Raw genomic sequence first — 72,089 nt, forward strand, 5'->3', positions numbered from 1 at the left:
AAATATAAAATTAATATATATTCAATTAAAAAAAATATAAAATTGAATATATATTCAATTAAAAAAGTGACTGACACTTTTACATTCCACCTTCTACCTTCCTTTATGTACAGTGGATACTTTCTAGGCATTTATTTTAAAACTCAGGTGTACATGGATATAAAAGTTGATTATATTTATTTAAAAAAGGAGGGACAACACTTCCAACATGTACAATGGATTATCTCTATGTATGTACAATGGATAATTTGCAAGCATTTATTTTAAAACTCACAGGTGTAAATGGATTATACTTATTTAAAAAAAGAGTGTCCACCCTGTACAATGGATTATTTCTGTGTATTTATGTTAAAATTTATAATATAAAAATGGAATTTGATTGATAAATTGTTGTGATTTTTAAAAATATAAATATTTTTTTTTTGCTAAATCGTCAAAATTTTTGAAACTGTCAAAAAAAATTCAAATTAAAGAGATGTGAAACTAATTTGAGAGGGGTTTTGTTTTGAACTTCTAACACTCAGTGTATATGAGTTGTGGCTGACTCTATTTTTTAAAGGAGTTGTTTTTAGTGCCATTTTTTGGAAGCTTTACTGTGGGTTTTTCTAGTCAAATTTCTCTAAAATCCAGCGGGATTTTATTGAAATCAGAAGCTTGATGGGTAATCATGTGCAATCGAAGTGCTTTAGGGATTTTCCAGGGTGTTGAATCCATATATATAATCAAAAAATTAGTTTAAATAACACAAATCAAAATTTTAACTCAAATTTTTCCACCAAATCCAGACACCAAAAAAATCCAAAAAATCACACTTAAAACCCCTTTTTTAAATGTGCTTCCCTCCAGAGTCTCTTCACCCTAATTTTCACATTTGATAACATTAGTTTCGCCGAATTCCGAGGCAACTAGCATGTGCGGAATTGATGAGGTTATAATTCAAAGCATACCTCTTTTTCCAGTGGTGAAGAGTTGTCAGGAAATTTTAAGTCAAAACGTGAATAGCGTACGATACGGAAGTTCATTATAAAAAAGCACGAATAAAACATTTAGGGTAAGTACAGATATAATAAAACATTCCATCATTTAGAGTGAGGTACACAATGTTTTTTAATATTTGGAATCGTTTAGAGTGGAATTGATTTGAAAGTTAAAAGTGGATAGAAATTTGGTAGAAAAAATTTATTATGGAGGCATTGTTTGTTTGAATCATGTTTTTTTATGATGGAAATGGATTTAATATTTTCAATTCCAAAATATTTAAAATTATGAAGTTTGACAATTTTTATTTGGATTTACAAAAATCTCTATCAGATTTTTTAAAAATATAGTCATAACTTCCATAATTTTGAAAGCAAAAAAATATAATCGTTAGACTTAGGCGTAATGTTTTAGTATTATTTAAAATAAAAAATTTATTTTTTAAAATTATTGTAAATATAATTTTAAATTAATAGCATTATTAATAATATTAAGTTGTAATATATATATATATATATATATATATATATTAATTTAATAATATAAAATTACAAATTTTCCTAAATTTTACAATAAAAAATTGGGAAGAAATTGTAAAGCAATCCACTCCATTTACAATTATGATAGTCAATGCTTATTAATATATAATTTATAATCAATTGTGATGATGTAATATTATTTTCAGAAACGTTAGACTTAGGCTTATTATTATTTAAAATAATAATTTTTTTTTAAATTATTGTAAATATTATTTTAATTTAGTAAAATTATTAATAATATTGAGTTGTAAGATGAATATTTAAAAATATAAAATTTATTTTTAAATTTGATAATATAAAATTACAAATTTTTTTAAATTTAAAGAAATTATAAAACAATCCACCTCTATTTACAATTATGATAGTCAATACTTATTAATATATAATTTATAATCAATGGTGATAATGTAATATTATTTTCATAATACAAAAATAATTGTTTTTTTCTTTTCTTTTCTTTTTATTTTTTTTAAAGGCGACAAAATCTATTATAACTTAGTTGCCAACTATTATTAATTGCTATTCACAAATACAAGTTGATTCATCATCTTTATTCAAGGAAAACAACACTACTTGAAAGGGACAAATTTGACTCTTGCCAAATGCTTTTAGGTTTGAAATAGGAAATATATTTGAGGAAGACTACCCCTTAGCTAATAAAAAATAGTTATAGGTCTTACTTAAGGATAAAAAGGTGGTTATTTTAGTCTTACTTAATGACTAGATATTATTTAAACCTAAATAAGGCATAGTCTAAATTATAGATGAAATAGTTTTATGGCCATAATCCAATATGCAATTTTTAGTGAGATTGTGATTTCCTATTGTTTAAAATGCACTTCTGAATGCATAAATGGATTCAACACCCTAAAAAACCTCCGAGGCACTCGATCATTGGATTTTGCACAAAATTAACCAAAAAAAAATGTTTGGAAAAAGGGCCATTTCATCTATTAATTAGACTAACTGCTTACATAATATTTGCAAAAAGTCAATATGCCTTATCATCATTGTTTTAGCTATTTCTAATAAGATCATATGCTTTTCAATAATGTATAACCTTAATCCCATGTGAAAAAGCTAGAAAGGTAGACATCTCGTGAATAGAGGTCTAATTTGGTGTGCCTTGGGATGTCTCAACCCTTGCTAAGTCACAAGTCATTAGTGTTTGGCTCACAAGTATTTGGATATACTCTTGAGTTATAGTGATAATTAATGGATTTGATCCCAAGCCTAGCCTATATCACTTTCATGAATTATTGATTCACATGCTTTTAAAAACATATAACCTTTTTTTTTTTTTTTTTTTTTTTTTTTTTTTTTTTAACTTGGTAGTACTTTCTCTTAGAAAAATTATATATATGACAGAGAAATGCAAGACATATAATATGCGGAAAAACACAAACACATAAAACCAAAGAGACACAGATATACGTGGTTCACCCAGTTTGGGCTACGTCCACCCCGAACAGCGAGTCCTTCCTTTCTATTATCCAGCAAAATGAAGAGACACAACCTATAGCAGATTCGCTGTAATATCCTCTGTTTTCTCTCGTAGTCTCGCCTCTCTATTTCTCGCTCTGAGAATACACATCTTTTTCACAGCCTCAATACAATACCTTCAAACAAAGAGAGGGGTTGCCTTCTAGGGCAAAAGACCCTAAACTAAACATAAGTTCTACTGTCAGATCATCTGCTTAATGAATGGCCCAAATTGACTAGAAATTACTATACTTTTATAAGGCAATTTTACATTTGTTTTTTGCTTCAGGGGCGCTGCCCCTGAAACCCCTGTCGAGGGACCACTAGCCCCCAGACCCCCCAGCCGGGGGGGGATTGGCTCCCTCGAATCCCTGCGGGGGGGGGAACAAGTTCCCCCCACACCCCCCCACGTGGAGGGGTGTACAATCTTCCTGGGGTATACATCCGGCTAAAACAAAGACCTCTAAATAATCATGCTCCACACCCAACACTTTCGCTATTTATATTAACTGGCCAAAATCAAGTTTTCCCATTTGTTCCAAGTGGCCTCAACTTGCCCGTAGGAAACCATGTTGGTCACCTATCAACGTTAAAAGTTGTCCAAAATTTGTATAAGTCTTTTATTTATACTGAAAATCAACTTTGGAAAATAAAAACTAATCGTCATAAAACATAAGCAAATTTTTTCTGGATCGTTGTTTTACTCCTTGTCCAAGGAATTCATGGGGGCTGGGGCTTTAGCACTGGATCTCGACATCTCACTTCTCCTCATATCCTGCAGACTTTGTTCAATCCTTCCCAGTGCTGGGTTGTTTTGATATGTTTGCATCCGAATTGTTGTTGTCTCCCTGAGAAGCTATGCTCTGATGAAATCTTTCTCTTTGGTGTCCTCTTGTGCCTCTTGACCTTTGTTTTCTGCCTGTTCTTTGTTAAGAGTCATGGCTCGGGCCACAACATTCTTCATGACCCAGTATTGCTGGATCGTTTGTCTGAAGAGGGTGTGCCAGCTGCGGGTGTTGCCCGGGTCTTGAACCATGTCTTCCCATTCTTCCATGGGAATATCTTGGTTGGTAATACTGTCATTTAATTCTCGCTCCCAACCCGCTATTTGGGCTCTGACCTCAGGTGGGTTCCCTGCCATGTACGCATCAATGAGGGTCTTCATATGCTCTCGTCCTGTCTTTCTCCCTCTCTTGCATTGTTCTCTGCTGGAGCTTCCCACCCCCCGGCTGTCTTTTTACCTATACCTCTATTGCTCTTCTTAGTCACTTATTTTCCGTCTCTTCCCATTCTTGCGTTGTCGCGGTTGTCGTTGCCTTCTCCTAGTTCGCTTTCCTTTGTGTTCTTGCTTTCCTTCACACTGTACTGGACGCAGATTATGATTAAACCTAAAACATTACCATGAGAAGTATCAATATTCTGTTGGTATAACACCCAATCTATCTTACATTTAGTTGAGCCATGCTTGGTATCTCGCTCAAGACTTGACGGCCTGAGTTTTCTTATCATTCCCCTCAGCTTTCCCCCTGCCATCTCTTGGGTTTGCTCTTTGCTGAACCTCAATTCTTCTTTTCTTAGGTTAGTCTCTCCCCGTCGGCCTTCACATGAAAGGTTTGCCATAAACATCCTATCGGGGAGACCACTAGGGGGGACTATGTCCATGTTTAGAACACCGCAAGGTATTTTTACCATAGAAGGCCTACTAGGAGAACTATAGGGGAGGACCATGTCCTTGTTCTGGACTACACAAGGTAATTTCATTCCATTCTCACTCCTCTCTACATTCTTTACTCTAATTGAACCTTTGGTTTTCCTCTCAGTTTTACTCAGGAAATTCCAGGTAAGTTTCTCAGAGGTCGTGTTATCCCTTGTCTTATCTCCTAAGGTCTCCAGGGTGGATTCCTCCCCATTCTAGTTACCTACAAAACTTCTTTCGAGCCTCAGGAGCCACCTGGCCGAAGTGGAATTCCTCAGACCTTCTCCCTTGCCAGGTTCACTCTTCTCTCCCCGGCCTCCCTCCTTCTCTCTGTACGCCTTCTTCAGGGCCAGAATTTTGACTCTTACTTCTCTCACTCTTTCATCCTCACTCTCGACCCAAGTGGTGTTCCAGGAGATCCTGGTTTCAACTCTTTCAGAGTCCAGACCTTTCCCGGTCTCTTTCCCAAAGACTATTGAATTTGACATAACTATAATTCCCGGGTTAAGGAAATGAAGAAAAACATACCGTCTACCAGAGTTGGCGCAACTGCTTCCCCCTGTCTGCATCATCGTCCTGCATCCACCACCTTTCTCTGCTCCTACTCTCGCTTTCACATTCTGCATGCAACTATCATATATCTCTCTGCCCTTTTGTTTTACCTCCCTTTCCCTGCTGCCTTTCGATGCACCTACCACATGTCCTTCTAATTTACTTGCCGCCCTTTTCCTCATTCCTTCACCTCGGAATAATGGCCCTCCGTCCCTTCCCGCTCTGACTCTCATTAACTCCCTCATGCCTGCGGCTGCTGTTGAGTCTTGAAAATGTCATTCATTTCCATTACACTTTCACTATTATGCCCATTATATCACCTCCATTTCACCTCCATTTCACTACTATGTCACCACATTCATCCCACTTTCATTATCATTGGGCCACCTTTATGTTTTTCCAATCTTTATTATTTCTAAGCCTTTTAAGTGAATTTGTGGTTAAAAATTAGAAAATAATGTGCATATGCTTATACCTAACAAATGGGTTGAGGTTGTTGACATGTGTAGGTTGAAAGGAGACTTCTAGAAGACCCTTATGTGGCACCCCAAGGCCAAATTCGAATTTGAGTGGAAAGAATCATGGGATCATGAGGATATGTGTCACATCTCCTAATTGTATTGTAACTCTAAGAAGACATGTGTCTTATCAGTTCCTATTTTGATTAGGACTCTAGAGGAAGAGGGAGAGATTCATGGATTCTCATTAATGAGATGGCTCTCATCTTTTTGTATAAATAGGAGATCTCTCTCCTTCATTAGTTAGTCTTTTCTTAGTCCTTTTAGCTTGTTAGTCCCATGGCTTTTGAAAGCTTTTGTACTTTGTACTTTTGAAGAAATTGAATAAAGCTTTGATGTTCTCAACATGGAAGGAGATGTGAAGTAGATGTCATGGAGCATATTAGGATGTAAGTAGAGTAGATTTCATTTTGTAAATATTGCTTTGTAGAATGTAAGGTAGATTAGATTTTTCATTCATGCAATTTTAATTCATGCAAGTGTGTTTAATTTTGCTTTGATTTCATGACTAATGGCATATGTGATCATCTTGTCTATGTTGCTGACCTTTATTTTTCTAGTTTGATTTTCATTAGTATCATTTCTTTAACTTGCACTTTACTTTCTGCTCTTAGATATCAAGTTGTTCATCTATTGATGGTTCTTTTTCCATAATCAAATAACTTTATCGGAGCCAAAATATCACTTAGTACAACTTGGTTTAGTTTGCTTTAAGACTCACATTGCTGACTTGTTCATAACTGTTATCACATGATAAATCTAGCTGAAAGGCAAAATGGTTAAGAAAAGGTTAAAGTAGTGTGATTTGTCTCCTTTATGTAGTGTCACTTAGATTTCACATTTCATTTTCATTTTAAATCAGCAGCATAGATATTGGGCCGATGTCATTAGTTCTTTATTTGATGTCTTTATTTTCCTTTAAGCATTTGATTTCATAGGTGGTAGGGGGCCCCTGCCTTGTATAGTTGTCACTTTAATTTCTTGCATTTCTTTTTCTTATTTCATGTATATTAATGTACAGATGTCTTTACTTTATTTTCTTGTATTTCTTTTTATGATTTTCATGTATATTAATGTACAGTTTGAATTACTGCATTTTATTTTCTTTTTAACATGTATATTATTGTACATAAATTGCTTTCAAGTTGATTGTAGATTAGTGATGCACATAGCCTTTTAATGAACTAATGACGTGATAGAATCATCTTGTCCTTTTGCTGAAGCAGCAAGGATACTGGGTCTCATAGTCATTATCTCATTATTTGATTATTGCATTTTATTTTGATTGAACTAGTTGTATATTTACACTTTTGTTTAAATACTAACTCCATCAATAATATGTTTTAAGTTCTTTTGAAGTGCTAAGTTTTGGAAATTACCATTAGGGACATAGGCCTTGTCTTGAAATCTTTATCCATACTTGTCCTTTAAAAGTATTCTTAAGACCTTAGAATAGGATTTCCATTTGCACTAAACCCTTTAGAAAACCAACAAGAACAAAACCCCAAAAACAACATAAACTATAAAACAACGAAGTAAGAGAAAGGTTAACTAAGCACATATAGTGCACCACACTTCATCAGTTTACGATACCCGGATTGATAATTTATGTAGAGCAATTTAAGACATTAAATTGACTAGACAGCTGCTCCTGCCGCGAGTCCTTCTTCATTATCCTGCTACTTGTTGGCATAATTCTGCCCGCTCTCCCGCTGGCTCCCATGCCTTCCTCTCTGCCTTCCCTTCTTGGCTCCGCCTTCCTCCTCTCGGGGCTTACTCCCTCCCTGCCCTGTCCTTCCACCTTCCCTTCTTGTTGTCCTCTTCCTCCACATCCCAAAGAGATCTTTGTCTTTGTGCTTGTGAGGATGATATTTGACATCTTCACTTCCCATCATCGCTGGCCCACCTCCTCTTCTATGCTACACCCCGATCGGGGGTAAAAAACATATAACCTTACTCCCATACATGAAATCAAATACTTTCTCAATCGTAATTTCCAATAAAAAATATTTAATACATTATAATCCAACTAATAATAAAATTATAAAACGATTATCCTTTTAGTAAAATAATTTTTTTTATTCAAATCTCACAAAAATGGATAGGACAATATGTCATATTTCTATTAATTTTTTTGGGTACACTAAAAGTAGGATTTATAATGAAAGTTGTACATATATTAGGTTTGTTGATCTATAATTGTACACTAATAATAAGATTTATGGAAGTTGTATATACACTAGGTTTGTTGGTCTGTCACTTCGAAAAGTGAACTAATAACAAAAAAGAAGAAGTTATTTGACCATTTTGTCTTTAGCAAATTGTCTACTAAAAATACAAAAAAGCACTACTCAATTAGCTACACGAGATAACCTAAATCCCTGTCTCTTATCCAGTCCAACTAGTCGTTTCCCAGTCAAATATAGTCGTTACCTAGTCAAATATAGCCATTATAGGTTCTGCTCTGACTATTTAACATGCAGCCTGGATCTGATTCTTCAACTTGTCCTGACGATGAACCACACTAGTTGGTTCGAAACGCGTCGACAAATAATTTATCATGTGATTTACACTGAAAAACTTTTTCTCATGAACCTAATAGATAATTGCAATAATGGTGGAAAAGAAACAAGAAAACGTAATTTGTGCATTCTAGAAATCATTCAAAAGGTATGTTGACTAAAACATTGGACATTTGGCTTACCTCAATACATGAACATTTTTTTCTAAAGTTATGATCTCGACATCTGTAGTTTTGACTTGGAGTTGCAATTCATTTAACTGTAATAGAATTTCATGGTAAACCTCATTCATTTCCAACAACGCCTTACCCACCACTGTCTTCATCTATCAATATATATCAACTATTCATAGGTACTTAATATCCCTAGCTTGGGTGCTTTTAATATCAAGTATCCATTTCCCCATCTCCTCATTTATATTTGCATCAAGAATGAACTAGTGTTCCATTCTCATAACCTCCTTTAGGGTCTCAATTTCCTCTTGGATGGTTGGCAAAGTTTGTTCGTAGTAAGTCTTTGCAAACTCCATTGGCTCTTATCAAGCATTAAAGTAAGCAAGCCCGTCACACCCTCATCTTCCCACACACTCTTGCCTTCCTCTGGCAATGATGTGATTTTCAGAAAAAATGAGTCATAGATGAGCGATAAACTTCGAATTACCTATTACCATAAACAAGTTGCTCCATTGTCTCAACCAATAACAAATGATGGTACAAAAATACCAACAAATTTGAGAACCCATTATATCTTTACCTCCTTTAACTCCAAAAATAAAAATACTTACCCATCCCTACTTCCCAATCCTCACTAGAGTATTCATCCTCCCTGGCTAGAGTATTCATCCTCCCTGGTAGACCAAAAAAACAAACAAACCTACTTCCCAATTCATCCTTCCTTGTAGACAAAATTCACATTTAAGTAACATTATTCACCTTTATCTTCAATATCATTCCAAAGCCAACTCTTCCATGACGTCATGAATACTAAAGACTTCACATTCCTCATTCTAAGGTACATTTCAAAGCAGCTATAAACGACACACTTTTCACCTCAAACTAAGAGCTAAATGAAAAACGTTATATAATATTGCTATATGACAACACCCTTGCTCGAGGTTCTCTTACCTCCCTATCACCTCATGGAGCGGCAAAATCAAATTAGCTTTACTCTTCCTTATCTTGTGGAAACAACATGGAAAAAGTTAACTTTACTCTCCCTTATCTTATGGAAAAAATCACGCAAAGCTACTGTCACTACTTACACGCGTTCGCTGCCTCAAATTCTTTGTCCATAGGATATTAATAAATTTTGACGAGGAGCATTAAAAGAAAATATCGGATCAGTAAATCTTTGGCATCTCTGATGGACTTATAGCAAAAATAATTGCGTTCGAAGATTTTGAAGACCAAGTCACCCTTGAACGCATCCCAAGCTTTTGACAAGGCACTTGTGAGGAGGTATCGGATGTGCACTGAGGGACCGTTCGGAATCATCGTTCTTTACTTTTAGGTCAGGGTTCGAATCTCTGGTCCTTTTGGAATTTATTACTCATGTTGTTCTTTGTTTTGTTTGAGGCTGGTGCATTTACAGGGTTTCACCTCTCAAATCTCTTATCCTTCAATGGATGTGAAAATCTTTCAATGCTCTGCTCTTTTCTTTTCTTTCTTCCTGTTTTTTTAAAGGTTAGGTGAGAGTTTAGAAGTAATTCACATTGTTTTCCTGCTCTCTGAAGTCAGGGTTTTCAATCTTTGTACCTTTCATTAAGGCGTGGAATGCTATCATTTTATGTGCTATGCTTTAAAATTTGAGCTTCAGATCTTTTGGCTTAAAATAATTCATTCAAATGGTCGCGATTATGTTTGTTGAGGTTAGCGGTAGCTTTTATATTTTCGGGGGTTCAAATCTGGTAAAGCTTTAATGGATTCTTTTAATTTTTTTTAAGAAGTTGCCTACAGCAACATCCTCTGCCCTCAGGGCGTGGATTTACTTTGGTTTAGGGGGAGGTATGAGGGTATATATTCTTCTGAAAGATATGTTCATGATATCTGCGTTGCTCATCAACATGCCAACGTCTTAGACAGGACGAAACATTGACACAATCATGTGTAATGTGGATGATCTTGAAAATAGCTTTGGGAATGATGTCTACTGCAGAAGTATAAAATCAGTTATTTATTCTGCAAATTTCACCTTGGACTTGCACATGGCCTCATTCCTTTTTGACATGCCATTCGCTGGGCAAATCACAGCGAGAATAGCAGCCTGGCCAATGTGGATGATCTTGAAAATAGCTTTGATAATGATGTCTACTGCAGAAGTGTAAATTCAGGTATTTGTTCTGCAAAATTCACTTCGGACATGCACATGGCCTTGTCTCTTTTTGACACGCCATTCGCTAGGCAGATGACAGCGAGAACGACAGCCTGGCCAATGTGGATGATTTTGAAAATAGCTTTGAGAATGATGTATACTGCATAAGTATAAAATCAGGTATTTACTCTGCAAATACACCTTGGACTTGTACATGGCCTCATCCCTTTTTGACATGCCATTCGCTGGGCAGATCACAGAGAGAATGACAGCCTGGCCACCGGCTTAATAGTGTGGCAACCTTATTAGTTAACCAAGGTCCTTTTGGTTATATTATTCATGTATTTTTTATTTTGTGCTTGGGCATTCGGATCTCTCGCTTTAAGATAATATTTTGTTGTTGTTGTTGTTGTTTTTGTTTGTTGTTGTTCTACAGTTATTTTGAATTCGGTTTCTCCTTCATTCATAAATTTTATCTTTGGGGGGAGGTTTCTCTTTGCATGTTTTGTTTGAATTTCTACCTTTAAAATGAATTTCTGTTAATGAGGAGGTTTTTTAGTTTTCTTTTGTAGTCTTTTTAACTTCACAGTTATTATCTCTGGGAGGAGGTGCTCTTTGCTTGTGTTATTTGCAGTTTTAGATCAAACTTGAATTTCTACTTCTAAAATGAATTTCTGTTACTGAAAAGGTTTTCCGGTGATGCCAGGGGCTCGAGCCTGGTGACTGGTCTGCACTTGTGTGATTGTAGAGGCTTATGTTGTTGATTTACGGTAAGGATATTCTATGTTGTTAGTATTTGAAATATGCTTTTATATATATATATATACACTTTTTTTTCCAGATTGGGAAAATTTTTCTTGGAAGCTCTACCTTTGAATGGAGATGCCAAATATGTTTTGAATCTTTGATATCTGCTGTAGTTGAAAAACTTTACATTCTTGTGGATATAATCTAAGTCATCATATATGAAACTGGGAAAAAACAATTAGTGATTCTCCTCCAAAATGATTATCTGAATAATGGAAAGTTGGAAACAAATTCTAGGCATTTAAGGGGATTTTGGCACAATGGCATGGTTTTGAGTGTTTAGGGAATAAATTTGAAAGGCAGAGTTGGGTGTGAAGGGTTGTTTTGAATGTACTATGCAGATTACTAGATCAATAATAGCGATACATTTATTTCAAAAGTAAGCAGCAAAGCATCACACCATAAAATCGAAAAGTCTTATCATGCCCTATTGTGGCTTCCTTCTGTGGCTAAATGAATGTTTATGATTATGGGTCCTAGTGGATTTTTTTCAGGCAAAAAATGTTCTTTGCTTCTTACCATCTTACCAAGATGTAAGTTTCTTGACTAGGAGGTTTATAAGGTGATCTCACCTTCTCAGGGTTGTTTTGATTGTAAATGCAGATTACTAGATCAATAATAGTAAATACATTTCTTTGAAAAGTAATCAGCAAATCATTAGACCATAAAATCAATTTTTTTAATAGTTTATGCCCTATTGTGGCTTCCTTCTTTGGCTAAAAGAATGTTTATGGTTATGGGTCCTAGTGGTCTTTTAAGGAAATGCTTCGTTTCTCCTAATCTTCTTACCATTTTACTAGTAGGCAAGTAGGTACGTTTCTTGACTAGGAGTTTTGTAAGGTGTTAAATTTTCAGCACGGTGAACAGATCTTCACTGTTAAGTTTTGATATCCTAATCTGGGAAACTAAAACTGTGAAACCTATCAAAACAGTAGATAAAGGGTTCCACATCATTCGTTATTACCTTTACAGAAGAAAAGATTTACAACAGGTGGCTAATCACTCACTCAAAGAAGAATTGAATGAATATAACAAGAGTGCCATCTTCTCTTTGTAAAAAAGGCCGAGGGGCTCATAATAGATGTGTGCTAAATGCATCAAGTTTTACAGTGTCAAACTTTAACTCTAGTTGGCTAGGGTAGAATGCCTTCATGCATAAATAGAATCCTCATGCACATTCCCTACTAGTCTCCTGGTGCACTGTGCCTATCTAAATCTGATCTGCATGTAAAGACGAAAATAACACATCTGTCTATGGTTAGCTCATTATAGCTAGACATTCCAATTTCCATTTGAAAGGAACAGATTTATTGATTATGACTAACTTCAAGCTGTGATTTCTAAAGGGATTAGAACTGGGTCCTTTTGTAGTTGCATGTGGACTCCTAAAGTCTACACAAATCTGAAACCAATCATGCTTCTCAGGGCAAATAAAAAATTGCTTATTACCTATCCAACTAGTCTTTTGTGAATAACTGACTGTTGAATTTTTCTACAAGATGCACAGTAGAATACAATTTTCTGCTAGATAATTACTTCGTAATGATTTTCATACAGTAACTATGTCACTGATATCATTGAACAATTACAAAGTTCAGAAAATATCAACAGTAAATGCAGCGGAAACAGTAAAGATCATAGAAAAACAGCCATGAAGAATAGAGACAATATTTTTACCATGGGAAACCCAACTTTGGGAGAAAACCCAATAGGAAAAATTATTCTTCAGCAAGGTTTACAAATCAGTGATTTGCCTAGAAATCTGTGCCAATATCCAAGTCAAGGTACCAGTCAAACCTGGTCAATCTCCAGCAAGTCAATGCTGGTAAAACCAGCCAAAATATCAGAAATTCAACACTGGTCAACTTGGCTTGGTCAACCTTCCTGTTGTCAAATTTCGGCCCTGTGGTCAACTATGGTCAACCTTGCAATCAACTATGTTCAACCCTGCGATCAGCTGTAGTATGGATTTTCCTCAAATTGCAGTCAAATCAGCTCGGTCAAATAGTCAAACTCAGCCAACTGTTGCGGTCAAATTCATATTTTTGTTCACATGCGTGACTGCCCAAGAATGCTGTTCAAACTCGTCCAAGAACTCGGTCAAAGTCTCCTTCACATGTGCAGCCAGGAGAGAGATAGAAATATGATCTCCAAAACAGATTTCTTTGTGCTCATACTTGCTCTTTGTTGGTGGAGAAAATGAAATGTCACGTCATCTATATATATTAGTCAAATGGGGTGAAATAACCCAAAAGGGACACATCGCTTCACCCTCCTGGGCCGACTTGACTTTTCAAGGCGAGCTTTGCATTCAAAAATCAAATTTTTATTTTAATTCTTCAACATTCTTTTAGGCTGACTTAGGCATGCAAGAATACCTCCCGATGCTACAAAAAAATATCAACACTCCCTCTTAGCGAGCGAGGTATTCTCCTTGGCTGCAACATATTTTTCCTTAGCTAAAATTTTTCTTCCACAAGAAAAGTTCATGAACTTGCTATGTTGATGTAGTGTCTTTTCACCTGCACATCTATAGATCACTCCATTTTAGAGTAGGCAATGTGTTTCCTCACATGCACGTTTATAGATCACTCCATCTTGGAGTAGGCAATGTGAGTATCCAGGGCTATTTACCCCTGGCCAATCAGCATGGCCTAGCCAAAGCCCTTCATGGCTTCTCAGGAGAGGAGAGGATCTGCCCCTGAGCCACTCACCCCTGACCAGATCAATATGGTTCAGTGAAATTAGCATGACTACTCAGGGGAATGTATCCATCTCCTCTAGTCAAATCAGTATGACCCAACCAAATCACCATGGCTTCTCAGGAGATGGTCTGCCCGATCCTGCAAAGACATCAACACTCCTCTGTACAAGGGAGACATTTTGCATCACACCAAGCTTGTTTATGAAGTATACAAACTTCGCTCTAGATAGAGGCTTGGTGAGAATGTCTGCTCATCTATGGATAAGTACTGGAGCTTCATTGCTACCTTTTGTGCCATATCTCGGATGAAGTGATGTGATGAAATAGTCCCATAAGAAGTTTCCAAAGCCACACTGCTTCAAGACTAGCGACATTGGTTGCGATATACTCTGCCTATGCTGTACTGAGTGCGACAAAAGTTTGCTTTTTGCTAAACCAAGAAATCATAGTTGATCCCAAGCTGAAGTAGCACCCCGAGGTGCTCTTTTTGTCCTCTGCACTCTTGACCCAATCTGAATTAGTATATCCTTGTAGCTTCATTTCACCACTTGAGACATATCTCAGGCCATATCCTATTGTACCCACATGTACCTCAACACATGCTTCGCTCCATGCCTTGGCTCAACCATCACCTTCCTAGCTTCCTTCATTGGATCCATCACAACAATTTCTTTCTGGTCACCTTGATTCGCAACAATTGCTTTCTAGTCACCTTGATTGGGTGCTCCCCCTAACATTGAAGCAAACCCTCTTATGGCAATATTGGATGCCCCCTCTGCCACTAATGCCCCCTCTGTCACTGAAGCATATCCTGTTGTCTGGCATGTCCTTTCATAGAAGGGACATTTCTCTTAGAGATCTCCTGTCTTTGAGCATCTAGTCCAACAATCTCAATTGATGACATCCTCTTAGAAGATTGCTCCTTTCATTCTGCCTAACTGTCTGCTTCCTCAGAACTGGAAGCTCTTTTGGTCACCTGGCACGACCCTGGTTGTCCTAACAATTTGTAGAATCCCTCCCTCTTGAACATCAATCACTTCCTACTGAATCTATGTTCTAGATTGGAGCAAAAATATCCACACAGTCCACTCGCCACAAAACTCACTTGTACGTTGACATCTGATGCATGAATCATCACCTTGGTAGCCTCCACAATGGGCTTGTTCTTTTTCCCCATTCATTAGGCCATGTAAAGGAAGGAAAAAATCATAACCAAGCAAAATACAGAGACAAGAGGCTGACTAAAAACTAAAAGTAATAATAATAATCAAGGGAGAAAAAAAATATAAAGTACTTATCTCTTGATCTGAGGATTGTAGGGAATTGTCAACTTCCTCTCTGACAAATCTGTAAGAGAGTCTCGAAAACCTGTCATATGCCTTGTACACAAACCAAACATCACTACTATTGGTGATAGTTTCTAAAGGAAAAGTTCTTTTGACTTTTTCTAAGGTGGATGCTTGTCATCATCATCATCATCAACATTGGCTGTTGATGCATGCTGCTTTCCCTTCCTTTTCTTCTCAGGACACTGGGAGGCATAGTGTCCAAAATCATGACAAATGAAGCACTTTACCTTTGACATATCCTTCTTCTTTTGATCCTGAACAAGAGCGGGTCTTCTACCTGTATTCTTCTTATCAAACTTTCCAAAGTTCCATCTTCTTTTCCTTTCCTTGTGTGAGCTACAATATGAGTTTTTTTCATCCTATGATTCTGTAAGCAATTCCTCGACAACAATTTGATCTTTTTCTTAGACACAATCAATCCATAGCTTATCAAACTTGGGTAGTTTTTCTCGTGCACAAATTCTCTGAATAAATGGCTCCCATGAGGAGGGAAATCCATTGAGAGTCACTGTAACAAGCTTTGTATCATCAATGGTATCTCCAATGGCTACAAGCTCATCTCTGATCTGGGAGACTCATAAGATATGAGACAATAGAATCTGATCTAGTCATCATGACATTACATAGATGATTTCTCAAGGTTAACTTCCTACTAGTGTTGTTGCTCTCATACAATCCTACTAGAGCATCATATACTTCCTTGGCAGTCTTCAATGCAACAACATGAGGAATCAAGTGGTCCTTTATGGAATCTACCAATATTCTCTTCACGTGGCTTCATTATTCTTATACTTGGCTTTTTCCTCAACTCCCGTTGGCTTTGGCTCTGGAATGAATTTCTCCACATGATCCTGAAGCTCATTCCCTTCCAAGATAAGGAGTATCTTGGTCTTTCAATATTTGAAGTTGATGGCACCATCTAACTTGTCTTTAACTTTGAGATTTGGTGCCATTTTTGACAAAAGATCTCAAAAAGCAAGCTGCTGAACACTTGTCTCTTAGGCTGACTTCAATGGCTGCTCTTTAAACAATGCTTTGATACGGTGTTGAATTTTTCTACAAGATGCATAGTAGAATACAATTTTCTTCCAGATAATTACTACAAAATGATTTTCACACTATTTTATGTCACTGATATCATTGAACAATTACACAAGAAAATATCAACAGTAAGCAGAAAAAATAAAGATCATAGAAAGACAACCATGCACAATAAAGACAATATTTTTAGCTGGCAAACCTGACCTTGTGAGAAAACCTAACAAGTTTTCTTTAGGAGAAATTATTCTTTAGCAAGGTTTACAAATCAACAATTTGTCTAGAAATCTGTGCCAATATCCAAATCAAAATACCAATCAAACTTGGTTAATCTCCAACAAGTCAATGCTTGTAAAACCAACCAAAATATTAGAAATTCAACACTAATCAACTCGGCGTGGTCAACGTTGCGGTCAAATTTCAGCCATGTGGTCAACCCTTTGGTCAAAGCCATTGTCAAGTGCAATACGAATTTCAGTCAAATTGCAGTCAAATTAGCTCAATCAAATAGTCAAACTCATTCATTGTTGCAGTCAAATAGTCACACTCGTTCAACTGTTGCAGTCAAATTCATCCCTCTGTTCACACGTGTGATTGTCCAAGAATGTTGGTCAAACTTGTCCAAGAACTTGGTTGAAGACTCCACACATGCATCCAAGAACTTGGTTGAAGACTCCACACGTGTCCAAGAGAGAAATAGAAAGATAGAAAGATGATCTCTAAAACAAACTTCTTCATGCTCAAACTTGCTCTTCATTGGTGGAGAAAATGAAATGTCACATCATTTATATATAGTATATACTAGTTGAATGGGGTGAAATAACCCAAGGGACACGCCCCTTCACCCTCTTGGGCCAACTTGACTTTTCTAGGTCAACTTGTCTTTCAAAAATCAAATTTTTATTTTAAATATTCATAATTCTTCTAGGCCAACTTAGGCATGTGGGAATACCTCTCGATGCTACACAAAAAAAATCAATAGAGATTAATACAATTTAAGTACTAGCATTAACTAGCCATCATCAACTAACAGAGTCAAAGAATGTTATATTTGGATATTAGTATCCTTGTCCTTCCTAGACTTGATTTGTTCAAATGCTTCCATGGTGTATAAACTATCAATATTCCATAGTCTAATAAAATATCCAACGTCTTTAAATTTATGCTCATTACATTGTCACATGAAAAATAGCTAATGTTGGAAATATAGTAATTTTATGTTTCATGGTTAGTGTTGGAAATAAAGTAATTTGATGTTTCAACTTTCGACCCAACCCCTTTTCTTATTTGACTTGTTTATAAAATAAGTAATCTTCATGTCTTTTCTAGCCTTTTACAATATTTGATAAATAAGGATTCTTCTTTTTGAAATCTATGAGGAAGCAATGGTATCCCAAAAGAATGAGATGTTCGCCTCACACTTGCTTTGAATTTCTTTGTTTGCCTTAAATACTCTTGGTATTATTTTTGGTAAAAAAATATTTTATGTTAAATATGGCCCAAGCCTTTTAGTATTATGAAAAATGTACAATAGAGTTCTTGACCGACATTCTTGTTATTGTATTGAAGTTCCTTCATTGTTGTCAATCCTCGACCAAATTTTCTTCTATTTGTGGAAGAGATGTAATTTGTAGGACATTCATCTTCAGTATTGTGATATAATTGTTATGGGTGGTGAAATCTGTCACCTTTTGCTCAATCTTTTCTATGCCATGAAGGATTGTTGCACTTGCTTTATGAAGCTTTTGGTTCAAGTAAAGAGTCCAAGTAGCATCTCCTCTAGAGTTTTGATGCTTCAACACTTTTCACTGGAGCTTATAGAAATGCAACTTGCACCTTGATGTTAAATTTTTTTATACCAGATCTGATTATTTTACTTCAACAATTTATTAAAATCCTAGAAAATATTTATCTCAAATATTTTTGAAATTGCTGATAAGATAAACACATTGTCATATTAACTTAGAAAATAAAATGTGCCTTGAGGGTTAGCTCAATTGGTTGAGATCCTGTTGCTAAAGCACCTTGCCATTGGGAGGTCACAAGTTCAATTCCTCTCGATGCCCTTGGCGTTAGGCTCTGATTAGTTTGGCTGGGGGGTGTGATTTCTTCAGGTGGACCTACCTTGATATTCTGCAGAAAAAAATGCAACATAAATAGAAAATTGGGAAATAAATCCTACTACGACAACAAATTTGAGCCCAACACAATCTTCCTTTATATTAAAATTCTTAGGAAAATTTGGGCCTAGACCCATAGACAATACATAGAAAAGTACAACTGCTGGGAACGTGGAAACTCAACCCCGCTAGGAAAATCGCCCCTAGAAATCAACCTTCCTGAAGAAACTTAGCCTTGGAGATTTAGACTTGTTTGACCAACAAATACACTGTGCACTTGAGGAAATCGACCTCTTTGGATATTTTGACCTTCTCCACAACTTGTCCCCTCCTCTTCAACAACCTAGCCTCCCTGTATTTCTCCCAAAATTCTTTGTTGCACTTCTCTTCAGTCTATTCAAGCCTCCCACTATAAAGAAAATCGTTTCCTACAAAACTGTTGTCTTCACCTCCCTCTTAGGCTTATTTATAATTTCATTAAGCCCAAATCCCTAAGTGATCAATGACTATGATTAAATTGTAAACCTCACTTGAGATCAATGGTTGAGATCATAGCTAAGTCACTTGAATGATTTCATTATTTATCCTTAGAACTTTGGCCTAATAGTCCGCAATAATTAATTACCTTAGGAAAGAAATCATAAAATCACTCACTCCGCCAAGCAAGCACCTAAAGAGGCAATCAAATATTTTCTACATGCCAGGACACCAAGCCAATGTAGAAGACCTTCCGAGGCTACAAAATCAACACTTGAAGTGGGGTTGACTTGAAATCAACATGCATTTGTTTTAACTCCAAGCAGAGGCTAACTACTAGGGCATAAGCATACCTGCACTCCTAGGTTGTTCTTGGGGATCTTGATTATTGAGGTTTCTTTGATTGAGAATACCGTGGATGGTGTTAATTTTATGCTCTTTTTTGCTCTCTGGCATTCTCTTATGTTCTTTTGAAATCTTTCATTAAAATTGTTTTTGGAGCACTTGCACTTTTTCTGTTTCGAAGCTGTGTGTTTCCTTGTGCAACTTTCTTCATTCCCTTTATTCTCTACTATCTACTTTCCTTCTCTTCTTTTGGTATAGAATTGCCGTTCTTATCCAGAAATTTAGTAGAATTAATGTTCCTTGATGTAAAGCACCAAGTACAATGTGTGGACCAAATAGGGACCAAGGTTTGTTAATTGCAATGATGCACCATGTAAGTTAATAATGTTTTGAACAAATGAGAACATAGAAGTATGAGAATTGAAAGTTCCCTAACAATCGTGTTTGCATCTATTGCCTCTTTTGTTCCTTACCCTAAAGCCCCAAGGGAAATATGGACCTAAGGCTTATTAATTGTGATGCCATTAAAATTAATAAAATTTTGAACAAGTGAGAGCTTCAAATGGTGGATTAACATTGAGTGGAACGTTTATTGGGATATGTAGAGAGTGCATAAACAATGGATTAGAATGTGTACAAGTGGAGAATACACAAACATACATACTGTAAACTTGCATACTTAGATTGAGGTCCCTAACAATACCAAAGAGAGATTTAGTGGATTTAGTGTATGAGAAACTTGAAAAAGGTCAAGTTGTGCCATATCAAATGGGGCAATGTATGTCAATGGTGAACTTTTCTAGCAAATTGAAAGTTTTCTTGCATTATTGCTTGCATCTATTTCCTTGCTTTGTTCATTAATGAAAATTTCCATAGGAAATAGGGACTTGAGGTTTGTTAATGGTGATGATGCACCATGTAAGTTAATAAAATTTTCAATAAATGAGAACATCAAGTAGTTTAGACAAGGACAAAATTTGTGCCAACTTCATATGGTGGACCAACATTGCAAGGAACTTTTATTGGGGTATATGGAGTAGAATGTGTGCAAGTGCATAAAGCACAAATATACACATCGCAAACATGCATAAAGCTAGATTCAAATTCTTGTCAATGCACAAAGAGAGGGTGACTTAGTGTACAAGAACCTTGAAAAAGGTCTAGATTCACCATATTAAATGAGACAAAGTATGTCAATGGTGAAAGATGAAAATATATTTTTAATTTTTTGATGGGAAGTTGTGTGATGTCATTTTAGGAAAATAGAGGATTGTGAAGAGTACATATATACAATTGATTTATTCTCTAATCAAGATTAGGTCTCACCTTGTTAACAATGTCAAATAATCAAAATATCTAATTGTTTCATTAGTTGACTTTAAATTGTGAGGCATAAGTAATACCAAAGTTTTTATTCTTCAATTTGTTGAGAAACCAAGTACTAGATAGTTTAATGATTGATTCCTCTTTCTTGATAATTACTTGTGAATATTAGTTGTCTTCTTATTAATTTTTATGTTCTCTTCATCAAGCAACTATAGAAAAATTCAAAGCATAAAGGTCACAAAGAGAAAGAAAACCAAAAATTAGGCTCTAAGCCACGGCAAAACCCCACAAGGGGGAAAACCCAACAGTGCTTCTCTTATAGAATCAGATCAAAATGAGATATCCATGACTGAAGACCAAGACCAAGACTGTCATAAAGATCCAAGTCAACTCTCTTCCAATCAAATCAAAGTCAACAAAAGTCAACGTTAGTTAAATCTCTGAAATTTGGTCAAACCGCATAAAATTTCGGCCTTGCAATAGAAGCCAAATTTCGACCTTGTAACAACCTCGGAAAAACAACAAAAATTTCACACTTTTGAGTAGAACTAGGGAAAAAACTGGACTTCTCTCTCTTCTTTGACTTGCTTCTCTCTCCTTTGACTTTCACTGCTTTTTCTTCTTGTTCTTGCATAGAAATCGATGTGATGTGATGAGTGATGAATGATCTTCCAAGAGGTCGAAGTGTCTTGTATTTATAGCTATCCAGGAGGGTCAAAGAGTTGTCACATAGGCCGACTTGTCCAAGGAGGGCCGACTTGGTCTTGTGTTGACTCTTTGATTCCAAATGGGAGTTGACTGTAATACATTTCTTTTGACTCTTAATAAATTCTTTTTGACTCAATTCACTCTATAAGCATGGAAAACATGATTTTGACCAAAAAAATAAAAATAATAATAATGAATATAATAAATATATCAATGATGAAAATTACATTTTATTATATTACGAAGACCGATGCTAGTTACATTTTTCAACACTCCCTCTTAACTAGGGAGGTATTCATAATGACACAATAGAGTACTCTCAAGTTGAAATATTCATCTAAGAAAGGATTCAAATTGATAAGAGTCAATGATGATTTGCATCATCATGGCCATCGTTGTCAAAATAGCAAGGCCTTGACTAACATGCTCTATCTCTCCACTAGATTAGAGCACAATTTTGGGAGGCATAAATTTGGACAACACTGCCTCTCAAGGCACATATCCCACCCAGGCGTTCCTAAGGTATGACCTCACAGGACCATTTCCTAATCCAAGGAGAAGTACGGCCTTCAGACTATTCTTTACCAAGTCCATGTATCCAACTTAGGATTTTAATCCCAATCAACCATAATACATGACTTAAGAATGTGCATCCTTGATGCTTATCCAATCCAACATTCTCCCTACTAATATTTTACTAGGCTTACCACTGTTAGTCCTAGCCATTGTACATGACACATGGAGAACACAGTGTCCACCCTTCCTCCCTCTCAACCAAGGACGAGATATCCATAAGGCCAAGCTTGTCTCTTAAATACTCAAGCTTCTTGTTAGGAAGACTTTGTTAATATATCTGCTATTTGCTCGTCAGTGTACATGTACTGTAGCTTTCACAACTCCATCTTGGACCATGCTTCGAATATAGTGGTACTTGATATTAATGTGCTTCAACCTCGCATGAAAAATGAGTTCTCTGTCACCTTTAGTCAACTTTGGTTGTCACAACATATATTTTTGAATTTAACTATTGTTCAAACAGATCATCAAGCAACTTACGAAGCCAAACTGCTTCTTGACTAAATTCACTGGTTGCCATTTATTCAACTTCAACAGTACTTAGCACAACTGAATCTTGTTTTTTGCTCATCCATGAAACCATAACAAATCCCAAACAAAAAACCACGTGTAGTATATTTTCCATCTGCATCACTGCCTGCCTAATCTGAATATGTGTAGCCCAATAATTAAATCTCATTTCTTATAACATATCTCAAGCAATGATGTATGGTCCCATAAAGATATCTTAAGATGTGCTTAGCTGCTATCGATTGATCATGTCTAGGCTCCATATGAAACTGACTAAGAGTGTTTATTGCAAAACATATATTTGGTCGGTTGTTAATGAGGTACATTAGAGAACCAATCAATTGTTTGCAAGATGTTTGTTAAAATTGGCAACTAGGGCCAAATTCCACTTTGGACAACTCAATCGATGGAGATGATTATTGCATTGAATTCCTCTTTTCGTGAGGACCAAAATTGACCTAAAGGTCATCAAATTTGGACAAGGAAAGACATGTTTTTGAGGTCAAGCCCACACGTGCAAATTGTCAAGGTTAACGACATCATCATGTAGGCTCATGAAGTCCAATGGACATGTCCTTTAACCCTCAATGACTCGTATAAATAAGAGAGACCTCAAACCTCATTTGACATCATCACAACTCATCAATTCTCTCTCCTCATCTGATTGGGTCATACAAATTGCAAGAGCAACTCATCTTCTCTCACACGTGGCTGAAAGAGGACAAATTTCAGAAGGTCGAATTTTAGGATATGTTGTAGGGTTTGACCAATGTTGACTAGGGCTATTTTGACCTCCTTTGACTATGGTTTTGTGCCAAAATTTCTGTTTTGCAGGGCCATGTTAATTGGCACAAAACTGGGGTTTTTTGGGTTTGTTGACTAGGGTGACTGCAAGACAAAAGTGTAGACTTTGACCAAGTTTGACTCTATTTTGGAATTGTTTTGGGTTGACTTTGACCAACAAAGAAGGCCAAGTTTTACTAGGTTTGACCGAGCTACATTGTGGACTGTTTACTATTGTGTTGACTAGTGCTGTCTTTGTGGTTAGGGCTGTTGTCTGTGGCTATCTTGAAGCAAAAAAATCATAGATTGACTAGGCTTTTTTGGACAATGGTTTTAATAATCTATTGGCAAGTCATTTTTGACTTTATTTTACTCTCTCTTTGCTAAACATTTGATATAATAATAAGAAGAATTGATCAAAACGTTTTCCCCATCGTGGGGGTTTTCCCTGGCATTCACCAAATTGTGGTGTTCTCTTGTCTTGGCTTGTGTTTTGCTTTTATGGTTCATGGTCTATCTATAATTTCTGTCAATGTGATGATTAATGTGATTTCTATTAAATTGGAAATTGTCATTGGGCTACGAAAAGGACATTGAAGTACTTGTTGCAAGTATAGGACATACAATTGCTATCTAAAATTAACATGGATTCAGAGCCCAGGTGAAGACAAAGCCAAAGGACAAGCTCAATGACAAATCTGACTATCATGCATGGAAGATGACTTTGGACTTGACTTTGGAGGAGTTTGAAGTATTGGACTATGTGCAGGGAAAAATGGTGGAGCCTTCTTCAAATTCACCTGCTGCTGAGAAAATGAAGTATTGAAAAGGTGAGGTTAAAGCAAAGAAAATTTTGATTGACTCTATTCAAAAGCATTTGATTGCCTATATTTATGATATTGGGAACTTCTAAGGAAATGTATGACAAGCTGACGGGAATGTTCAAAGTGAACAATGCAAATCAAATTCTATTTCTCAAGAACAAGTTGAAGGATATCAAGATGGATAAAGGGGAAGCTATCCAATCCTACTTAATGAGAATAACTCAAATCAAGAATGACCTATTATCTATTGGAGAAGTTATCACTGATAGGGAGCTCACTCTCATTGTACTTGGACGTCTTTCAAGGCCGTGGGATGTATTTACCACCACCATTCTCAACAATGATAGGATACTTGGTTCCGATGAGCTGTTGGCTAGATGCACTCAAAAGGAAAGAAGGATGATGGAGAGAGGTAAGTCCTCCAATGGAAATGAACCTACTGCCTTCGCCACTCATGCAAAAAGGGAGAATAAAGCTGGTCCAAGGAGATAGGGTCAAGGTTCTAAGAAGGGATTCAAAGAAGGAAGAAAAGAAAGATGCTACAATTGCAACAAGTTTGGCAACTATGCTAGAGAATGCCCTCAGAAGAAAAACTCTCCAAGGGATGATGACAACATCAACCACAACAATTTCAAAGGTAATGGCAATCAAAGGAACAACAAATTCAACAACAAAGGAAAGAGGAATGCTCCTGCTACTCAAAATGGAAATGGTTGACCTCCCAAGAGGACAAAAAATGCCAGGTATGATGAAAGTAATGTTGTAGAAAAACAAGATGAGTTTGATCTCATTTCCTCTCTTTCCACCGCCTCTCCCCCGTATACTTTGGATCATTGGTTGATTGATAGTGGAGCCTCAAGGAACTTCACTGGATATAAGGAGGTCCTCTCAAATTTGGTTGAAAATAAAACTAATTTAAAGATCATACTTTGAGATAATGCCACCTACCCAGTGAAAGGGATAGGTATTGTCACTCTTCACTTGAACCAAGGTCAAACCATTCATCTATAAGATGTGTTGTATTTGCCTGATTTGAAAAAGAACCTAGTGTCTATTTCTGCGATGGAAGATAAAGGCTTCAAGGTAGCATTCATTGACAAAAAGGTATTTATTTGGCGTAGAAACCCTAAAGATGCATTCAATCTTGGATTTAGGATTGATGATCTTTATCAAGTTGGTGGAAGTCCTTTGGGAGCTTTGGCGAGTCATACTTCTCTTCAATGTGAATTATGGCACCAAAGATTTGCCCATCTACATTACAAACCCTTACTTGGGGCAAGGAAGATGGTCACAGGTATGCTCGATTTTAACATGAATCATGAAGGAGTGTGTCAGGGTTGTGCCACTGAGAAACATACAAAAGGGACTATTTCCTTCTAGTGAAAGCAAGACAATGGATATTCTTCAATTAGTCCATTCTGACCTATCTGGTGCTTTGCTCGTAACCTCATTGGGAGGACACACATATTATGCAATCTTTGTGGATGACTTCTCACGCAAAACATGGATCTATCTCTTGAAGAGGAAGGATGAAGTGTTCAAATGGTTCCGTTCTTTCAAGGCATTGGTAGAGAATTAAACAGGGAAAAAGATCAGGATATTAAGGACCGACAATGGAACTGAATATGAATCAAATGAATTCAATGACTTTTGCAGAGAGGTTGGCATTAAGAGGGAGACACCTGTTCCATACACTCTTGAGCAAAATGATGTTGCTGAAAGGAAGAGTCCAACAATCATGGAAGCCACTCGTGCCATGCTCCATGATCAAGGTCTATGGAAGTTCTTATGGGGAGAAGTTGCCAAAACTGTTGTATATGTTCAAAATAGGAGCCATGATCAAGCGTTGGATTTCAAGACACTTGAGAAAGTTTTCACTGGTAAGAAAGCTGATGTTTCTCACTTTAGAATCTTTGGTTGTCTGGTATATTTTCATGTGCCTAAAGAGAATGAATTAGTTGGAAGCTTCCGGGAAGAAAAGAATATTGGTTGGCTATAGTGAATATTCAAAAGAATATAGAATCTATGTGCCTGGTCAAAGATATGTGGAAGTAAGCCGTGATGTCATCTTTGATCAAGACATTGCCCTCGGAAAAGCCAAAGAGCTCCTTATCCCAAGGAAGGACGGTGGTTATGTTGCGGAAAACTAGGATGAACCTTTGACGGAATGAGCCTATGCTCGATATTAAAGGCCCAATGGATCCTATTGATCCACCTCCTTGTGATCCCTCTACCTCAAGGAAATGTCCACTATGGCTCAAAGATACTCTTGAAGATGTTGAAAGACATTGCTCTAAGAGAGGCATCTCGTGAAAGTAAGAAGCCAAATAGGTATCAAGGTTATTTGGCTATTATACTTTATGAGTACTATTGTTCAAGCTAAACGATGCATGTTCGAGGAAGCTGTAAAACACCAAGTGTGGAAGGATGCTATGAATGAGGAATATGAATCGATCATGAATAATGATGTTTGGGACTTAGTGCCTAGACCTAAAGACAAGTCTGTGGTCACCTCAAAATGGTTTTACAAAATTAAACATGCAGCTGATGGGAGTGCTGAAAAATATAAGGCTAGGTTCGTTGCTTGTGGCTTCTCTCAAAAGGAAGGAGTGGAGTATGACAAGATATTTGCACCAGTTGCCTGATATACCATTATTTGATCTATTATTGCTCTCGTTGCATTTTTGCATAGCTTGCTTAAGGAGGAAGTCTACTTGGAACAACCTTAGGGAGTTGGGGTTCAAGATCGAAGGACACATGTTTGCAAGTTGAAGAAAGCTCTCTATAGGTTGGAGCAAGCCCCTAAGGATTGGTATGAGAGGATTGATAGTTATCTTGTGAAGTTGGGGTTTACTAGAAGCTATGTTGATCTAAACCTATACTTCGAGGTTGAAAAGGACATGCCTCTTATATTGGTCTTTTATGTTGATGATCTCTTTCTAACAGGTGAAGACCCTCTCATTTATCAATGCAAGAGGGAGTTGACTTTTGAGTTCTTGATGAAGGACCTAGGACTGATGCATTACTAGGTCTGGCAAAAGGCAGGTGATATTTTACTTTCTCAAAGAAAATACATTGTGAAACTGCTAGAGAGATGCGGGATGGTGGAATGCAAGTCTGTGTCTACTCCAATGGAAGTCAACTTCAAGATGCTATGTGGAAGTGTTGCTGGGCTTGAATTGGCAAATCCTTTTGAGTATCGACAACTTGTGGGGGCCTCGATGTTCTTCGTAAACTCCCATTTGGACATATGCTTCATTGTAAATTGTTTGAGTCAATTTATGGTTGAGCCTCATTACATACATTGGATTGTTGCTAAGAGTCTCTTGAGATATTTCTGTGGCATAATTAACTATGGGCTGAGATACACTGCTGGGAATTTGAGGCTACATGGATATTCTGACGCTGACTAGGCTGGCAGTGTGGTGGATAGAAAGAGCATGTCAGGATGTTGCTTCTCATTGGGATCTGTTTCGATTTCTTGGATGAGCAGGACATAGAAATTGGTTGCTCTAAGCACCACCGAGGTTGAATATATTGCTGCTAGTATGGCTTGTATGGCTCAAAACCAATATTGCACGACTCGTACTCGTATAAGACTAGTCACGCTATTGATTTGTTGACTCGTATAAGACTCAGGAACGACCTGTATAAGACTCGTCAAAATACAAAAAAACGTTAAAATATGGTAAATTTTAAGCACAAAAAAGAAAGTAATGACAATTCCAATCCTTGTAAGTTATGAAAACCACAATATATGTGATAATTCATAACATCATCTCATATCTATAAAGTACAACATAACATATTTGATTTTTGTAAGCAAAACATTCAGATATTGAATAAGAAAAGGACTCACGATTCTATAATTAAAATAAAAAATGTCAGCAAGTTCAAAATTCAAATACATGTCATAAATGATAAGTGATTGTCTCATAACACTCTTTCCAACATTTAGGATCACTAGCCATCTAAAAACCAACAAACAAATCAATGTGAAAAGTGCTCAAAATGATTTTGGAACACTCAAAATTGTTAGTATACAAAACCCAAAAAACACCAAGTGAAATGATAGAATGAAAGATATCAATTTCTACACTATGCAACTAAGGAAAAGCCAATGTAACTTGACTTTTTCATAGCTGATTTTATTGTTGTTAGGACAACAACTAATTTAACATTCAAATACTAGATTTAGCAAATGAAAATCTTCAAAATCAAACCACGAGATATTGAAGAGAATTTGATGTGCAAGAAAAGAACGAAATATCTTGGAGAAATCTTCAAAGGTTTAGAGGTGAAACTTGGTGCAAGGTGGGAATGAGCTTCTTTTGTATTTGAAGATGGGTACTTCAACCGAGGAGGATCCCAAATCTTCAAATTTTTAGGCCCCTGCCATTCCTTAAGATCTTTGCCAAGAAAATTATTAGTAGATAGGTGCCCCTACACATGAAACCTTGAAAATAAGTCAGCCAACCGGGATGAACATATAAATTTAGGATTTCGAAGTATAAGGAAAAGAAATAAACCAATCAAATAACCAAATTTGAAGAGTCTATTCTTACTAGGTGACAACACTCCTTCAAAGGCTCCTATTACAACAATAATAAAGCATTCCTCATTTCCAAAAAAAACGTTTTTTTTTTTGCCTTTTGAGGGTCGACAGGTCTTATAAGGGTTTGATGCAGGTCTTATACCGGTATTCGGGTTTAATAAAATACTCGTTGAGTCTGGGTCTTAAGTGCCAGTTCTATGTGAGTGACCCGGCTCGCTATAGAACCCGCCAAGACCCACGGGTACTCACGGGTCTTATGCATGTGGTGCTTCACTGGTCAAAACTTCTCACACTGGCCCAGGGTCTAGCTGCCCACACAGGCTTTGTGTCAGTTTGCCTCTATGCTACCTCTTTCTGCGTCACCCTGTTCCTGCTCTACATCTTGCTGCCTTGCACTCTCAAAAGATGCTAATGCCCTCTCTCTGCCTTTCTCACCTGCAACTCTTCCTTTGATTCAATTCTCTTGCCGAACTTTTTTTTTTAGGCACAGGGTGAATCGATAACTTCCAGACCTAATCTAAGGAAGACTCAGGATCAATTCTCGTCGCTGCCACTATAACACCAAGAGTACATCCAACAACCTGCAAGCAAATATACTAATTTCTTATGATTTCGGCAAGAGCTGAGACTCACGAACAAGGGGAGTCTACTCCTTGAGCCGCACACCATAACAAGATAATATACTCAGTGTAATTTGACCCTTGACCTCGTGGGTTTCACCCAAAGAACTTAACTGCCACACCACACATCATTGTATTCTCTTGCTGAACTTTGACCAGTGAGAAAATCATTCTTACTTGGGTAACTGAGTATCTGCCTTTGGTGTATTCTCCAAGTGCCTCTCAAGCCTCCTCTTATAATCCTCTCATTGATCAATCAACGGTTCAGATTAGATTCTAATCAATGGCTAGGATCATATTGACTTGATCTCTGCCTTCTAGAAGTTTCACCCACAGTTTAGATTAATACCCATTAATTATTTTAATTTTATAAGTTTAGACTTAGGGTCCCATTAAAAATAATTAATCATTTTAATAAAACTGTCTCTGGGTGGAATTTCCCAAAACCATTTCTGGGTATTGGAGAATGCATGTGTCTAAGACTCTGTGCAAATTTTGAGACTTAGAGCACATCCGATGCTACCAGAAATCAACAAAGTACCTCTAATCTGGCCAATGAGTTGGGAAAAGTGGATAGTGATCATAGCACTATAGATGGACGTATTGTGTACCGCCTTACTTTCTATGTCTAGGATGTATGGTGTTCAACAACTTGATTTGGGATCAAATCCGATTAGGGTTCTACCTCTGGAATGACTTTTGTCAGTGGAGAGTGGCAAGGTCTTGTGATTCACTCTTAATTGCTTCTTCATTATTACATCAGTGTTCAACAGAGTTGAGATGAGATGCAAAGATGGTACATGATGGCATGATAATGGATGGATTGGCAGGTAGAATTCTCCCTATTTGAGAGGGAGTGTTAAAATTGACAACTAGGGCCAAATTCCACTTTGGACAGCGCAATTGATGGAGATGACTATTGCATTGAATTCCTATTTTCAAGAGGACCAAAATCGACCTAAAGATCATCAAATTTGGACAAGGAAAAATATGTTTTCGGGGTCAAGCCCACACGTGCAAATTGTCAAGGTTAGCCACATCATCATGTAGGCGCATGAAGCCCAATGGACATGCCCTTTGACCCTCAACGACTTGTAGAAATAAGAGAGACCTCAAACTTCATTTGGCATCATCACAATCATCAATTCTCTCTCCTCATTTGATTGGGTTGTACAAATTGCAGGAGCAACTCAATTTTAGGAGGCCGAATTTTCGGATTTGTTGCAGGGTTTGACCAACGTCGACATGCCTATTTTGACCTCCTTTGACTGCGTTTTTGTGCTAGAATTTCTATTTTGGAGGGCCACATTAATTGGCACAAAAATCGAGGTTTTTTGGGCTTGTTGACTACGCTGATAGCAGGACAAAAGTGTAGAATTTGACTAAGTTTGACCGATTGTTCTGAAACTATTTTGGGCTATCTTTGACCAGAAAAGAAGGTCGAGTTTGACCAACTACATTGTGGACTGTTTGGTGCTATGTTGACCAACGTTGACTTTCTGGTTAGGGCTATTCACTGCTGCTACCTGGAAGCAGGAAAATCACAGATTGACTAGGTTGATTTGGACAATGGTTTTAATAATCTATTGGCAAGTGAATTTTGACTTTATTGTACCCTTTCTTTTTGTTGAAGATTTGATGTAATAGTAAGAAGAATTGATCAAAGAGTTTTCCTCATTTTGGGGTTTTCCCCTGGTATTCACCAAATTTTGGTGTTCTCTTGTCTTGGCTTGTCTTCTGATTTTATTGTTCATGTCCTATCTATAGTTTTTGTCAATGTGATGATTAATGTGATTGCTATTAAATTGGAATTTTTCATTGGGATGCTAAAAGGACATTGAAGTAATTGTTGCAAACATAGAACATACCATTGTTATCTAAAATTAACAATGTTGGATCAACAAAACTTGAGTTTGAACTCCTTAGGTTCAAATTGGTGGTCATAGGTGTTGTCATGGGTTTACTCCGTGTTGAAAACGTCGGTATTGGCAAAATATCGGTGAGGGTCCTAAAAACATCTTATCAGAAATATCGGTGAAAATATCGGCAAAATATTGGCAAACATAAAAAAATCAATTTTTGCAGATTTTTAAACATAGTTGATATTTTCAAAATATGGCGATATTTAGCTGATATTTTCAAAATATGGCGATATTTTGCCGATATTTAGAAAATATCACAATATTTTCAAAACGCGAAAATATCGCGATATTTACTCAGCGATATATCGTTTTGCCGAAAAAATATCGTTGAAATATCAGCGATATTATCAACACTGGGTTTACTATCCATCATCCCAAATTTCTGTAGAATCTTGATCACATATTTTCCTTGACCAAGATAGATCTTGCCAAGTTTTTACCAAACTTTGAATCCTAGGTAATAGTGCATTAGTCTAAGATCTTTCATATCAAATTTAGTTGCCAGTTCCTTCTTGCATTGACAAATACAATGCTCCATGTCTGATATCAGTTAGTCGTCTACATAAAGTAATATGATCACAACCTCATTCTTTACAACCTTGATGTAGAGGTTTGGATTTGCAGTACTTTTGACGAAAGCAAGTCTTAATATGTTGGAAACACTGGGGGGGTGAATCAATATTTCTTTTACAATTGTTATTTTACCAGTTTTAGATCACTTATAAATTGGACACAAAATGAACTATACAAAACTTTTCCATATTCAAGTCAAGCTTGTTGCAATGATGGTAGTTCCTTTGCAGGTTATGTCATCTCTGTAAAGGTTATTAACATTAATACAGAATCTCAAAACCATTAATGCATTTTTAGAAATTGCAGAGGTAATCAAGAAAATTACCGAGCGAATGGATAATTCAAAGAAAACTCAAGCTACAAGGAGGAGGTACATGTGAAAGCTATTGGGACCATCGTAAGACAGAGGAGTTGATTGCAAAATGGAAACAAGTTTTCTATACATGAAATTGACTTTCAAATTGCTCAAGGAATCGCCTTCAAAGTTCATTTATGAAAAGAATATTGCCAAAAGGTTTAGCACAAAATGGTTTTCTACACAATTTCATTTGCCCGAGAACAATTTTTTTTCTTGTTGCAACGGAAACTAAAATGTTATTTTAGCTTTAGATGGAAGCTTCTACAGGATTGCAAGGAAAATTTTAAAGTGCAATTTACAGGTTAGTAATGTATTGGTTTGCAAAGATTCAACTAGATTTGAAAAATCTCTAGTAGGTAGGCTTCAAGGTCCAGATTTTGAACTTGGCTCTGATACCATGTGTAAGAGCTCTATCCTAGGGCTTTCTAACAGATCTATTTCTGATGAATTTAAATGCAATAAGAGGCAATAATTTACTTTCTTACAAGACTTTTAAATAAATAAAATTTTACCATTTACATTTTAATCCTTATAACTTATGGTGAACATATCATTTTAATAAAATTTACATGAGTAATCTATAGAGGATACCTGTACCGGTGGCTGGTGGAGATACCTTTGAGTTGCTGCTCTTGCTGAACGCTCCTCTTGACTGACCCAACTGGATTTACTTTCCAGTCAACTAGGAAATAAATCCCTAGCCCAGGAAACCTCCACACGTTACGTAGCCCTTCGAGTCCAAGTCCAACCAGATGTAGTGTGTGTTTCCAATATCAAGGTAAACAATATTTCCCTCCTCTCAATTAACCCAAGAAACTTCCACAGATCCCTAGGTTTCCAAAATCATAAGCAAGATCCAACATCCCCTTTTCTCCCTTCCCCCTTCCCTTTTATACACTCTCTTTTTCATTTCAACCACCTCTCATTAATGTCATTAACTTCTCATCCATCATTACAGTTGACTTTTCTTCTCCCAAGTAAATATGGGAGTACATTTGGAAATGTGATATGAATATAAAATTTGGAAATTAATGGGAGAGGACCATGTCTTCTCCCTTGTAAATCTAAAAGTACATTTGGGAATGTGAGATATATATATATATATAATTAATTAAATGGAGAGGACTATGCCTTCTCCCAAGTAAATGTGAGAGTACATTTGGGAATGAGATGTAATTAAATGGAGAGGACCATGTCTTCTCCCAAGTGAATGTGAGAGTACATTTGGGAATGTGAGATGTAATTAATCGGAGAGGACCATGTCTTCTCTCTAGTAAATGTGAGAGTACATTTGGGAATGTGAGATGTAATTAAATGGAGAGGACCATGTCTTCTCCCTAGTAAATGTGAGGGTACATTGGGGAATGTGAGATGAATATATATATTGATAATTAATTGGAGATGACCATGTATTCTCCCAAGTAAATGTGAGAGTACATTGGGGAATGTGAGATGAATATATATATTATTTGAAATAATGAAAGGAGACCATATCCTACCTAAGATTCAATTTGAGAAGGCAAGTTGGGAATTTGAATAATAGAAATCATGAATTTTATATTAGACAATAAATTTATTGTTTCCCAAATGAAGGTATTTACCAATATTTCTCAATATTTTCAGGTAATGTAAACATTAATAAAATTTGCAGGATAAGATTTAAGTGGGGCATTACAGTTTTGAGGCTGCAATTTCAACATGGCCATAACTTCTTCAATATTACTCAAGGTCGTTATTATGATCCCATCTCTGAAATGGCACCACAACTTTGCTTCTGATGGCCCTAATGACACTGTAACTAGTTCATAAATAGAGAGAAAATTGTGCCACAAGAATTTTTCGCGAGGGTTTTCAGTTCACAACTTGAACTGGTTGTAACCTACATGATACTCCTCAAAAATCACTATTATGATCCGAACTTTGAAATGGCATGATAACATTACTTCTGATGGCACTTGTGTGACTACAATCTAGTTCACGAACAGAGATAAAATTGTGCTGTAAGAATTTTATGTGAATGTTTGCAGCTGCAACTTGAAATAATTGTAACTTATGCTAACTTCTCATATCGCTATTATGACCCCAATTAAGAAATTGCAAGGCCACTTTGCTTTTGATGGCGTTGGGGAAATTGCAATCTGGTGAATGCGCTGAGAGAAAAGTACACTGCAAGGAAATCTGTGAAAAAGAAAAACAATTGCTTCCCCTATCAAGAAAATGCTTTGATACCATTGTTTAGGATCCTTGATGCTTAAGATGTATCACAAACCATATGTCGAAGAAACACTGGGATGGCTTCAATATTTCATTAAATCAGAATACCTTTAAAGTAGGGTTACACCATATGCATGTAACAATTCCATTTCTACCTCATAAGGACTCCATATATATGTCTACGTAGCAACCCTAACCATGACCACTAGTGCCCCCTACATTAATGACTTGGCCATGTTACGTTTATTTAATGCTAACTACTTAATGGGCTTTATTTAATAACTAACATAGTGGACATAGTCCAAATTGCATTAATCAGCTACCATATGCATCCAACCTATCATTAATTTTAATGGCCCGAGGTCCTTATTACATCACTGGCCAGGAATCCCACCACATTGGCTGCAAAGAAATACCTTGACTTAAAGTCACATAATGAGGAATATATCCACTTATAGTAGGTTTAGACTGAAGTTGGACTAAAGTGATTTTTGATGAAAGGATTGAATTTGACTCAAACAACGCCCATGACGTATAAAGGGTTGATTCAAGATTGACTTTTCTAATTCTTGTCCTATGCAATTGTTTACGGACAGTAATTTAGCTTCTGTGACTTTACCAGTAAAGCCAAGAAAATGATTTAGTTCTTGTCTCTGTCAAAGGTTCTGAGAAATGATTTAGGTTTTTGTGTATCTGTGAATGGTTCACTACAAGTAATTTAGCTTTTCCAGGAGACGAATTGAAAATGAGTTGGAAAGAGAGAATTACTCGTAACGTAGATTAACCCAATGTGAAGTTCAAGTTTAGTGTAAACATTATGAGAATGAGTTGGCAGGGATGCTGAAGTATGTTCCAAGAGGTTTGAAAAACAAGTCTTCACGAGTGTCTGCGACAAGTAGAACTTAGATGTTTGGCGAAGCCAAGACAAAGGTGAAACAAAAGTAGATGAAAATGAACATGCGAGGGTTCTGATTCGCTATTGTTGGGGTTGACTGAATGAGATTAGTAATATATTTTTCAACTGAAGCTTAGAATCTAACATTTCAGAATAATATTCGAAGAATTTTCCATCTTTATTATTAGTTACTTGAATCTCCATATTTCAATGATTTGAACTTATAACTTGCCTTTGTAGTTTTTATAACTAAAAGCAACAAAATTAGAAGTCTGAATCATAATTATTCAGCTTAGTTTTTACCAGCCTCTCAATGCTCAAAATTTTCGTATTGTATTCTTGGACAATTAAGATATATCCTTGAGCCTTCTGTATTAGTTTAATTTGTTCTCCTGGGACTCATTTTCTTTCTCCTCGACTTTCTTTTTCTTAAATGAGATATGTCCTTGAGCCTTTTCTGTTAGTTTAAATTGCTCTCCTGGGATTCATTTTCTTTCTCCTTCACATCCTGCTTTATATTGTTTCACATTTCAGTTCTACTCTGGCAGTCGTTATATCAATACTTGATTATTGCGGTATTATCGTTCCATTGGATGGGTAAATGGTTCTACATGTATCAAGCTTGAAATATTTAAATTTAATTTCAGATTATGGTTATCATCGTAGTGCTCAAACCCATTATCTGTTCCTTTGTATGAAAAATCCTTTTTTATCTCATTATAGATTGCGTGGAATCATTTATACGATCATTCTCTCAGGATTTAAAATTTTTTTTAAACCCTTGGGTATATTTTGCCTGAAGTTTTCCTGGTGGTTTTTCAGATGGCTGGTGACGATTCAAGCCGCAAGGATGGTGGAAAAGATGACCGTGCAAGTGCAGAAACACAAATTACTAGGCATGGCACTGAAATGGGAACTATACAATGTGGGTCAGGTTGTGGTTTCTCTGATGCAGCAAGTCGTGTTGCAGATGCAAAGGAACGATCAGCATCAATGACCAGGCTCTGGGTAGCTATAATCTTGTGTCTGATTTTTATGGGTGTTGAGGTGGTTGGTGGTATTAAGGCAAACAGTCTGGCAGTCCTCACGGATGCTGCCCATTTGCTATCAGATGTAGCTGGATTTGCTATTTCCCTGTTTGCAATATGGGCAGCAGGTTGGGAAGCAACTCCTCGTCAAACTTTTGGCTTTTTTCGTCTTGAGATTTTAGGTGCACTTGTGTCCATACAGCTTATTTGGCTTATTACTGGGATTCTTGTCTATGAGGCTATTGACAGAATTATTCACAAAACTGGGAAAGTTAATGGGATGCTTATGTTTATTGTTGCAACATTTGGGCTTCTCGTAAACCTTGTCATGGTCTTTTTGTTGGGTCACAGCCATGGTCATGGTCATGGGCATGACCATGGTCATGGGCATGATGATGGTCATGGGCATGGAGAGGAACATGGCCAGGAGAATGACCATGAACATGGTCACAAACATAGTTATAATGTTGACCACAGACATGGTAGGGTGGGTGCTGATGATGGTCATGGTCATGGGCATGGAGAGGAACATGGACACAATGACGAACATGGCCATGAGCATGACCACGAACATGGTCACAAACATAGTTATAATGTTGACCACAGACATGGTAGGGTGGGTGCTGTTGTTGGTCAAGGCACACTAAGGGAACCTTTGTTATCGCCTCGGCATCTTGATAGTGAGCATCACAGTCATATCGATGACTCAGATGAAGGTTTTGCTCAAATAAATCCACAAGGAGGTACCCTCAGGGTAGATGAAGACATTGAAGCAGGGACAAGAGATAGTGTGTCACAGAAGAAGAATATCAATGTGCAAGGGGCATATCTTCATGTACTTGGTGACTTAATTCAAAGTATTGGGGTCATGATCGGAGGAGGAGTAATTTGGTGGAAACCTGAATGGAGAATAATTGATCTAATATGTACTCTGTTTTTCTCAGTTATTGTACTGGGAACCACTATCAATATGTTGAGAAGTATACTTGAAGTTTTGATGGAGAGCACGCCGCGGGAGATTGATGCCACAAGACTTGAAGAGGGGCTGGTGGCAATTCCTGGGGTATTGACTGTTCATGAACTGCACATTTGGGCCATTACTGTAGGTAAAAGCTTGTTGGCCTGCCACGTGAGGATTCAGGCAGATGCAGATGCTGACGTGATTCTCCAGAACGTGATAGGCTATTGTGAGAGGACTTATAAGATTAGTCATGTTACTGTTCAAATTGAGCGGGAGTCAATGTAGTCTAGGATCGTCCCTTGGTGCATAATTTTTTTTCTGTTGGATCTCGGGCTTTGGTTTATGTCATATGTATGTACTTTGGGCTTCTAGATGCATGGAGAATTGATATTTTTATGGCTGTGCACCTAATTTTAGAGTTCAATAATGCTTTGATGCAGTTGTTAGCTGTTATCTTATCTTACGGATTTTTTAAACTTAAATCAATGCATTGCTAAAATAAGACAAGATAATTAGAGACATGTGGATCCTCTTTTGGTCAAAGAGGATTATCACCAGAAAGATAGTTACAAACTGGTCTACGAAAAATGAATTTGTAGCATGGTTGCAAGTCGATGTTTTTGCAGGCTTTCCTTCCTTTTTTTGCTATTTCTCGCTATTTGTTACTGTTCTAGGATTTTTCAAACATGCAAATTTGTTGTATTACGGTGTTGATTGATAATTATATCAGAATATTTTGAAATTTGAATAGCTAACGAAAATTGGCATACTAAGTTGTAGTAAATAAAGTCAACGTATTGTCAAGTCAGCAAAGTGACACCTATCCTCTGGATGAACTAATTTAGTGACTAAATTTTTTGGGAAGGGCTGCCATCTTTTCCGTTCTCTCGGCAAAACAGTATTAATTATTTACAAGAGTATATAGACGATAATTAATATAGGAGTATTTAGACGAGCCAACTGCACCTGTAGTCATTTAAGATTGCAGTTACATGAAAGCTTCCCTTTCTGTGCTTTTGGTAGTACTTAACATTCTCCACCCAGCTGGATATTTTACACGTGAAAGCACAAAATAAATACTGAAGTCGGGATATGGTCAAGACAAACATGATAGAAAAGACTACCAAGGTTGGGATATTCTCATGTCAAACTTTATTGGTCGGTTGGTCAAAAGGGGTGGTGATGTTCTTTCAAACAAAGTTTCAATTTTAATTGACTGGGTGGTATGTTACCCCCTTCCTCTTTGGATGTTATGCAAACACAAGCTTGTCGAGCATGCTGATGTGGGCAAAGTTCTAGCCCTAAAGTAGCTGTCAGTATTCCCTTTATCGTGAGCGGGATGAGGAATGGAAATGCAAACCGGCTAAAATTTCCTCCAGCCCGTTAATTTTCTTCATTAAAACGGTTGGAACGGTCACCAGAGTTATCAATATCTGACCAGTGTTTTAGTTTTGAAATACCTACCCTGAGATTCGTGAGGTTGATTGGGGAACGCTAAAATATTATAAAGAAGGCATACCTTCAAAAGTTTCAGACTTGATAGTTTGAACCACAAAAACAGTTACAGCCAAGATGGACTTGATGCCAGTGGGTCAAGAGCGGTCGGAACTTAAATGGTTATTAGTATCTTTTTTATCTGAGCTGAATTATACTTTCAGGTTCTCATATAAGTCTTTTATACACCTGAGGTTAACTGAAACCTTCTTGAGATCCTTTTTCTAGAAACTTGGTATTCTCGAGATTTCAAAAAGGCGATGTTGTCCTTGCATTTTCATATCTCTTCAGTTAGCCTCCTAAACCCTTGTTGACAGGCATCAAATTGTCTTTTTAAACGCTGCATGTGGTGGTCTGTGAGGTGACCCGATTCCTTAGATATCCCCGGTTTCAGATCCCTGACATTGATTGCAGAAACTGAGAGAAAAACAACAATAGGAAATAAGATGAATAAGAGTAAGGAGCTCAGAAACCGAGAGAAAAGAAACAGTAGGAAATAAGATGAATAAGAGTAAGGAGCGGGCTGTGAAAAATACATTCAGGCATTGAAGGATACCAATTTATTTCAGGCTGCCCTGTTTTTGATGCCTGTTGACTTTCCCACTCAATTTTGAGTTATGTGAGTGAATGGAATAAATTTATTGAACTAGATTTTTCTTTATTGCGATCATGACCTACGATTATGCATGTTTTACATATCATTGAAGGATACCAATTTAACTTTCATTTGCTCATTACGAGTCTCTATGGAGCAGCAGGATTCCGTATAATAGGTTCCACTCATAGGAAAACCATTGTAAGTCTTCCGGGTTGCTAACGAGTTTCCTAGCTTTTATGGGAAGACGTTGAGATATAACCACCCAAGCAAATGGCTAGGGATTCTTTTCACTTTTAACGAAAGAGTGATCAATTGTGAAACGCAAGTTTTTTTATACGAACGTTATAATTAACTCAAGTTCTAAGCCAGAATCATTATACAAATGTCGTAATTAACTCAAATTCTAAGCCATAATCTTTTCTGTGGGGAGAGTCAGTGCCAGATGTTGCATGCCAAGACATTAAAACTGAAGTTGAGAACCAAATCAAAAGTGTGATTCACTGACATCACAACAAATGAGGAAACAACTTGAGATGCAACTTACAGGAATTTTCTAGTTGGACATTTCCTTTCCCTTTATTTGTATTAACTACTATGTGTGGCATTTGAGTTCTCTCTTGCCTTGAGTTTTCTTGGCCCGCCACTCTAAGTTAGGAATGAGGAGAGTGTCTTGTAAATCTTGTTATGCGGATAGAAATCTCTCCTATTGAACATTATAAGTGGGAAACAACTTGAGTCTAAGTTAGGAATGAGGGAGCATCACAGTGATATCGATGACTCAGATGAAGGTTTTGCTCACAGAAGTTGTAAATCTTGTTATGCGGATAGAAATCTCTCCTATTGAACATTATAAGTGGGAAACAACTTGAGTCTAAGTTAGGAATGAGGGAGCATCACAGTGATATCGATGACTCAGATGAAGGTTTTGCTCACAGAAGTTGTTGTGCCTGGTTTTCTAACGACTTCTTATCCTTCTTAAGTTTTTTAATTTGCGTCAGCAATTTTTCACTATGGATTTTAAGTCGGGAAACCTATTCATTTTTATAAACAGTGATTTTATTAAATTTCGCTTTGCATATTTTGTAATACTTTTTTACCTTATTGAGAAGTTACTTTTGAAATATCTGAGATATTTTTTGGCGTTACCGAGTTTGGTTCCAGTGTAATGTTATTTTCTTCTTTTTGTAAGAAAATGTCAATTTTTTTTTTTGTATTTAGAATAAAGGAACCTAGAGTTTCTATCCATGGTGATCCCAAAACAATGTCACTATCCTTAGAATATAAGGTTTTCACGGTGAATTGCGAGGTAAAAGTGTAATCCTCAATACTTGGGTGTAGATTGCTTATGTCATATTGTTTGTCATATTCGCCAAGAGTATTCTTTTCAACTATATTTGATTCAAGAATCACCAATTGGTTAGCACATTTAGGACTAACATAATTACTTTTTTCTTACTTTTTTTCAGCGGGACTGATAGTGATTATGATATCTCTTCCTGCGAACCATCCTTTGATTTTAAATAATCTATTAACACTTTTTACTAAAGGTTTTAAGAAACCTTTTATTATTGGTCTCCATTTTACTCTTTAAATATTAAATACCTTTTTAAATCATTTTTTATAATAATAATAATAATAATAATAATAATAATTTTTTAATATAAAACCCTTTTTAAATTTTATAATATATTCTCTTAATTTATAAAATATGTTTCCACTTCTCTTATAAAAATCTAATATATATATATTTCAAATATTCTCCTTTTTTTTTGCCACTCTTTTAATAGAATTATATATATATATATATATATATATATATTTTAAATTATATATTATAAAATTATAATTATATAAAATTTATATATACTGTTGTGAGACCCGCTTATGTAACTATATAAGGCTTATATAGTATTCCTTTTATAATTATAATAATATTTCTTTTTCTCAGAAAATTTGGATGAGACTTTAGATCACACTTTTTTTCTCCAATGTTATCAAAATATCTTTTACCTTTAAAATACCATGGGCAATTACCATGGGTTATTTCTAAAACCTCGATTAATGTTCTCCAGGTAAAATGTAAAACTTACTACTGGTTTCTAAAACCACTGGCAATTACCATTGGTTTTTAAAATGCCATGGGCAATTACTATGAGTTGTTTCTAAAACCTCGGTTAATGTTCTCCACGTAAAATGTAAAACTTACCACTGGTTTCTAAAACCATGGGCAATTACCATTGGTTTCTAAAACCACCGGCTTCTCCACGTAAAAGGTATTAAATATACTTGAAAAGATTTCCGCTTATCTTTATTATGCACTTTTTATCAATAATATACAACCTTTATCTATATATATATATATATATATATATTTTATATTTATATATTGTTTAGGATATATTTTTTCCTTTTTTTTTTACCTTTATTCTTTATTATTATTATTATTATTTTTTAAATAGTAGCAAATGGCCAAAGACCTAAAAAATGGAGAATTTCCCAATGTGTGGCGAAACGCTTCAATTATGACAACAAGAAGGTTGATGATAGGTTGATAGCCAAAGCCCTGGTGATCAGCTAAACGTGGCTCCAATACCAAATGAAGTGAACAAAGTTCGTTCTATAAATTAATTACTCCAAAAGGCTTGGAATATCAAGATATCCATGAAGATATAAATTTTATATATTAAAATGAATAAGAATGAATGATGAAGATTTACAAATGAGAATGAGAGGCTTGCTTATATACCAAGCGTCTCTTCATGGAGTCATGTATCACTTAGACATGCCTCTCCAACCTAATTACTAATTTAACTAATAATTATTTATGCTTATTTATTATTTACATTATTTATATATATTTTATTCGTTATAGTGTCTTATAAATCTTGTTATGTGGATAGAAATCCCTGTTATTGAACATAATAAGTGGGAAACAACTTGAGTTGCTATCTCTTTATAGGATTTTCCTATTTTCCTACTGAGACATGCATTACCCTTTATTAGCATTTATTTGCATTAATTATTAATTTTGGCATTTGAGTTTATTTTGTTGTTGTGAGTTTTCTTTGCTTGTCACTCTAAATTAGGAGAATGAGGGAGAGTACCTTGTAAATATTGTTATGCTAAAAGGTGTCCCTCTTATTGAACATTGGTAGATCAATCTCTCTTTTAGTCCAATTTTTTTATCTTATGGTCATAAAGGAAAGATGCTTACATATTTTGGATGTGGAATTTCAAATATTAAGTAACTTGTATCTGTAAATCTATGTTTCCCTTTTCATCTGTATATAACAGAATTATAAAATTAACATGCAAATTATCAAATAACAAATGGCATCATATAAATACATGTTTACCTTTTCACATTTACCTAATAGAATAATGAAATTACTAAGCAAGTTATCAAATAACAAATGGCTTTATCAAACAACAAATGGTGGTATTGTGTGAAGATCTGGAGTTATAAAATGAATAATTGTGCAAGAGCAATTAATTTTAAAAAGGAGAAATCGATGTCCCATATTTACTAATATGATCGTGCTAGTCATTAATTAATAACTCCATGCCCCAATATTTACAAAAGAGTAATTTATTTAAAGAGACAACCTTGCAATCTTTACAAAAGAGTGATCATTGAAAAAGACGACCTTGAAATCTAATTTTCTTTACTTTCTTCTTTATGAGCTTCAGACTCAAAATAGTTAAATCTTATTCTTAAAAAAACATAGATTGTTTGGTTAAAGAAGTAAATAACTTAATCACTTGTGTTTATAATCATAAGAGCATATATTGCTTGGTTTTGGAAGGTATTTTATTTATTTATTTATATTTATTTTTAAAATCTTATTCTTAAAAAAACATAGATTGTTTGGTTAAAGAAGTAAATAACTTAATCACTTATGTTTATAATCATAAGAGTATATATTGCTTGGTTTTGGAAGGTATTTTATTTTGTCTTTAAAGATGAGTATTTTTGATGTTTTGGGTTCCAAATCCAAATTTAAGGGTTAAATTTTTGGTTTTGTTGATGGGTGTTGCAATAGAATTCAAGTATTAATTGAATGGGAATTCAGTACCATATTCCAAAATATATCAATAATATTTTTACACTAATTATAACTTGGCTTAACATGCCCTAATTATAACTTGACTTCATTTTCATAATATTTATGTTGATTTATTTCTCACATATCACATTTAAAAATGTATCAATAATATCTTTACACTTCAAAACATATTTTAATTATAAGATTACAGCTTTTTCTTATTACCAAAATAGATCCATTTTAACACTACATCTAGGATGTATTGATATAAATCAAATCTTTTGAGATTAATATTTTAATTATTTAAGATGGATCTCAGAACAAAGGAAGAGGGGTAGAAATATTTCTATGTATTATCATATTTATGATATCTTTTGTTGGTGTAGATGTAGGTCTTTCATTTTATATCTTTCTATATAGACTTTTTTATGTTAGGTGTATGTATCAAATTCTTCTTCCCCCCTCATTTATACAGATGTATTTTTACTTTGTCTTTTATTTTTATTTATTTGATGGAATACACATCTCGAGGAAAACCTTTGGTCACTTTCCCTCATTTTGAGGATGGTATTTAAGGTAAAATCATTTGATTTTAGTTTTGGGAACCTAACCCAATTGTGGGGATATTGAATGAGACCCAATCATATCCATGTAGACAACTACCTTGTGGACTTGTTCCCATGACCTCCTACTTGTAATTCACAACACTCAACCACTCGAGTTAACTCATTGGATTATTTTTGTTTATGTTTCCATTTTACTAATATATAATATCATTAATATTTGTTACAAGTGTTATTTTTTGAAATCAACATGTAAGAGTTACCCACATACATGGCAACATCTATTTCATAATAGGTTGTAAATGCATCTTGATACTCTTCGTTTACTTATATCTATTTAACATCCAAATGTAAAAGGTACAAGTTTATTTCTTTTACCCTCTTAGTGTTTAATGTATCTCCACTACAAGAACCAAAGTATTGAATGATTATCAATGACATTGGTACCTTCCAAGGGCCTTGATTTGGTATTTTGGATAAGGATTCATATCCATAGTTAAAATGAGTGAGTTTGATCTTTGTGCCCTTTGAATGTCTTGTGCATTGATATCTCCACTACGGGAACTAATTGAATGAATACCAATGATATGGGTAGCTTGACCATTACAGTACTTTTGTTAATGATACATATCCACATGGAAAATATGTAAGTTTGATCCTTGACCCCTTTTGGTGCTCCATGCCTTGGTACAAATGGGGACTGAAGGGTTAAATGTGGGTACTTTGCCAACATCCTGTTGAGGGATTGGTTTCCAAATTTTCAATTGCATGAATTAAACCCAAGAAAGAGGCCTAATTAGACTCTTCCTTGTTTGGTGTGGAATAATGTTCTAGGTTACAGTTTGTCAACCTTCCGATAAGTTTTAAAGTTGTTTATTTTTAATTATTTCTTTCTACTCTATTTATGATTATGTGATTTTATAACTATCTGTTTTTAAAAAGATTTAGACAAAAGAGTTTTAAAAAAACTTGTGCCAAGGGTAATTTGTGGCAACACTCATGAATCTATTTTGAAGCTTTAAAATTCTTGAAGAAGAAATTCCACTAAGAATATATTACTTCAACAAATCATATGCAAGAAACTAGTAAACTTAGTTGTGATTTTAGCATAAGACCACTAGATACTAGTTAAATGACAATATTGCCTTGGGTTACAAGCCAACCCACTAGCTTTAGACCGAAAGTGAGAAGCAAGCCCACATGTGTGAGCCGTGAGGTCGCTAAGGCTGACACCATGCATGGCAAGTGCTCCAAATGCCAAGCGTTGAGGCTATTAAGTGTCAAGTGTGATGTAGAAGGCTCTAAAAATTAAAATTTCAGAGTTGACTCTCAAATTTCCATCAATTTCCCTCTGTGGGGCACCACAAAGTGATCTCCTAAGTCTCCAACTGCTAAAAATGGTGTTTCCTCCATAAGGAGTGGCTAAAGGACAACCCTATTAGGTGCTTCCAACCCCTATGGGGAAGTAACATTTCCTCGGTTTACAGATAGGTGTTATTTAACAATAATGATAGTACAGAGGAGAGAATACTTTATGGCCAAGTGCCATGGACAAAGGGACCAGTGTGATGGGGATCCACATCCTAAGTGTATAGATGTGAGGAGGGAGGGATGTAGAAAATCTGCTATAGGTCAACCTGATAATGCAATATAAATCAAAGTAGAATACTATAACCTACTTCTACTATCAATTTGCGGAAGCTTAAAGATCGAGCTAAACAATATAACCAGAAAAGAAGAATCAACATCACAATACACATGAGAATACTTTGGGGAAAGCCTCAGCTAAAAACCCCATACTATTATATTATCATACATGGTGGAAATACATAGGAATTATACAAAGCCTTAGCTCTCACAGCTAGCCAGCTCTCAGTACAATCTTCACAGATGTTCACAGGCAATCTTGGCTTCTCTTCAGCGTTCCTCTTTGCCCTCCCAGCGCTTATTTCCTTGCACTGTTCCTTCTGGATGATTTTCCTATTACCAAGTGGAAAACCCATTCTTCAAAACTGCGCAATCCTCAAGGATAAATCCTTGACTATATGCATGAGTTTTCTCCATGAGAAAACACATGCAACTGATAGTACACTATCCTTGAACATTTATCTCAACTGGGTCTTTCTCAAAATAGAGATGCATGAGTTTCCGATGAGGGAATCTTCAGTTTACTGGAGTAACACTAGTTGAGTGCATTAATGCATCAACTGACTGTTAACTCACTATTAGTTCTGTTGGCTTGTTGGAACCTGACCCAGTGTTAGAGTTAATTAGCCAAACAAATCACGGTACTACTGGCCCTTCTGGAAACAGTGCACAGAGTGCGGACTGAGGTCTCACTTGAAGTAGTATGGGAGGGTGTTAGAACCAGGTTTCCGCACCCTTGAGATGTCTGAGAGGTAAGACTGATCCTCTGTTTTTTCCTGTGTGCACTTCCCGTTCCTCGCAGCTTGATACATTGCCTTCGCGCAGCCCTAACCAGGGGCTGTGCCGCACTTTGAGATATTACTCAAGATCTTACTTATCTTCCATTGTTAATTAATTACATTTGCCTACTTGAATGTCTTAGGTTATAATTAGCAATACAAAACATTCATACACAATCACGCAGTAAATAAACAATATACTTGCAAATTATATCCAATCATGCATTAAACCAGGAAAATATACACAGAAGTATAGCAAAACTTCGCTTTATTGATTCTCCCAATGGTTACAGACTCGACCTGCCCTGCGCACTCAGCTGCAGGGGTTTGCGCACTCAGTTGCGAACTACTAGGCCTCTGCGCACTCAGCGGCAGAGCCTTCTCCTACTCTACGACCCACAGATAATCTTCACACTTCGACTCAATCATTTAGACTTCTCATGATTTTCTTCTCATTCCCTATATGTTCGTTATCTTTTACACTTAGAGCCTCGCTCTATTTATACAATCCCATGGTTTGCGGACCATGGGTAGGTCTATCCAGCCGACATTACATTACAAAAACTAGGGTGGACAACCTTGTGACTCTATTATACTTTCGTGCCCGCTCCTGTATTTCGCGCAGCTTTTACAAAGATTCAGTCAAAACTTGGGCTTTAGGCCCAAAAACATGCCTTGGGGTGAGTCTGTGCCCAACAGGCCCCCAATACAAACATCGTGAATCGCCTTCGAGTTACTCTGTCGGCCAGAGATCTTTGCACAGAGTCCCTCCAACTATTCTCGAACTGCGGCAAGGTCAGCAGCGCACTGAGCTGCTGTTTGCTGGATTTGCTGCATACGTTGTTCCGAGACCTCTGTGTTGGAAGTTTTTCTTTGCATCAGTGCGTGCATCCCTTGCATATGTGCGATCTTGCTTTCAATTTCTGACATGATGGTGAAGGCCTCATCGATCCAAGGTTGAACGTGTGCCTTCAGGACTGCTTCCTTGTGTCGTGCCACATCCACCTTCTCTTTCAGTGCTTTACACTGTTGCATCCGCACGAGCCTCTAAGTGAGGGCCACCGTCTATGCAGTTCCTTTGATGTTGTCATACTACTGTTAGAGTTCTCACGCCTCTGTCTCTAAGCGCTGGATGTTGGAGTCCTCCTGCACTTTTGTGAGGACCTCAAATGATTCTTCCAACACACTGATGCAGTCTCACATTGCACTGCCAATTTCGTCCAATCTCGCTGTGATAGCGCTAGTGCGCTATTCTCTGACTTCCGGAGGGGTGGACAACTATGCCTTTAGTCGTAGCTGGACGATCTGAAGATTCAGCTCCAGCTGAACCTTTTTCATTTCCTCCTTTGCCTCACGCACCCCTACTGCTAACCTGTGGATGTGCGCCTCTACTGGTATGTTTGCTGGGATGGACAACTTCGGACGCTTTGGCAAGCTTCGTCTATTATCTGTACCAGCTGTTGATTCTGCGACACCACTTCGTTGCGTTGCAAGCTCAGTTGTTCCATATTGATTTCCTGCTCTCTGAGGACTTGCAGTGCGTGGCTCTCCCTAGTTCGCAGCTTTGCAGTTATCCTATCCTGCAAAACATATAATGTCTCTCGTGGGAGTGCAGCCATATTGATACCGAGACCCTTCAGCGCGCTAACCGTAGGCCTGTCGGCCTCATTTGTTGTCATTAGTGCCCCCTTCGGCAACGCTATGGTATTCCTCATCCGCGCGAACAACATTTGTTCTGCTGTCGTTGTCCTGACTGCGAGGCTGGTCGAAAGGGTACCAGCCTGAGGAGGGTGCACCTGTAATTCCTGCAACTGCGCTCTGAGGGCCTCCAACACAATCTAGTTCTCCTACATGAAATTTTGGAGGGCCTCAGAGGTGACATCGCGCAATGTCTCGCCGATGTCGTGCAGGTCACTCTCAGTTAGGGTGATCGGGTCAAGCTATAACTTCGATGCCTTGACCTTCTTGCGCGGCCCTGTCTGCTCGGTTGGGTGTTGGCGCTTCAACTGTGTTGACGTGGTTTGTGGGTCCACGACCCCCTTTTCTTCCTCTTCTTCCTGCCCATGCGAAGGCGACGTTTGGCCCTCGCTCGCCTTTGCGACTGCCTCTTGCGCTGTCGTTGTTGCTGCTGCGACCTTTTCCTGAGCAGTTTCCATCTGGGTAGCGTCCCGCGCTGCCTGGACTTTTGCTGCTGCTACTTCCTTCCTTTTCTTTTCTGCCAACTGTGCGATGCGCAGCTTGGCCTTGTCTTTCTTCCTTTGTGCCGCCGACTTATCTATCTTTGCGATGTTCGGAGCGCGCCACTCCGGCGACCATGTCTCCGGGATGTTGAAGATAACATCGTCTGTGGCTACAAAGGGTAGCTTCCTCCATTGCTTGGTCGGGTCCTTGCACGCTCTAATGTAAATGCTATGGATGTCTGCTTTAAGATCTGCGAAACTCTGAAGGCTATTGTAGATAGTGGGTGACAACTTCGGCTTGCGGTTGATCCCCATTCTAAGGTTCATCTCCATGAACACCTAGAATATTTTACTGTCGCGGATCCTCTTTGCATCCTTTGTGGCCCAGAGCGAAGTGTACTTCGCGGCCTTTGGCAGATCTCTGTCAATCGTGGGGAATTGACTATCCTCTGGTAATTCCCCTGCCATGAGCACTATGGACAACATAAGCCATGCATAGTGGAATGTTTTGCCCTATTCCTGAGCTTCGCGACAATTCTCTAAAAACTCCTTGCAAAAGAACTCAGACTAGTTAAACTGGACCCCCTTCACGCACTGTTCAGCCAGTGTTACCACCAGTGCGAGTACCTCATCCATGCGGCACTTGCACATCACCTTACCAGCTAGTATTTGGGTTGCCACTTTCACTGATTTATCATTAATGCTAGATATGGCATAGCCCCTTTTTTTCTTCGCTAGCTTGTACTTTTTCTTCATGGTCTCCGCGATGGCCAATTCACTGCTTTTCCCTTCTGAGATGTCCGCGGGGTCCTCTCCTTTGCATGGAAGCCAGGAAATGCGGTGAATCAAGTCTGCCATGATGGGGATGGACTCTTCCAGCTACACACACCCATCATGCTCCAGGCAAAGCATTTGCCTGATGACAAAAATGGTTATTGGGGCGCGGTGGAAATGCGACACTGTTACAAATAAAATATATATAAATAATGTAAATGATAATAAGCATAAATAATTATTAGTTAATTAGTAATTAGGTTGAAGAGGCATGTCTAAATGAGACATGACTCTCTATGAAGAGATGCTTGATATATAAGCAAGCCGCTCGTTCTCATTGTAAATCATCTTATTCTTATTCACACATTTAATATAATATTTGTATCCTCATGGATATATTTATATTCCAAGTCTTCTAGAGTAATTAATTTATAGAGGGAACTTTGTTCGCTTCATTTGGTATCAGAGCAGTTCGGTCCTCTAGCTTAACTGGTGGGCATAGAGCTCATTCTCCGATCCAGGTCTTTGACCATCAAAGATTCTTCAACCTAATTACTAATTAACTAATAATTATTTATGCTTATTATCATTTACATTATTTATATATATTTTATTCGTAACGCTAGAAGATATATCAAATATATCAGATATTTCAAAAATAATTTCTCAAGAAGGTAAAAAAGTATTACAAAATATGCAAAATGAAATTGACAAAATCACTGTTGACAAAAATGAATAAGTTTCTCGACTTAAAAACCATAGTGAAAAATTACTAACTCAAATTAAGAAATTTAAGAAAGATAAGAAGTCATTAGAAAACAATGTACAACAACTTATCGAGAAGGACGCATCAAATGTAGGAATTCAAGTTGACGACAAAACAACAGATACCGATCCAGTGAATGTCACAACTCAAGAGGAAGACAAGTTAGTTGAAGAAACGACACACTTAGATGTTGCAGTTCAGACAATGAATATCCCAAGTGAATGTTCCATAACCAGCTCAACAACATCTTTGCCAGAAGAAAATCTAAAAATTGCCACATGCCCAATAACAGAATGTCAAACCAAAAAAGTTCCCTATCGACATCTGAATCATGAGAATAGACAAATCAACCAAGCTATGTATCGGGACCATTCAGACCATAAACAACAAATTGATGGTTCAGAAAATAATGACGTAAAATCAATCCTGTCTTATGCTAACAAGTCATTACAAAATTCCAGTGATCAGAATATTACATAGAAGACTAATCTAGGATGGTTTGATCCCTTCTCAGTGTGACAATTCTGTTTATCACTTAGAAGATCATATCAGCCTGTATCGACGAAGATGATTGTTCTAAGAGAGAAAGGTCATTTGAAGCCATAAAAAGAGATCAAGTCTTTTTCATCGACAAGCTTTGAGGACAAAGCTTTTTGAGGAAGGCGGCAATGTTACGAATAAAATATATATAAATAATGTAAAATAATGTAAGTGATAATAAGCATAAATAATTATTAGTTAATTAGTAATTAGGTTTAAGAGGCATGTCTAAATGAGACGTGACTCTCCATGAAGAGACACTTGCTTGATATATAAGCAAGCCTCTCGTTCTCATTGTAAATCATCTTATTCTTATTCACACATTTAATATAATTTTTGTATCCTCATGGATATCTTTATATTCCAAGTCTTCTGGAGTAATTAATTTATAGAAGGAACTTTGTTCGCTTTAGGCACCCAGAGCAGGTTAAGTAGCCTGACTTTTTCCACTCCGCGCAACCACTTTCGCAACACTAATTCTGTAACCCCTGCCACCATGTTCTGCTTGGGCTTCATGAGGTGTGAGGTCCCAAGTTGAGGGAACTTCTTGTGGTCAGTGAGGTCTCAATCTTCAAATTTTAAGTTCGGCACCCGTCCCAGGTGCGTGCCCTCAAAAATAATATTGTCTGGGAGGAGCGGGGTCTGGAGCGAGCTCTTGGTCTCGTCAAGGTCCTTGGGCACTCTAGCCTTTCCTTTTCGTGGGGGGAAATAAGCAGACAACTTTGACGGGGGGTGCGCAAGCTAAATTTCCTCCTCCATGCCTTCGTCCTCATCTTCTGCGAGGATTAGGTCCTCCAGGTCTTCTTCTTCTTCATCGGTCCCTATGGTGACGAATTTCCCCTTCTCCTCCATTGACAGCTTAGTGCGCAGTGGGTTCCATGGCGACACACGTACGAGAACCATCGCTTGTTTGTCCTTCTTGGGTCTTGGCGTGCACGGTGACTTCAAGATTTCTGCCTCAATCCCGACACCTTCCGGAGCATCCCCCACAGTCAGGGCTTGCGCGGCCTCGTCAGTGGTCATTTCCATTATCTCCATAATGTCCTCAGCTGTTGCCATCATGTTCGTCCAGAAATCTAGCACTCGCGAACTCAGGGGCTCAATCAACGCTCGACACACAACAATCAGGGCTCTGTTCAATAGCTCAATTCGCAAATGACCAAGTGTTGTTTGCTGGGTAGCCCTTTTTAATTTATAGCGCTTTTTGAATTTGAATTCGACCGTTCCCCCTAAATCCAGTTCATTATTGCTCCCTTGGCGACAGATTTTCCTAAATATTGCCCATAAATCATATCGTAAGTGCTTGCCGCCTGCTCCATTTGGTCTCAAGTCGAGCATCCCATCATGAATAGTGACTTCAACGGTCACCTTCTGGCCACCCGCACGACAGCACAACCCCCCGTGTGTGGTCGCAGACCTTGTGACTCTTTGCTTCTGCACGCAGCTCCAACATCGCGTAGCTCCCGGGCAGAATAGTTTATAGTCCCGTGCTTCCTTTCAACTGCCTAGAACGCTAAGACTATTCTTCCTTCGGCTAGTCAGGTGGTTGCACCAGCCGTTTAAAGTTTCATCCTGTCATCTATCATGTTTCCTGGAGAATACCCACCTTTTATTGTTACGGTAGGCATCGTGCATTTTACCACCTGCAATGCACTATCTTGGTCAATATGCTTAGCAATGTGCGGTCCAAGCTGAGGCGTCAGACTGATCAATTTGCGGGGATGGGCCTTAAACCTATCATTGCGATCATACACATCCTGCCTTATCACCCTGATCTTTTTGCCAAGAAAATCTTCCTTTATATCATCCTCCACCTTCTTGACTTCCGTGTCCACCAGGGTGATTTTCTTCCTTAGTCGTACCCTTTCTTCTTCAAGTTCTTGGAGTCTAAAATTTCCCTGTCGGATTTTTGCTTCCAAGGTTCCGTAAACCGTCGTATCCATTGGTGTTATCATGCGCGATCTAAGCTCTCCAAGTACGATAGGGATTACTGTGGCTGCTTCATACTCCAGCCTTGGCGGTGCTTGCGCGGTCAGGTTTTTGCACGCGATCCTATAAGTCTAGAGAACCGCTGGTACGTGTAGGTCCTAGTCAGTTCGCTTCACATTATGACCTTGTTCAGTGCTCCACGTACTTTGTTCAAAACTTCTGCGTGGATATTCTTCTGCGCACTTGGTCTTTACATACTTCGTGGTCCCAACCGGAGGGGTTGTTTGTGCCATTTCCTTACCCGCACTTGCTTACTGATCGTGTTCCCTACAACGAGGACAGTGTGCATTCGTGCAGGTTTCACACCATGTGCCTATATCCAACTGGATAGGTGGGTGCGCGGGCCGGTTCGTTTGAAAATGTCTGATAATCGCATCAGAGGCTTCCCAAACCGTATGCACATCATCCTTCTGCATTCGCGCCAGTCCTCAAAACTTATTTGGTGCGTACCCCACCACCTCGCGGGTGTAGCGCGTAGTATCCACTTCAGAGCATCGAAACACTGCCATTCCGGCACTTCTTGTTCAAATTTGTCCAAGAAGTCATCCACCTCGCTTAACCCATCATACATAGGCAAATCTCTTACCTCTGTTTCTACGTAGCGCAGCGACCTTGTCATCATGTTATAATTGAGCGTGGTTACCTTGTTGTTGAGCCTCAAACCTGCACCTTCCTATACACCCTCTCAGCCTTCTTTTTCCACTTACTTCATCCACCAAGCTGTTAAATCATTGCATTATAGTCTAAAAAGAGCTTCTGACATGGTTTTCTAACTATGCTTATGACTGTTGTGTGGTTTAGATTTTTGTTCAGGCAGCTGCGGAAACTTGTCAGTTTCCGCAGCCAGCACAAGTTTCCGCAGCTAGCACAGGTTTCCGCAGCCATTTTGTTAAAGGCTATGCTACATGTGTCCTATGAAGAAACGAGCCACATGGGCAAACTACCAGTGACGGGTACATGGAACGTGTCCCTTCAGATCAACCAAATCATCCATAAAAGGTCACGGTCAACAAGGGTCAAAGGCAAAGCCAACCAAGGAATTTAGCGGTGGCACGTCTTTGTTTTGAGCACGTGAAAGTTTACGTGGCACAGTCCTCAGCTCACGGAGATATCGGCACACCTGGAGATCAACCCCGTAACCTGAATCCAACAGCTTCCACTCCGAAGATTTAATGGACATGATGACCGTTACGCTAGATCTCGGGCTGAGGAGATCTACGTGTCTCTGGAAACGCAGTGAACAACACAGGATTTAGTTAGTTAGTTACAACACTTCTTCATTATAAATAACGCGTTGATAAATGCTGTGTAGAAGCTTTTGGAGATGTAATTTTTGAACTGTTGTTATTATCACCCCACTGCACTCTGTTTTACATATTTTGCTGCTGGTTTAATACATGAGAAGGCTACTTTCCTGAGCTCGTTTTTGTGACTGTTCGTTGACTGGCTGAGGTGGCAGAGGGCCCCTGCGCACTAAAGCTCTGTATAGTTCTCATTTAATTTTCTTATGTTTCTGCTTTCATAATTAGTAGCTTGTATATAACATGTTGTTTTGATGTTCTTAATTCACTGCTGTTTACATTTTCATTTATGTTTTCTTATAGCTATCAGCTGATCAATATTTTTCTACAGGTTTTCTTAGGCAGCTCGGGCAAATTTTCATCTTTTTGATAAACTACTGACATATGAGATCATCTTGTCCTTCCTGCTAATTTTCATTTTCTGAAGTTTAATTCCAGAACTGTCATTTTTCAAATTGTGTTTTGCTTATTTATTTTTTTGCTACTTAGACATCATACTACGCATTTGTTTATGGTTTCTTTCTATAGTCAAGTGACTCTATTAGTAAGGAATCATAATATTACTTATTGTAGTGTGATTTAGTTATCATATTGCTTAACTTGTTCATGATTGCTTCCCATAAGGTAGATTGAGCTAAAGGGTAAAGGATCAGAAGAGTTGAAGTAGTGTGATTAGTTTCCTTTATGCAATTTAATTTCTTGCAATTTAGATATCATATTGCTTAACTTGTTCATGATTGCTTCCCATAAGGTAGATTGAGCTGAAGGGTAAAGGATCAGAAGAGTTGAAATAGTGTGATTAGTTTCCTTTATGCAATTTAATTTCCTGCAATTTAGATATCATATTGCTTAGCTTATTCATGATTACTTCCCATAAGGTAGATTGAGCTGAAGGGTAAATGATCAGAAGAGTTGAAGTAGTGTGAATTAGTTGCTTTGCTTTTAGTTTTTGAGTTGCTTTAAGTTCAGTTTTTACTTTCTTTTTCATACAGCAGCAAGGATACTGGGCCATTGTCATTAGTTCATTGTTTGATACATTTACTTCCTCTTAAGAATTGATTTCATTACAGTTATTTTAGAGCTTTCTTTTTGAACACTTTTAAGTTTGGAAAACCACTGTAGAAATCACCATCACCATCCATACTTAACTTTCATTTTCGCCATTACACACTAGGGAATCTATAAAAGATAAATCCAAAAACAAACTAAAAAACTCAAAAACGACAAAAGGCTAAGAAAATGGTTATCTTGTACATAGGGCGGTAATATACCATTCGCTTCGAATTTGTTCACTTGGTTTGGAAGCTGTAGGGATTTTATTCAGGAGTTTATTAAATCTGGCATTAAACTCCTTTATTGGTTCCCTATGCTCTATTCTCAGATTGGAGAGGTCGTTTATTAAAGTAGCTAAGGACCTATCATCTCCATATTTGGTAAGAAACTGCTCTTGGCATGTGTTCCAACTGGTAATTGAACTAGAGGGTAAGGAAAAATACCAGGATCCTGCTGATCCTTGTAAGGTGTAGGGGAAGAGTCTTACAACAACATCTTGTTCTGTCACTCCTTTTAAGTTAACTGCTAACATAAAATTATTAATGTGTTCTTCAGCCTGGGTCCCGTCATCTAGGTTAAATTTAGGCAGCCATTTTTCAGGAGCATCTGGTAGATCATGCAATGGTGCAGGCATGTTGACTGCACCTGGCCTAGTCCATGGGTCTGCCATTATAATAGCGACATTGGTTGACACTACTGTTGGAATTCCAGATGTATGGGAATGGATTAATGATGAGGAGTGAACAGGTTGGGATTTTGAGGCTTCTAATCCCTGGTGAATGACAATTTGTAATGGGGGAGTGGATGGTTGACTTCGCAGAGGGGAAGGTGCAATGGAGGATGTGGATGAAAGCTCTTCACTATCAGATCCTTCAGTAATTTTCTTTGCCTTTTTCCTTTTGGGTAGAGGGAACTCAGTGGGTTCAATACCGAGTTTCTCGCTCTGAAGTCTGGTGAGAGGATGAGTTAGATTGAACTGCGAAGTCGCACTGCTTTCTGATACCTCAGATTTCTGTGGTGAAATTGAGAAGCTCTGAAGTTTATGGATTAGAGACTGGACTTCAGGTGATTCAAGACTTAATTGTTCTGGGGTATGATGGGTTTGAGCAGTGGTAGTTGATTCCCCTTCTCCTTGTTTGGATACCGGCGAACCAGTGTGCAAATGGGAAGGTCGAGGGGATTCAGAGGGAGAATTACTCTTAGAATGGCTTATAGGTTTGGACTTATGTGCCATTCACAGTTGATGGCCCTCCTTCTAGCGCCAATTATATTGATGCCTCGAAAATTGCTGCAACAACATAGGGGAAACCACCCGGTCCGGACCTTGATACAGCTCCTTTTCCGTTTGGAATAGTGGCTCCGACTGGGGATAATGGGACCAGTTTCCCAAAAAATATAGGTAGAAGGGATGAATGAATGACTTATAGAATATGTTGGTGATACGCGAATAACTAACACTATCGGTAAAAATATAGTAACTATGATCTATCCCGGGAACTTATCGATTTTCTAAAGCGTAGCGTTTGATGGTCTGTGCTTTTAAGACAGGCATATAGATGACTCCATCTCTAAAACATAGATATTAAATCATTCAAGACTGCTGTGCATAAATAGTTACGCAAAGCGATAACAGCGAAGTTACTACACCTCATCATTTATATCATTGTTACATGCATGATTAAAGAAAAAGGCATATCACAAAACATCCAATAGTGGAATGAGATAGAGATTTGCTGTTACAGCACATACATGTATTCAACAATAGCAAGAATAATTACACAACAATTTATATAAAAAGGAATGAATACAGATACAGATAATAGTACCATATATGCTGATTAACACTCCCGTATATCAATCGCTATGTCACAGTTCTTCCTTCAACTTAGAAAATATCTCCAACAAAAGACAGTAGTGCACAATTGCATAAAGAAACTTCCTTGTCAAATTAAGAACGATTGGTCGAGTTTCATAAAAGAATATAGGCTGAAGCACAGTAGTGCAAACTTCAGTCTTTGAGTCTATTACAAAACTTTACGACCCTCTCCAAAACAATGAAAGGGTCTATAAATACTAAGCTAATCTAAATATCTAATAAACAGAAATCCTACATAATTGGTATCAATAACTATTGATCCTATTTTTTGGAACGATCTGGCAGTCGGCAACAATGATTCATCAGGTAGGCTCTTTGCCTTTAAACCTGAGCTGATTTATCACTAGCATTGGTTCTACTTCAGGCGGTTTGTTGAGGCGCGAACTGAGCTGAGCAGCGTATGTGGCATCTTGGATATCGGGAATTATACACCCGAGTGCATCAGTTAAACACTTGAGGGCAGACCTTTGTGTGTGTGGCTTGATCAGAAAGAGCCAATATGCATCGAAAGTCAAAGTGTTAACCCCAGCGATTAATCTTCCCTTCTCCTCTAAGTCAGGATAACTTGTTTGCTCAATCACATTTGCTGTTGTTATCCTTCCAGGTGTACACTGGGAGATCATGTTTGCCAGGTAGAGGGTGTTGTTGACTAGATCAATCATATCGCTTGCAGTTAATTTACATCTTGAAGCCGCGCTTTCTGCTTTCATCACTTGAGTGTGCCATTCTGTAAAGAGTATGTCCTTATATGTTTCTTGGATTCTAGGCAACTTCGCTGCTTTTCCCACATCCGAATCTTGCCAGTCAAGATATCCACTTATGAGCTCATCGGCCTGGTCCAACTCATTCCTGGCCTTCTCTACCTGCTGATTGATGGATGTAGTTAGTTCGCACAATGGTTCTGCCTCAGTGAGTTGATTACACAGGAGTCTAATCTGTGATATTAGAGCATTGTTTATTTGCGATGCTTCTGCTCTGAACTCCTCCACCTTTTGGGTGCCTTTTATGACTTCGAGCCGTGATGATAATTGAGCTATTTGCTCGTCCTTTGTTTTCATCATCAGCTCATTTGCTGTTCTCAACTGTGCCAATGCCTCCGATAACTCTTTTTGTTTCTGGATCGCGCTTTGGTCGATCCTCTGCTTTTCTTCCTGCAATTGCTGGGTTAATTGATTATTTATTTGTTGTTGTACCAGCAACTGCTCCTCTGCTTGCGCTGCCCTCTGTTTTGCCTCGGTCACCTCTGCCTGTAATGCAAAAATATCTTGGTCCTTAGTCTTCAGCAGAAGACTTACCTCTGATGCCTTGTCAATAGTTGCTGCAGAATAGGCACCTGCATACTGCGACAGCTTTGTTAGGTCATCGGAGGGGTCCAATTCCTCCTTCCATACTACATTGCCCGTGACTGTTTGCTCTGGAAAGACAGAAGGTTGATCAATCCTTCGTCTTTTCCTTGATCGCTTCACAACTGCTCTATGCCGTGGGCTGTAGAAAACGTCCAAGGGAGGAATGTCTTCCACTTGGAGGACAATTTGATCTGAAGGGTCTTTAGGAATTACCTCAACATCCTGGGAAATGGGTGGGCCGCTGGTTCCGCTTAGAACCTAAGGAGAAGTGATGTTTTGCATATCATTTGTCTTAGAAGTGTCCCCATCTTTTGAACATTCCAATCCACTGATGATGGAATGAAATTGCTGCCATTCTTGAAATAATTTGGGGTCTATGGTAGTGTCTATATTGACATCGGTGGTTTGCTTCTGCTGCTCTTTTTCCTGCTCTTTCTTCTGCTGTTCTTCTTGTTCTTTCTTCTGCTGTTCTTCTTGTTCCCTTTTCTGCCTATCTGCCAGTTCTTTTTTCTGTTTCTCTTCTTGTTCCCTCTTCTGCTGTTCCTCTACCTCTTTCTTTTGCCTTTCCACTTGTTCTTTTCTCTGCATTTCTGCCTGTTGCTTCTTCTGATTTTCCTCCTGTTGTTTCTTTTGATCTTTTGTTATAACAGGAGGCTGGTTTGACTGTTGCCGACCAGACTCGCTTGAAGACATTGCTGGGGTTGTTGCCAGTAAATCTAGAGGCAGAGTTTGCAACCTCTGCTCCCTAAGTTTATCGAACTCAGTTACCCCTTGATCATTATATTTTAATCGAGCAATTTCTCTAACTTGACCTATTTTTTCATTCGAAACAAATAGGTCGTCAAACCAATCTTCTTGATGATCAAATTTGGTTAATTTGGCCCGTTCTAATGTAGCATAGGCGTGTTTGCTTGGATCATACAGCCTATTCGAGATAGTGGCCAGGGTTAAAGACTGCATCTTTGTGGCTTCCTTTTCTGCGTGTTTGAGATCATGTAGAGTATATACACCAATTCTCAAGGGAAAAGAGGGCCAACCCCTCTTCTTTTCTTTCTTGAGAGTCTGTGTAGTACTCTCTGCCATAATTTGATAGGAGACCTCTCTTGCTAGCAGTTTATCTGGAATATACAAAGGGAGAACATGCAGATTGGCTTGGCTGCCAAAAACTCTAATGTAGGTAAATCTCTCTTCTCCAAACCAACTTGCTACCGCCGGCAAATCAAAGGAAGCTAGGTAGGAGATCCTAGGAATGGGCTTATCAAAAATAGAATAATGAATGGGAACCATAAAGCCATTGCAGATTTGATACAAATGGTCCTTGTAAGAGGATTTCCACAATTTCTGGTGGTATATATGAATGGGTGAGGGGTCTTGGGCAGTCCACCTCCAACCAAGGACGGGAAACTCAGAATTAAAACATAACGTATCTAAAATGTATGCACTGTAATAAAACGGGGGAATTTTCCTTTCAGTAACAACAGAACCTTTTCTAAAATCACGAACAGCTACGGCTAACTTATCAGAGAGAATAGTAGCCCAATCCATAATTATGCTGTTTACTGCTGCTTCCATTAGAGGAACCATCTCTATGGTAAAATTAGCAGAGTCATGTAATCCCCATAGCCTACACATCATTATCCCCGCATAACAATAGGGAGAAGCCAAAGAATCGACTGAGTACTTACCGGAAGACTCGTGCTTGTGTTTGGCTGGATTCTGCCTCCAATCCTGGATGGGTTCAGATTCTACTTCATTATCAGCTGCAAATTTCTCCAGGAACGTCTTGTTATAGACTTTCTCTGGCTCAGGCAAATGATACATTTGCCTTAGATGTTCTGGCTTGAACGATCCAAAAATCCTCCCATCTCTGGTGCAAAGAGTTCTGTCGAGGATTGGAATTTCCTCAATTGCCCATCGCACGACGTCTGTGTAGGGGAGAATCTGTTCTCTGGCCGCTATCCTGTGAAGGAAAGAGTCGGCTAAGTCTTTGAGAGTGGACTCAGACTTGCGAGTAGGATCCGCAGTAGCTTCTGTCACTGCCTTCTCTGGTTGTTCGGCTTCAATCAAATTATATGTGCCTTGCCATGTAGCTCTAGTAAGGCCTGTGCATGTAGTATCCGATATTAAGCCCTTCTTTTTATCTGTGGTAGCTTGGCCTGCAACTGATGTAGCAGCGGAACCCGCGGTCTTCTTAGATTTCTTTCCCATCATGCTCAGGCTTCTGTTAGAAGATGAATTCTGCACAAAGGCAAGAAAAACCGTAACATAGAAATATAATGATGAGGACTCATGGTGGGAAAGATATATCAATTGAAGCGTGTTGAGAGATTAATTCTCAAAAATGGCTGCGGATCCAATCAATGGGCAGATATTGCAGATATATTAAATGGCCGTTTAAGGCCTGCTACTCCTTAAATGCTTATTACACCATTATCCGGTTGAATGACTCCCTTAAGCGTGCAATGGATATTTTGGCGGTTGAGCGCAGGTGATCGTTAATCGAAGGGGCAAAACTTTAAATATGAATACATCACCTTATCCCTCCATTTAACGGCTTTTTCGAAATCCGCGCTTTATTGATCGGAAATCAATAACACTTTAGATCTTCAAGCTATACCTTTTGAAATTCCAACCACCGATAGCGATATTGCATCGCATGGGGAGAATGGGCATTATATAATCATAAGCATAGGATCCTCCGAACGCCGATTGCGACGTCGCATTGGATTAGCGCGAAGAAAATATGACAAGGTGCACTTAGAATGAATTGCCGATTTCCCGATTGCCGATATCGCATCGCATCGGGGGTAAGACCTAAGCGCCTTATTAATGTGCATGGGATGCTCCTGACTTCCGATTGCGCAATCGCATCGGATCGGAGTAAATGACTTAAACTGCCTTGACCGCATACGGAGTATCGCCGATACCCGATCGCCGATATCGCGTCGCGTCGGTGCTTATGTTATGTGTGTTTTTTAAGATGTGTATGAAGTGTTGCCGATCGCCGATTGCGATATCGCATCGGGGGTAATCAATGTACCGCTTATTTATATTTCTTATGTCATTGCGATATGTGATCTTGCGATCGCTTTATCGCAATGACAAAGATTTGCCTTATTTCTTTTTTTTTTAGGGTCTTTTCAAAAAGGGTTTTATGAAATGAATTCCTTAGATTATCGGACCTCTTTTGAACAAAAAATATTGATACCAATTAAATTTTCAAGGGACCCATTTCATACGTTAATCTTTATAAGTAAAGATGATATGAAATGGGGGGTTGTTGTAGGGCACAACAATTGGCGATTCTCTGGAAGAACCAGTTATCTCTGTCAAAAATAGAAACACTTAAACTTTTTCAACAATAGAGTTTCAATCAATTGGGAAATTTCTAATATAACTAGATTTCTATATATTCTGATAAAAAGAAACTATTTTGTTGACTTCCTCTTTTTTAAGAAAATAAAAACATTCTAAGCTTTAAAATAGGCCTTTATTGGTTTATGATGATAAAATAGAATACCTTTCCAAATCAGCCTTTATAGTAAACTCATCTGTCATAGGTAGAGCCTCTGCTGCCAGCAAACATCTATAGTTTCGACAGGGATACCTTTTAACCATATGATTGTCCATTGTCCCATTCAATTAAGAGTGTGAATAACAGAATGAATTCAAAATATTTTCATATTTTGTACTTCATTTCCTTTATTTCTTCTTTGTTATTTATAAGATAAAAAGCCATTGTCCTGGTTTGGTGGCTAGCTGTTGACAATGCCACTCACTGATAGTAGTCTAACTGAACAAGCTGGCTCGTGATGAGACCCCTTGTCTTGTATTCAAGCCATTACCCTGTTTTGGTTTGCAGTATTGGTAATGTCAGATAAACTATTTCTCTATGAACATGGTAAGCAGGCTTGTAATAAGACCTCTTATCTTTAATCCCTTATATTTTAGAATTACACTCTGAGTAGTCATAAACTTTAGTGAATGGGGTGAACAATCTTCTTCTTAAGAGTAAATGGATGACAGAGTAAGAGTTGAAGATGCTGAGATTGGATTGATTTCTATCTTAGTATGGATAACCTTTAGAGACCAATTTAAAAACAGAAAATGATTTACAATATTTCTATGCTTTGAGAGGAGTTGACAAAATTTGAATTGTGATTTCAGAATACAAAGATATCTAATTTCCTAGAAATTATCCTTTTTGGTCAAAAGTTCTACCATTTTAAAAGCAAATGTTCATATTCGTTCTATGGGACAACTTTTCAAACACAACAAAAAGGTCAATGGGAGACATCTCACAACCTTATTTCCTAAAATCCTACAAACTATAAAATCCTACTGAAATGAAAGGAGAAGGGGTTACCTCCTCAATGAAAGAATTTCTTCAAGACAAGGCCATTAACAGGGAGAGAATCTCTCAAACCTGATAAATCTTGCAATATAAAGGTTGAATGGCCTATCTTCTCACAGATCTGAAATGGTCCCAGCCACAACTTCTGAAACTTGGAGTGTTTACCCTTGTCCTCATGGGCTTTGTCCCATTTCAGAACTAAATCACCGACTTGGAACTGTTTTGAACCGGATGAGACTGAATCAAAAGCTGCTTTGACGACTTGCTGATGTTTGGCATGGATAACCTTGGCTTTTTCTCTTTCCTCTTCTAATTTTAGGATCTGGTCATGTCTAAACTGAATAGAAGAGGAAGGAGTTTCCTCAATAAACTACACTAGGGCTAAAGAAGGAAGAACAAGATTTGTGGGTAAGATTGCTTCTTTTCCATAGACAAGATTAAATGGAGAAGTTCCAATAGAAGCTTTCTGTGTTATCCTGTCAGCCCACAATGCAAACACTAAGGATTTGTGCCAATTTCTCTGATTTTGTTCGATAGTTCGCTTAATGATTTTAATCAGATTCTTATTAGTAGATTCTGCTAAACCATTTCCTTGGGGATAATAATTAGCAGAATATTTTAACTTAAATCCTCTTTTAATAGCGAAATCAAACATAGCATTTCCTGAAAATTAAGATGCATTATAAAAAACAAGAGCATTTGGGACACCAAACCTGGTAATAATGAATTGGTCTATGAATTCAATGATTGCTTCAGAATTTGCTGTCTTTAAAGGGATTGCCTCAACCCACTTTGTAAAGTAATCGGTAGCAGTAAGGATATACTTATGCTGTTTGGAAGATGCTGGAGTAATCTCCCCAATGATGTCCAATCCCCATTGCTCAAATGGTTGCTCAATGTTGATTGGTTGCAAAGGGAAAGCTGATTTACGTTGTCTTCCGCCAGCAGTTTGACAATTGAGACATTTCCTTACGTACTCGTGAGCATCTTTAAACAAAGTAGGCCAATAGTAACCAGCATGGATAATTTTGTGAGCTGTTGTGTCAGCTCCGAAATGTCCTCCTGCTGGTCCGTCATGTAGCTCCTGCAAAACCTTTTGGGCTTCAGGTTTCTCAAGGCATCTTAACAAGATAGAATCATAATTCTGTCTAAAAAGCACATCGTCAATGATTGTAAAATTTCTCGCTTTTAATCTAATGGCCCTTTTGTTTTTGTAAGACAAATTCGGAGGTGCATAACCATTCTTTAAATAAAAGATTAAATCTGCATATTGAGATCCAGAATCAGAAACACTTATCTGATTAATTTCCTGAGTTTGATCTGTGTCGCTTGATTCTGGAATGTTGGATGCTCCTGCCAATATCCTGCAAAAACCTTGGCCCCTAACAATCTTAGCTGGCTTAATTTCTAGGTCATACTCTTGAAGCGCTGTGACCCAATTTGCCCTTTTTTCACCCAGCTCTTTCTGGATTAATAGTTGCCTAACTGCCGGGAAAGGAACTATTACTTTTATATGGGTTTTTAAAAGAAAGGGTCTATAATGTTTGACCGCTTTAAATACAACAAAGGATTGTTTTTCTACATCGGAGTAATTTAATTCGGCACCCTGAAGATTTGAGCTGAAGAATGATATGGGTGCTTCTAAATTGTGAGCATTTGGCTGCGTGAGAACTGCAGCATAAGACACATCGGATGCAATGGTATACAATGTAAAATGATTAGAAAAATTTGGAGTATTCAAGGCTGGGGCATTGATTATTGATTGCTTGATAACATCAAAAGCTTGCTTTTCTTCTGATCCCCACTTGAAGACTGAATTCTTCTTGATCATTATCTGAAGTGGTAATACAATTTGAGAAAAATCTGGAACAAATCGTTTAACAAAATTAATCTGGCCTAAAAATGACTGCATCGACTTTTTATTGTGTGGGAAAGGGATTTCAGAAATCTCCTTGATCCGATCAGGATCGATATAAATGCTATCTTTGGACACAATAAAGCCTAAGAGTTTTCCTTGATCAAGAGCAAAGAAGGACTTTTTTGGGTTCAGAGAAATACCATATCTTTTGCATCGCTGAAAGATTTGATTTAAGTCATGCAAATGATTATATCTCTTCTTAGAATATACAGTAATATCGTCTAGATAGACGACTACTGTTCGATTAATCAACCTTCTAAAGGCTATATCCATAGCTCTCTGGAATGTCGCTCCTGCGTTTATAAGTCCAAAAGGCATTTTCTGATATGCATATGTTCCCCATTTTGTTCTGAATGTGGTTTTAAGTTGGTCATCAGGATGAACCAAAACTTGGTTATATCCTGAGAATCCATCAAGAAAGGACATCAATTCCGAGCCTGCTACTGATTGGAGTATTTGCTCCATAGTAGGTAATGGGAAGTTATCTTTCAAGCTCGCTTTGTTCAGGTTCCTGAAATCAATACAGATTCGAATGTCGCCATTTTTCTTTCTGACTGGCACCATATTAGAGACCCAGTTTGAGTGTCGGACCGGAAAAATAAACTTGGCTTTCAAGAGCTTGTTAAGCTCCGACTTTATCTGGCTCTCCAAATTTGGATGTATTTTCCTTAACTTTTGCTGAATCGGTTTCTGATCAGGAAGCATAGGAATGGTATGCTGGATAATAGATGTATCATACGTCTTCAAATCATCATACTTCCAAGCAAAGACTTGTTTGTTTTTTCTTAACAATTTAATAAATGCTTCCTTTTCTTCCACAGAAAGTCCTAATCCTAAATTGATGTTTTGAGGAGCATGGTCAGTGCCTAGATTTATCAATTCAAACCTAAGGGTAGAACTTTGAAGCTTTGCATTAATTACAGGTTTAAACCTGTCTTTGATATCATAAAGATCTTCGAGCTTTACCACTGGTTTAGGAATTGAATTTTCTTGAGGTGTTTCTTTCATTTGTAGATCATGGTTATTTTCCTCAATAACTTGATTGTCATAGGACTTTTCAGAAGTTAGAAACTGCAAGATATCTTCATCATGGTTAAATACTCTCCAATTAGTGACATTGTCAGGAATTGAAGGTCTAAAAAGTAATTCTACAGAAAATCTATCAAGGCTATAGTCTTCAGAAGGTAGAAGTTTAGAAGCTACATTGGCTAGTAGGTCGGCTGCCGAGTTTTGCGACCTAGGAATGGAGGAAATGTTAAATGCTGAAAAGTGTGAGGTAAGATCCTGTACTAGCGATTGATAATGCTTGAGGTGACTTGAAAGACAATGAATTGCATTCCTCACCTGTTTAACAATGATTTCCGAATCGCCGAATACTTTTAGATATTGCACTTTGAGACCGATTGCTTTATATAATCCTTGGACTAAAGCTTCATATTCGGCTGTGTTGTTAGTGCAATCAAATTCTAACCTACAAGACAACATTGTCTTTTCTCCTTGTGGACTAACCAAAATGCATCCTGCTCCTGAGCCCTCGCTGGAATTAGAGCCATCAAAATATAAAGACCAAAATAAAGGAGTATTAACAAAAATATTTACATTTTCCTCAGCATCATTAAAACATCTAGAATTATCAGTTTGTGAAAAATTTTCAATCTGAGATGTGAAATGATTAACTGAAAAAGGTGATGGTTGGGCAAGAAAGTTGCCAAAGAATGACTCTGACGAATAGTTCCCCAAAATGTTGTTGTTGAACGCTACAGGTTGGTTTTCTTGCTCAAATTCAGTAACTGTGTGGGTCATATGCTTCTCTCAATCGATCCTTATTTGATTTGGCTTTCCCTTATATGGAAGCCACATATGTGACCAATCTGTGGAAATATACCCATGCAATTTTTCGGACCAATCTCTGCTCAAAATTAAACCGTAAAATTCAGGTATGTCAGCGATTAAGATATCAATCCTCTGTACAATCCTGGGGTCGGCAGACAACCTGATAGTTACAGAATTAATTTCTCCCACAACCTGCACTTTGGTCCTGTCTAACTGTACAATATGAATAGCAGACTTCTGGGGTTCAATGTTCAGTTTAGAGCAAACTGAAGCTGGCATTATATTAGATGATGCCCCTGAATCAATTAAATAGTTGTGCAGGTTTCTGTTATAAATCTCATAGGTCAGCAGGAAGGGTGGAGTATGAGAGTTCGATCTATCTCCAATTAGAACTGAATCGGTAGCTTCAACCATACCTGGAGGAGGTTGGCCTGAATCATTAGCAGCTTTTGCACTGGGAAGGGGAGTAGAGGGAACAACATTCAATTCTTTAAGAAGTAATTTTTGCTGATGTTTTAACTTACTAAGCTCAAACATAGTTATGTTTGCCTTGGTTTTCTTCATATCATCAACAATATTATATTCCATTGAATCGGATACCACTAATGTTTTGGATGTTGAAGGAGAATTAGAAGTTGAAGGCTGGTTTTGCGGAATAACTACAGGCGACTTCTTTGGGGGAACTTTTTCCTTTGTTGTGGTTGCACCTGCACTCCTTTTCTTTGAATTTGCCTGAGTAGGTTCAGAAGTACATTTACTTCTTGTAGTAACAGGAAAAGCTTCTTCTTCATTCTCAGTATCAGAGTTTGGGAGTATAAAATCCCACATTCCGTGGCATTCAGCTACTTCTTCTTCATCATCGGTTTGTGAGGTTGTTTCCTCTTCCTCTTCTTCTTGCTCTGAATCTGCGTTAGATATAACATTGGGTGGCTTTGTTTCAGTTTTCTTAAAAGTCCTAAATGGTCTTTTGTTTGAGGTTTCGGCCACCTGCTTCTTTATTTCAACCATTTCGTTAGACAACGTTTTCAGGACTTTTTGTAAACCCTCCATGTCATACGGGTCCTTTGGGGTTTTCTTCTTGGAATCCTCTTTAAATGAGACTTTTTTAGCTTTTCTATCTTCTAGAGCAGCTTTCTTCTCTAGAGCGTTGATGCGCTTTTCAACAGCAAGTGCTTCTCTCATGTTTTCAGCTAAGGTAGGTTTCCCAGCCCTGTCCACAAAAATGGCTATGTTGGCAGGTAGGGCGGTAATATACCATTCGCTTCGAATTTGTTCACTTGGTTTGGAAGCTGTAGGGATTTTATTCAGGAGTTTATTAAATCTGGCATTAAACTCCTTTATTGGTTCCCTATGCTCTATTCTCAGATTGGAGAGGTCGTTTATTAAAGTAGCTAAGGACCTATCATCTCCATATTTGGTAAGAAACTGCTCTTGGCATGTGTTCCAACTGGTAATTGAACCAGAGGGTAAGGAAAAATACCAGGATCCTGCTGATCCTTGTAAGGTGTAGGGGAAGAGTCTTACAACAACATCTTGTTCTGTCACTCCTTTTAAGTTAACTGCTAACATAAAATTATTAATGTGTTCTTCAGCCTGGGTCCCGTCATCTGGGTTAAATTTAGGCAGCCATTTTTCAGGAGCATCTGGTAGATCATGCAATGGTGCAGGCATGTTGAATGCACCTGGCCTAGTCCATGGGTCTGCCATTATAATAGCGACAGTGGTTGACACTACTGTTGGAATTCTAGATGTATGGGAAGGGATTAATGATGAGGAGTGAACAGGTTGGGATTTTGAGGCTTCTAATCCCTGGTGAATGACAATTTGTAATGGGGGAGTGGATGGTTGACTTCGCAGAGGGGAAGGTGCAATGGAGGATGTGGATGAAAGCTCTTCACTATCAGATCCTTCAGTAATTTTCTTCGCCTTTTTCCTTTTGGGTAGAGGGAACTCAGTGGGTTCAATACCGAGTTTCTCGCTCTGAAGTCTGGTGAGAGGATGAGTTAGATTGAACTGCGAAGTCGCACTGCTTTCTGATACCTCAGATTTCTGTGGTGAAATTGAGAAGCTCTGAAGTTTATGGATTAGAGACTGGACTTCAGGTGATTCAAGACTTAATTGTTCTGGGGTATGATGGATTTGAGCAGTGGTAGTTGATTCCCCTTCTCCTTGTTTGGATACCGGCGAACCAGTGTGCAAATGGGAAGGTCGAGGGGATTCGGAGGGAGAATTACTCTTAGAATGGCTTATAGGTTTGGACTTATGTGCCATTCACAGTTGATGGCCCTCCTTCTAGCGCCAATTATGTTGATGCCTCGAAAATCGCTGCAACAACATAGGGGAAACCACCCGGTCCGGACCTTGATACAGCTCCTTTTCCGTTTGGAATAGTGGCTCCGACTGGGGATAATGGGACCAGTTTCCCAAAAAATATAGGTAGAAGGGATGAATGAATGACTTATAGAATATGTTGGCGATACGCGAATAACTAACACTATCGGCAAAAATATAGTAACTATGATCTATCCCGGGAACTTATCGATTTTCTAAAGTGTAGCGTTTGATGGTTTGTGCTTTTAAGACAGGCATATAGATGACTCCATCTCTAAAACATAGATATTAAATCATTCAAGACTGCTGTGCATAAATAGTTACGCAAAGCGATAACAGCGAAGTTACTACACCTCATCATTTATATCATTGTTACATGCATGATTAAAGAAAAAGGCATATCACAAAACATCCAATAGTGGAATGAGATAGAGATTTGCTGTTACAGCACATACATGTATTCAACAATAGCAAGAATAATTACACAACAATTTATATAAAAAGGAATGAATACAGATACAGATAATAGTACCATATATGCTGATTAACACTCCCGTATATCAATCGCTATGTCACAGTTCTTCCTTCAACTCAGAAAACATCTCCAACAAAAGACAGTAGTGCACAATTGCATAAAGAAACTTCCTTGTCAAATTAAGAACGATTGGTCGAGTTTCATAAAAGAATATAGGCTGAAGCACAGTAGTGCAAACTTCAGTCTTTAAGTCTATTACAAAATTTTACGACCCTTTCCAAAACAATGAAAGGGTCTATAAATACTAAGCTAATCTAAATATCTAATAAACAGAAATCCTACATAATTGGTATCAATAACTATTGATCCTATTTCTTGGAACGATCTGGCAGTCGGCAGCAATGATTCATTAGGTAGGCTCTTTGCCTTTAAACCTGAGCTGATTTATCGCTAGCATTGGTTCTACTTCAGGCGGTTTGTTGAGGCGCGAACTGAGCTGAGCAGCGTATGTGGCATCTTGGATATCGGGAATTATACACCCGAGTGCATCAGTTAAACACTTGAGGGCAGACCTTTGTGTGTGTGGCTTGATCAGAAAGAGCCAATATGCATCAAAAGTCAAAGTGTTAACCCCAACGATTAATCTTCCCTTCTCCTCTAAGTCAGGATAACTTGTTTGCTCAATCACATTTGCTGTTGTTATCCTTCCAGGTCTACACTCGGAGATCATGTTTGCCAGGTAGAGGGTGTTGTTGACTAGATCAATCATATTGCTTGCAGTTAATTTACATCTTGAAGCCACCCTTTCTGCTTTCATCACTTGAGTGTGCCATTCTGTAAAGAGTATGTCCTTATATGTTTCTTGGATTCTAGGCAACTTCGCTGCTTTTCCCACATCCGAATCTTGCCAGTCAAGATATCCACTTATGAGCTCATCGGCCTGGTCCAACTCATTCCTGGCCTTCTCTACCTGCTGATTGATGGACGTAGTTAGTTCGCACAATGGTTCTGCCTCAGTGAGTTGATTACACAGGAGTCTAATCTGTGATATTAGAGCATTGTTTATTTGCGATGCTTCTGCTCTGAACTACTCCACCTTTTGGGTGCCTTTTATGACATCGAGCCGTGATGATAATTGAGCTATTTGCTCGTCCTTTGTTTTCATCATCAGCTCATTTGCTGTTCTCAACTGTGCCAATGCCTCTGATAACTCTTTTTGTTTCTGGATCGCGCTTTGGTCGATCCTCTGCTTTTCTTCCTGCAATTGCTGGGTTAATTGATTATTTATTTGTTGTTGTACCAGCAACTGCTCCTCTGCTTGTGCTACCCTCTGTTTTGCCTCGGTCACCTCTGCCTGTAATGCAAAAATATCTTGGTCCTTAGTCTTCAACAGAAGACTTACCTCCGATGCCTTGTCGATAGTTGCTGCAGAATAGGCACCTGCATACTGCGACAGCTTTGTTAGGTCATCGGAGGGGTCCAATTCCTCCTTCCATACTACATTTCCCGTGACTGTTTGCTCTGGAAAGACAGAAGGTTGATCAATCCTTCGTCTTTTCCTTGATCGCTTCACAACTGCTCTATGCCGTGGGCTGTAGAAAACGTCCAAGGGAGGAATGTCTTCCACTTGGAGGACAATTTGATCTGAAGGGTCTTTAGGAATTACCTCAACATCCTGGGAAATGGGTGGGCCGCTGGTTCCGCTTAGAACCTGAGGAGAAGTGATGTTCTGCGTATTATTTGTCTTAGAAGTGTCCCCATCTTTTGAACATTCCAATCCACTGATGATGGAATGAAATTGATGCCATTCTTGAAATAATTTGGGGTCTATGGTAGTGTCTATATTGACATCGGTGGTTTGCTTCTGCTGCTCTTTTTCCTGCTCTTTCTTCTGCTGTTCTTCTTGTTCTCTCTTCTGCTGTTCTTCTTGTTCCCTTTTCTGCCTATCTGCCAGTTCTTTTTTCTGTTTCTCTTCTTGTTCCCTCTTCTGCTGTTCCTCTACCTCTTTCTTTTGCCTTTCCACTTGTTCTTTTCTCTGCATTTCTGCCTGTTGCTTCTTCTGATTTTCCTCCTGTTGTTTCTTTTGATCTTTTGTTATAACAGGAGGCTGGTTTGACTGTTGCCGACCAGACTCGCTTGAAGACGTCGCTGGGGTTGTTGCCAGTAAATCTAGAGGCAGAGTTTGCAACCTCTGCTCCCTAAGTTTATCGAACTCAGTTACCCCTTGATCATTATATTTTAATCGAGCAATTTCTCTAGCTTGACCTATTTTTTCATTCGAAACAAATAGGTCGTCAAACCAATCTTCTTGATGATCAAATTTGGTTAATTTGGCCTGTTCTAATGCAGCATAGGCGTGTTTGCTTGGATCATATAGCCTATTCGGGATAGTGGCCAGGGTTAAAGACTGCATCTTTGTGGCTTCCTTTTCTGCGTGTTTGAGATCATGCAGAGTATATACACCAATTCTCAAGGGAAAAGAGGGCCAGCCCCTCTTCTTTTCTTTCTTGAGAGTCTGTGTAGTACTCTCTGCCATAATTTGATAGGAGACCTCTCTTTCTAGCAGTTTATCTGGAATATACAAAGGGAGAACATGTGGATTGGCTTGGCTGCCAAAAACTCTAATGTAGGTAAATCTCTCTTCTCCAAACCAACTAGCTACCGCCGGCAAATCAAAGGAAGCTAGGTAGGAGATCCTAGGAATGGGCTTATCAAAAATAGAATAATGAATGGGAACCATAAAGCCATTGCAGATTTGATACAAATGGTCCTTGTAAGAGGATTTCCACAATTTCTAGTGGTATATATGAATGGGTGAGGGGTCTTGGGCAGTCCACCTCCAACCAAGGACGGGAAACTCAGAATTAAAACATAACGTATCTAAAATGTATGCACTGTAATAAAACGGGGGAATTTTCCTTTCAGTAACAACAGAA

General features: G+C 37.8%; 1 pseudogene across 4 annotated transcripts; it reads left to right on the forward strand.

Annotated features, from left to right (window-relative positions):
- Positions 1-9,529: 9,529 nt before the first annotated feature.
- LOC149147904 (metal tolerance protein A1 pseudogene) lies at positions 9,530-37,736 on the forward strand (annotated as a pseudogene). 4 transcript variants are annotated; one of them, XR_016263572.1, is made up of 3 exons: positions 9,531-9,796; positions 11,286-11,367; positions 36,124-37,736. The product of XR_016263572.1 is annotated as a metal tolerance protein A1 pseudogene, transcript variant X2 (transcript). The 4 variants fall into 4 exon arrangements; XR_016263571.1 differs by having other exon boundaries at positions 11,304-11,367; XR_016263573.1 differs by lacking the exon at positions 9,531-9,796 and adding an exon at positions 10,282-10,777 and having other exon boundaries at positions 11,304-11,367.
- Positions 37,737-72,089: the final 34,353 nt, after the last annotated feature.

This window comes from Pinus tabuliformis, chromosome 9, assembly GCF_031772625.1.
Source record: "Pinus tabuliformis cultivar Carrire ecotype Pingquan chromosome 9, CPIR1, whole genome shotgun sequence".
Taxonomy (NCBI): domain Eukaryota; kingdom Viridiplantae; phylum Streptophyta; class Pinopsida; order Pinales; family Pinaceae; genus Pinus; species Pinus tabuliformis.